Source organism: Pithys albifrons, chromosome 1 (assembly GCF_047495875.1).
Source record: "Pithys albifrons albifrons isolate INPA30051 chromosome 1, PitAlb_v1, whole genome shotgun sequence".
Taxonomy (NCBI): Eukaryota; Metazoa; Chordata; class Aves; order Passeriformes; family Thamnophilidae; genus Pithys; species Pithys albifrons.
Window position 1 is genome coordinate 5,792,648 of NC_092458.1, and position 71,304 is coordinate 5,863,951.

A 71,304-nucleotide genomic window follows, 5' to 3' on the forward strand; every position below is an offset into this window, starting at 1 on the left:
AAAGTTGTAGAAATAAATGTTGGGAAAAAACCAAGCCAGGCCTTGGTTTTATAACTTTTTGTTTTGGATCCAGTAAAAGTCCTTTTTATTCTGATCCTGCAGTACACTTAAATCAGAGGGAAGAGTCTCAGGGTCCTAAAAGGAACCTACAGAATATAAATTTTTCCTTAAAATTATTCAGGGTTTGCACAGTGAGCAGATGGTTTTCTCATGTGTCGCAACCAGAGTTTTGTCTTTGGCCCAGTCTTCTGCACTGCCCAGAGGTGATTCTTTTCATGGCATCTTGATTTTTGGATCTCCAGCCTGTATGCATAACAGGTTTCCACATTTTTTTCCAGGACATGAATGAGCAGCTTTGCAATAGCACTATCAGCTTTTTCATAGAATCACAGAGTAGCTTGGGTTGGAAGGGACCTTAAAGACCATCCAGTTTTAACCCCCTGTTGTGGCAGGGCCACCTTTCACTAGACTGGGTTTCTCCAAGCCCTGTCCAACCTGGCCATGAACACTTTTCCCTGCAGACCCACAGAGCTGGTCTGTGCATGGTGATACCATGAGAGACCCCAACAAAGCAGGACTCTGAACCAAGTTAGTGTGGGATAAGATAAAAAGTGAAATTCCTTTAATATCAGGCTTAGGGCCCACAGGAATACATATCAGCGTGCACATGCCCAAGCTCTTATTTCCATGGCTTTTAGAATATGATCCATCCAATCATTACTTTACACATTTCTCGGTCCAGCCCCAGTCCCAACCCTGTTCCACCCCCTTAGGATTTGAGTCTGAGGTTGGTGAGACCTCCTCTTCATCAGTCTTCCTCTTCCTCAGCACACATAGGGCTCTTGGAGGTTTTCCAGTGTTCTTAGACTCAAGGTTGTTGGCTTATGTTTATGTTTCATTCTGCAGGCTTTTTTGATATCTTTCAGCCTTCTACCTTGAAGAGAGTCTAAATAATTAAAGAATTCAAGCTACTGATATATGGCAGAGGTTGCCATGTATAAACCTTGAACTTAAGCTGCTAGAAATATTAGCACACTAAATCCACATTTTACTACAGTTACAAGTACTTCTAAAATCTATGAAAAAATCAACCCCCCCCTCCTGCATCAATAGTCATGTAGCAGAAGGTATGTAGCTGGCTGGGCCGGCAAATGCAAGGGCTGTAGCTGGGGACTGGATTGTAAGATGTTTGGGGTGTGGGCTGCCTAAGAGAAGCCTTTCCTCTACCCTGCCACTGTCCTTGCTGCCTCCTCCACAGCTGAGGCTCACCCAGCAGGTCCCTTCCCTGTTGCCTGGTTGTGCTGTCACGGAACAGCAGGGAACTGCTTGCACCACATCCACCACAGCAAAGCTGTGCTGGTAGCAAGGGGCAGTGCCAGGAGGGTTTTACTCGGTGTGCAAGGCACACAACATCAGTCTCTTGGTCCTTCAAAACGCTGATCAGTTCAAAACTGAAGTTCATATAGACTCGGCTTTGTTTGTTTGGAAGCAATGTATCAAAAAGAAGGTGACAGTGTAAAGAGCTATCAGGTGTTACATTGCAAGTAATGAATAATCCGGTTAATGTACTTTGACTGTTTGCTAGGACATGTTTTCTTGTGTCCTCATCCAGTCTCACTGGTGTCTCTGACAAGTCCTTAAGGCAAGGTGCGCTTACCAACTTCACTGTTAAGTCGTACCTCCCGTAAGCACCATTTTCCTGGAGGCTGAAATGACCGGTAAGAACCATGTCCCTTCTGGTCGGTGTGAAAGCCACGGGCTGCACCTGGACACCTGTGTGCATCCAAGTCCCCGGGGATGCGGACAGGGGTACGGCGAGTGCTGCCAGGGCTGGTCCTCACGGGCTCTGCGGTGTCTCTGCCCCAGCCAGGCCCCGTGCCCTCTCTGCTCCGAGCCTCTTCAGCTCACCGGAACAAAAATAATTCTGGTGAATTAATTGCTGATTCCTCGCCTGTGCAAAGTGCACAGCTCATTTAACGCGGCTGCGTTTCCTTAATCCTCTTCTCCCCAGGAAATTCCGAGGCTCTCGGTTCCCTCCCTAGCAGTGCCCCCAAGTGACGGCCCGGGTCAGGACGCGGCGCAACCCGGGGCCGAGTGACAGGAGCCCGCCCGGCCTCGGGCCCGCCCTGCTCACGGTACGGTGGAAACAAGAGTATTAAAAATAAACCCCACGGCGTTTATGGAGAGTAACCCCGGCAGGCCCTGCCCGCTGACTAACGGTGCTCCACCCCCGCCCCGCGGGCCGGGACACGGCGCAGGCCGGGCCGGGCGGTGCCAGGGGCGGGCAGGGCGAGGGCTCTCACTGCGACCGCTGGAGCTGCAGCACCGCGGCCCTGGGACAGGCGTGGCCCCGCTGGCACGGCTCCGGTCCCGGCGAGCACCATGCTGCCCTCCCGGTAAGGCGGCCCCCGAGCCCTCTGCCCCGAGCCCGGGTGGGAACAGCGGCCGGGGGAGCCGCCGGCACTCAGGGGTGGAGGTACCAGGGCGCCCTGGGCAGCCGCCCGGGCCGGGGGAGCCGCCGGCGCTCAGGGGTGGAGGTACCAGGGGGCCCTGGGCAGCCGCCCCGGCCGGGGGAGCCGCCGGCACTGAGGGATAGCGGTGCTGGGGGGCCCTGGGCAGCCGCCCGGGCCGGGGGAGCCGCCGGCGCTCAGGGGTGGAGGTACCAGGGGGCCCCGGGCAGCCTTCCAGGCCAGGCGAGGCGCCGGCACTCAGGGGTGGCAGTGGCGGTGCTGGGGGACCCTGGGCAGCCGCCCGGGCCGGGCCAGCCGTGCCCAACCCTCGGTCCGCGCTGCGCCGGGAGGGCCGCGGGGCTCGGCCGGGCGGGGCACCCGGAGCTTGGGCAGAGCCGCGGGCAGAGCCGCAGGCAGAGCAGCCTCGGGCGGGTCGGGCCCGGCGGGAGCCCCGGGACTGAGCGCGTTCCGCGGGGACAAGGTCGCTGCCGTGCCGGGACACGCTAGTGCAGAAGGTGCTGTAGCTGCGGAGGTGTTTCACCATTGCCATTCGCATCATCCCTGGTGCATGTGAGGCTGCGGCTCCCGAGGGGCTTTTTGTATGTGTGCTCCTTCGCTCTCTTAAGTACCTCTGGTATATGTGCAGACATGGTCCTGCTGTTCTGCTGGTGCCTAAGGACCAGCCCCTTCTTTTTCATGATGAAACCACAGTCCCCAGTGAAGGAAACGAAGGGACCAGTTATCCATATTCCTTGCCAGGGTGATGCTGTGAACTGTCACGAGGGGTTCTACACCTGCCCACCCTCTGTGTGTTTTTGTGTTACCCCAGTTTTGCTTACCTGGAGGAGTAGAAGTGGCTACTACCTGGTAGAACACTTACTGAATTGTGGGTGGATTACATTCTCTGAAGGGTTTCATGGTTGTCCCTTTTTGCTTAATGGCTAAGAGGATTATATCCTGCACTTTAGGCTTGTCATGTGTTACTGCAGTGCTAAGTCATGGAGGAGAAGACCAGACTTAGCTGAATGGGACTGCTTGGAAGATCTTGTGAATCCTTCTTGGGATATTCCTCCTTCCACTGCTATGCACACCAGCCAAGTGCAGAAGTGTATGGATAGGGTCATGGACAACTTCCCAGATGCACATGGACCCTGTCTGTGTTAAGATGCTACAGGGTAGAAGTTGGTGTTGGGTCTAATAAGTTGGTTGTCCCAGGGCTTCTGAGTAGTCAGTGAAGACATCACTTACTGGCAGTGAATTATCCTTTCTTCCTGTTTTCAGATAAGGGTAGGTATCAGTTGGAATTTCAGCTATCTTGGAACTGTTGCACTGGTTATATCTAGTTCTAAAAATCAAGCTGAAAATAAGGTGTAGTGTTTCTGAAGTAATCAGCATCATTCCAAAATTAAATCCTAAATTATTTTCTTGGCATTATTTTTAATGACACTAAATTCTTCTGGTCTGCCTGTAGGTTGTGCACCATGAGGAAGCTTCCTTCTGTTCTGGCTAGGACATTCACTCCTGGGACTGCTGGCTCCCCAGGGCTTCCAGACATGTCTGAAGGTAAAGTAATTGGCTGTACTCCGGGAGATTTAACAATGTTTCTAAGGCATTTATTCTTTCAGGTGGTGTCCCTGCATGTATTAATATGGTTTGGATGATGAACATGCTCTTGGCTGTTAGCTTATGGTAGAAGTGTTTAGGAAGCAGCAGAAAACCACAGTATGTTTTTGGAGGTTAATGGCACAAGTCTAATCATTGAAGTTGTGTGGTTCTTTTCTGGCAGAATAACTGCTGCTCAGGCTAGGTCTAGATGGAAAGTCAATGTAGTACAGACAAGTACAATGAGACTGGAGAGAATGGCCAAGAAATGGGGAAACTGAGTGGAAATAATGTCTTACAGAACCTTTCATGTGTCAATATGGAAAATTTCATAAACTTGGAGGAATCTTTTAATCGGATCAGCAGCATTGCCTTGTGAAATGGGTCTTGTCAATAGAGCTTTGTGTTGAAGGATTGTTTCAGCACACTAATGGTAATAATCCATAATGTTCCTGTTTCAGAAGCTTTTAAAAAGGTTTCTTGCATTCTAATCCCTCATTCTAAGGGCAGGAGAAAAAAGGCTGGAGCCAGGTATAAACAATTCCATTATAGAGTTCTGCTTGTGTCTGAGATATTTTTTCCCCTTTGTTCTCTAAACAGAAGTCACAGGTCATCCAGTAAAATTAAAAATGAGGGTTACACATAGTTAGAGAACTTACTTTCATTGTTTTTAATAAATGGTAATTTAGGAAGTTAAGGGAGAGAAGCAAGGGTACAGAATATTACATACTTGCAAATATCATGCTGCTTGTTTAGTTGGATATTGGATAATGATACCACCTAAAAGGCCTGTAAAAACAGTGAAGCAGTGAGGCCACCATGGCCTTGCCTCTGATTAGTACTTCAAGGGGTACAATAACTTTAAACACTTGAGATTCTGTTTCAAAATTGTGGCATTTCAATGTTACACAAACCTTTGCTGGGTATGTAAACTATTTTCCTTTAATTATGTATCCAGGCTTTCACAGGACCAATTCTTTTTCTTACTAGCTCTTCACATGTTCCTCCCAACTTTGGGTCCCAGTTGTGAGGGCCCTTACTTCTTCCATGGTTCTTCCAAAGGCTACATGAAGCAGAACTTTGGAAGTTTCCTCTGAGACAACACTTCCTGAAAAATGCTCTAGTTATTCTTTCCAAAGTTAATAGTGCTTGTCAACAGCACCTGTAAGTGCCAAGTTTGAAAAACTGCTTGGGCTTATGCTGCAAGAAGATACTACAGAGAGTCAGTAGACAAGGAACTGGAAAGCTGGCTTGTCAGGAAAGGACAAACTGAGTTGAAAACACAGAGATACTGACTGTAAATCAGGCAAGGACCTTGCCTGCTGTTACTAAAATTAAGGAATATGTGCCTAAATGGAACTGAAGCAGATAGAATAACCAGGTAACTCCTTACTAGATGAAAATTGCAGTTTCTTTTAGTTGCATTCTAACCTGTGTTTTCTACTTCACAGGACGTTCACCTATTCATGTGAATAATGGTGTGTTGTGGTAATCTGTACCTGTTAAAATATTTGCTATAGCACTAAACCCACCCAGCTATTGTGTGTCCTTACTTGAGCATTCATGAAAAATTCTTCTCTGTTGACTTGCTTGAGGCCTCTTTGCCTTTGGTGACTGCTCTGATCTTACTTGGGGCAGTATTGTTACACTAGATCTCTGTCAGCACGCTGTGTTTGTGGTGCTGTGCTGGATAACACGTTTCTAACAGGCTTGTGGGATACAAAATCTCTCACAGCAGCAGCTCCTGCAGTACTTTGATTCCTTTTAGACATTTGAATCTGCATCTTTCACCTAAGTCTGGACGGAGCTCTCTACCCAAGCTGGGGGTAAAATACATTGCAGTGGTCTACCTGAAAGGGGATACAGCCTGGGAAGGCACCAGGACAAAAGATACAGATCTCACTGGCAAAAATGAATGCAGTGATCTTGTCCAGCTGCCCTTGTATCCTTTGCCACAGCACAGTGCAAATAAACTCAGACCCTGGCATTAATGATCCACTGTGAAATATGCAACATGATAACAGTGAATAAACCCCATTTTGCACATTTAAGACATTTATCAAATAAGAAAAGAAACATAGTTTATGCATTTTTGTGCTTAATTACTTAAATTTCTGTTGTAATATAAATAGCATCTAGAAGGGCAACATCGTCTCTTCAGGGAGGAGGGGAAAAAAAAGGGAGAAAAACGATGTACTTATGAGCTATAAAATGGACTAGATTTAACTTGCCAACATTTTAGAAACACTTTCACATGTTCTTTTTGTTAGGATAAAAATTACACATTCTCAGCCTGGCAAATGTTTATTTTTATGTCTAAAATTGAAATCAGAAGTATTAAATGGAAGTAACAGCTTATATAATTTTTTACAGGTTTGGACTGGAGATTTCTCAGAGCTTTTTACCTCTTTATAGTTGAAAAGGAAGATGAACTTAGTTTAAGCAAAGAGAAAGTGCTGTTTATTCCCCCTCCATCCCAGCACAGTCTACACACTGTTGAAAAATTGAGATTTTGTGTTCTAAAAGCTGTAACAGTGTTTCTGCTAACACTGTATTGATCAAGTGCATGCTATGGCAGCTTCACAGGTGGAGTGTGAGTAACAGGAAAATAGTACCTATTCTGTAAAATAGTACCTATTCCTACTGATTGTTAGGGAAAAAAGTAATCAGACCTTCCCCCCATCCAAAAAAATAAACTCTTACATTTTCAATCAGTTTCTTTCATTGGTTTTTTTTTGTTCTTAGAATTAGTAGTGGAAGTCTTCTAATTTCAAAACATATTTTTGGCCTAATTTTGTAAAGAAGTGAGACCTAAGCAATCTATTTTATTTTGTCTTTGTCTGCCTATCTTCTTGTTCCCCTCTTCTTCGAAACCCTTTTGTTGCTCGATGTCAGCCAAAATAGATCACAGAATCATAGAATAGAATCATAGAATGGATTGGGTTGGAAAAGACCTCTGAGATCATCAAGTCCAACCCGTGGTCCAACTCCAGTCCGTTTACTAGAGATGAGCCACCAGTCTCAACAAGAAATGTGTTTCCACAAGCTTTGTGAAAATTGGCTTCTGAATCAGAGGTTTGTCAGGGTGCTGGATCAGCCATGGACCGTGGTGTTTGCTGGCTGTTGGAGGGTGACTGGGATCCATGTGCTGGCAGTCAGCCCTTTGCCTGCTTCTGGCTCAGGCTGGTGCTTGACTAGTGGGCAGGTGGAGCAGAAACAGGCTGGGAGTGTGAAGGAGTGAGGTGCTGCAGGGGAAGGAATAGAGAGGGAGAGTTCTGTGGTATTGCTGTGGTGGTGGTGTGGGGGGACTTGGGCAGAAACTGAAGTGACTATGAGGAGGAGGGGTTAGAGCTGAGTTGATCTGAATGAGAGGGGAATGTGATTTAAGTCCTAGGAAATCAGGCTCGGCTTGCTCCAGGGCTCACAGGGCGGCTTGCTGATCACTGTGAATACTCTGACAGAGCATTTAGTTTGAAAAATGCTGAGCCTGATAAAGGATCAGCTTGTGACTCACCAGCAGCCCTTTCTATTTCACCATGAAATTTTGGATGGTTTTTGGTAGCCCTTCCTTGATGTGTCCCTATTTTGCCCTAATACTTGAACCTCCTTGTATTAAAAAAATCTTGTAAATAAGCAAGGAAATCCTACTATACTGTTCTCAGCTTCTGTTCTGAGCTTGGGAATTGTTGCTGCTTGTTTTTTGGTGTTTCCAAATAACAAGCATTTACCTGCCTAGTAGAGATGGGGTAGTTTTGTAGATTTGATGGGACCTTAGCACATTTAACCTCATCTGAGCAAGAGCAGAAAACCTTCTTATGCAGATTATTCTTGAAATTTAGGAAAAACTTTTGCATAACTTGTGTTAACTCTGATAGTGCAAATAAGATGGAATAAACTTTGTAGGCCTGTCTTCAGTGTCTTAACATGGAGACTGCTAAAATTTGGGCTATGAAACCCTGCTGGCAAGAGCCAGGCTGCTGATATTATTTGCCTTCATGGGTGGGATTATTTAATTAGTATTCCTCTCATTCCCTGTCTCCCAGCTGCACTGGTCACTTTTATGTTCTGACTTCCTGATTTATCTCCACAATTTGTGTTTAGGCTGTAATATTTTCATATCAAAATTCCTCAATCTCCTCTTGATCTACTCCCTGTTTCAGCTGTTAATTAACACTGGAGGTGGCTAATTGCACTAACAAGCACTCTTTGTTGGCTATACACGACAAACTGTGGCATCATGTTACTCAACCCATTTCTGTGATATGCCAACTAACAGCATCAGTGAATTTGGCCAAACTTTAGTTTCTGGGCTGCTATTTGCATGAATTTGTTTAATTTTCCTGTTCTGGGATGAGGATTATGCCTTTTAACACATGACAACCTCACATTCATCACTTGCAGAACTAAGCTTGATTTGCTTTGATTTTTTTTTTTCCCCAGTGCGGAACAAGTTGAGGGATATAGTGGGAGCATCTACCAACTGGAGGTACAGTGTGCATTAAATGTATTTTACTTTATTTGTGAAACTGAGGAAGAGCTCAGTGTTGGGGTAGTGGAAGTTAACATTGTTAGCTTGTGGAGTGAGGAAGAAAAAGATCCAGCGAAAAAGTAATTGAAACAAGGCTTCTGAACTGGTATTTTGTGGGTTACAACCTTCTGAGATTTCTCTGGCAGAAGACCTTCAGCACCACAGGAACAACATATGTGATCTTGATGCTTAAAAGGTTGTCCCATTAGCTTTGAATTCCATGGAAGTTTGATAGCTGTGGAGTCTGGCTGGCAATGTCATGTTGCTGTGACCTGTTGAATTATCCCTAAGGGGGTTGCCCACATGGTGAATTTGTCCTGCACTGGATTTGGAGGCTGGTTCACTGTGAAGCAGGCTGCATGTCACTGGAAAACTGTCAGCTTGGGATCAGGGTCTCCTTAATCAGGAGCGTCTTCAGCATTTTCTTTGTCTGCTCTAACTTAATTTTTGACCAATTTACATATAATTTAAATACTTGATGTTTTGACTTTATTCAGGTTATCTTCCTGCCCCTCCATTACACTGAATAAGCCAGAGTAGACTGTAATCCACTACTGTTACAGTTCTGGAAAAGTCAGGATAGCAGTTTGGGGGAATTATGTACAGCAGCTTGGTTGGTCCCATGTGAATTGTTAATTTTCTTATGGCTGTGTTTGCTGAGCTTTTCTTTCACACTTTGTGCACTGATAGGGAAACGAAGAGAAGCTTGTCTGGGTGAAATGTTTGATGAAGGCCTTCTGATTCAGTTTATCTAAACAGAATTGTAGGCCTGCTAACAAAACCCCCTGAATCTGGGAAGCTGATTTTTGCTTAGGAACAGCAGTATATAAGCATGAGGAGGCTTGAAGTTTTCAGCAGGTCAGCAAGAAAGGGCTTTAAAAATTGTTTTATTAAAAAGCCTTTCCTACAGCCCAGAATGGCTGGGGAGTAATGATGCCATATAGAAATGCCATTGGAGGATTGAGATTTTAGGGTGCCCTGGTTAAGTCTGATCTTCCAGCTATTTTCCCCCTGAGCCATGGTCCCCACTGAAGCCAGGATCACCACAACAGTGTTTTTCTTAGTTGGGTATGTCTCATGTGCTGTAGAAGATGCAGCAGAAATGGTTTGCAGTGTACTAAATACTTCAGCTACCACGGAGAAGTAAAGCTGGGGGGACAACAGTTGGTGTGCTTGAGAGTGACAGGTTTAATCTGGGGAGGTTGGGAGGGCATGGATTGTGTAGCCTTTGAGATCTCACTTTCAAAATGGAGTGACAAAGAGCTGATACATGTGGAGACTGAACAGCTGGGGATGAAATTGAGTTTAGGCCACAGAATGACTGAAGAGGACAAGTCTGAGAGAAAAGCTTGATAGGGGTCATGAAACTTGAAATAGGAAAGGACTGATGTTGGTACTTCTGGGTTGCTGGGAAAGAAGAGAGGTGCATGTTGGAGGAACACCTTCATCCATTAATTTTGCAAAAAGGAAACCTTAATTTGTGATTTTTCTTGTAAAGGCCAGTGGCATTTTGTATTCATTTATCATTAAAAAGAAATAACTTGCTTATATGTTTATATTGGTTTTGTTCTTAAATTGTAATTGAAACTATTAATCTGTTCATTGTTAAACATAATCTAGATGGAGTTGGAACTATTTCAGAAATAGATAAACATTTTTCAGAATGTTTAGGGCTAATGTTAGTTAATACTTAGATGAATTATTGTTACTGTATGACATGTAACAGTCATATACTGTGTAACAGTATTTGTCTGTTAAAAATGTTGAGCCCAGTACATTGAATATATACATATACATTCAGTATATTGAAGTGCAAATTCTGAAGCAGAAGCCAAGAAGAGTTTTCGTGCTGACCTCCGAGGAGCCAGGATGGGACTGGTGAAAACAGAATATAGTTAAATTTTTGTTGTTTGGTTTCTTTGTGTGTGTAGACAAATTTCTGATTTACTCTCTGATTAATTTCTTTTAAACCTTTTATTGAAAGACCTTGGAAAAAAAAGTTTTTAAAAAAGTATGAAGTTGCATCATCTTGGGCTTTGCATCTTTCCTTAGCCATCTAGTATATTCTATTTCTATGCAGTGGCATAACTTCAAACATTAACTCTCTGGATGAGGTTGTTACTGTTCTGTTTCCTCTGAACTCTGCCTTAGCCTTGTTGCCCAGATGAGGTAAACTGTATCTCCTGCTTAAAACAAACAAACAAATGAATGAACCTAACTGTAGTTTTCTGCTAGATTTTTACTCTCTTTGACCATGGATTATTCATATTTCCCTAAAACTTATTAAACAAAAAAGAGGGAATATAAATACGTTGAAGCTTGACTTTCTGAAATAAAACTCAAGCCAAGTAAGCCTTCATCTTAAAAGGCTAATACCCAAAATTCATTCAAAGTTAACTTAAGGCAAATTTTCTTTTTGGTAAAAATGGTCTTTCTGTTCCCTCCATCCTTCCCCTCTCTTTCTCTTGCTCCTTCCCTTCCTCCCCTCGCTTTCCCTCTCTCTTCCTCTTACTGGTTTTGTGAAACAGTGTCATAGAATCATAGAATCAGTTGGGTTGGAAGAGACCTCTGAGATCATCAAGTCCAACCCTTAATCCAACCCCACTTTGATTACCAGATCATGGCACTCAGTGCCACGTCCAGTCTCACCTTAAAAACCTCCAGGGTTGGAGAATCCACCCCCTCCCTGGGCAGCCCATTCCAATGCCTGACCACTCTCTCTGTAAAGAGCTTCTTCCTGATATCCAACTTAAACCTCCCCTGGCAGAGCTTGAGCCCATGCCCTCTTGTCCTACTGTTGGTTGCCTGAGATAAGAGACCAATCCCCACCTGGTCTCCCCTGAGCCTCCTCTTCTCCAGGATAAACACCCACAGCTCCCTCAGCCTCTCCCCATGGGGCTTGTGCTCCAGTCCCTTCACCAGCCTTGTTGCTCTTCTCTGGACCTGCTCCAGCACCTCAATATCCTTTCTGAACTGAGGGGCCCAGAACTGTCACTGACCTCAGCAATGCAGCATGCACAGCTGAAGGGATGGCACATATCCAGAAGTTTTGCTTGATGTTTTATGCCTTCCCTTTCTATGAAATGGATCCATAGTTTTGCATATTTCTTGGCTTTACACTGAGGCTGTTGCATATTTAACCCTTGGGTTTTCGATAGTTTGCTGTTGTTTCTGGGGATGTTATGAAAGATTTGCTTTATTCAGTTAGGTTGCACTTTTAGGAGGAGGGAATTTTGGTGGAACAGGTAAGAGAGTGTTGGGCAAGACTGCTGCATCTTATAGATACCTGCACATGAACCAACTTGATATATTTGCAGAGAAGTGACAGCAAGTTGGCCCTTACTCAGTTGTGAGAATTTCAGTTCTGACTTGGTGGTTCTGGAAAAACAGCTCTGAAGGAGCAGTGCTCCTTTTTCTGTATGGTTTCTTTCTGTAACTTTCCTATATAGTTGTAAGATGCCTGGATACGAAGAGAGAGAGAAATAGATTAGTTTTCCCTGTCTTCTAGCTTGCTGTATGAACTGATGCTGTAAAGGGGAAACTCACCTGTGGATGAGAGGAACTCTTAGCAGATTAGTTCTCTTGTTCTTAGTACCAGGCAGTGCTGTGTGTCTGCTTTACTTCTTGAGAGAGATTATAAATTATGTTCAGTCCTTTAAAATTGGCTCTGTGGAAAGAGTTGTGATACTGTAGATATGGAAGACATGAAGGTACACAAAAACTAATAGATTAAATTATGTCTGTTTTGTTTATTTTGAGGGGAACCATTTTGGTGGCACTCAGAATTAGGTTCATTTTATTCATAACTGTGAAGTACGTGCTTGGCACTTGTACACTAAACTATTTCTAAGTTTTCTGCAATAGTCTTACTTAGCATCTCTCATTATGTTCATTTCACTTTCTTTTCAAGTGTGCTTACTGTGTCTTGCTGTTTTTGCTACGTTTTGTTTTTCATTTTGGTGATCATCAATGTGACATCTTTTAGCTACGGTTGTGGTTCTGTTGTCATACTCCAGACAGAATGTTTATTTTTTACCAGGGATCACGTGCAAGCAATGCAAGAAAGAAAAGCTCTTCATACTTTACTGGCAAAACGGCAGGAAGATCTCCCTCCTAGGAGGATGAAGGATAGCTACTTGGAAGTTATTCTACCTCTAGGAAGTCAGCCTGAAATAAGAGAAAAATACCTGAATGTACACAACAGTGTAAGGTAACAAAGCAACCACGTTACACCTACAGGAAGGTGTTAACTTCCATTGACTGTGTAAGTAGATATTTAATTGTCAAACCCCCTGTCTTACAGGTTTGGAAGGATACTTGAAGATCTCGACAGTTTAGGAGGTAGGTATCTGTGCCCTTGTAAACACTGCACAGTGAGTTTGAGCACTGCTAAGCACTGTGTGGTGGGATACAGTATGGCAGGGAATCCCATAATTGTGCTGTCTCAAAGAAGAAAAAAAGAAGACACAGATGCTGAAAGAACAGAAGGATGATAAAGAACAAACAGAAGAAAAATTGTTCAGCTTCAGCTTCTTGCCTCTGTCAAATTTTTAAAGGATGATTTATAAGAATAATTTACTGGAAAGTGATCCTATGTTATGAATCTGCATTGAGTGTTAACTCAGAGATAATTTGCACATTGTGTATTGAAAACTAAAACTTAGGATTTTTTTTTCTTAAAAAAAACTGAACACAAACAGACACAAAACCCAAGAGAGATTGCAAATACTTTAGCCTTCCCTTTAGGGAGCAGAGAGTATAATCTGGAAAGAACAGAATGTATGCACTGAGAACGAATTAAAAACAAGTGATGTATATTCTTGGGTTCTGTCTCCAAATTGATGTTAAAGGTAAAAACAACTCAGTGGTTTCATGAGTTAGCTTTCTTAATTTTTTTTTCTTCTTTTCACTTATTTGTGGTCTTGAAAAGTTCAAGATATTTCACTTTTGTATTGCAGTTAAAATAAATGCTAGGTTGTTCATATAACTTGGAGATACTTTTATCTTAAAAAGTCACCAGGTGACATCCTTCTTCATCAGAGTTCTGTAGCTGTCTGGGAGATTTTTAATGGAGGTTTTTGACAAAGAGTAAGTGTTTATTAAGGGAAAGTTGTGAATGGAACAGTTTTTTCCTGCTCCTTCTGAGGGTCCTGATGTCCAAAATTGAGGAAGGCAGAGAAACAAGGGAATGCATGTCTATCTAGGATAGACACAATAGCTGGATGATTTATATTTCCTTCTGGGAGGTGAAAGATATTGGCTTCAGCACCTGTTCTGAATTAGAAAAGGAGACTTTGAGCTATTGGCTACCCTTCATTTTTGGATGAGATGAGCCTGGTTTTCATCATGTGCCTTGTTGATTTTCCCCAGAATTCTGTGAAGACCTTATTTTTTTCCTGCGATAGCACAAAATGTCTTTGCCTTGTTTGCAGTCATGCTGTGCTCTGGTCAGTTCCACTGGGGTGTATTGTTTTGGGTTAATCAAGATTCTGTCCCAGGTACACAATATTCAGGATGGTCGTATGGATGTAACAAGTTGATAGGCATAACAGGTTTTAGAATTGTGTCTTCAGTAATTTTAGGGAAAAAGTTGGTTACTTGGAAGGACAGAGATTTTTCTTCTCTCTTAACTTGTGTGGTAGTTTTGGCTTTAGTTTTAGCCAGGCCTCAGTTTAGCAAGCCCAGACTGTCTGACATAGATTAGAGGGGACAAGCATCATCAGACTTAAGCAACCAAAGAGATATTTCATATCATTTTGATGTCAAATCAAGTATAAAAGCAAGTGCAGGAGGAGCTTAGTTCCCATCATGGCTGCAGTCCTGAGAGGAGGTGCTGCTGCTGTGGAGCTGTGCTGGGCCTTGGCTGCTGCCACTGCTACTTTGCATCCCGTTTTAGTTTGAGGAAGAAACATTTTTTGTTATTCTCTTTGTTTCATGCTGGGTGTCTTTTGGAGTGCTTTGTGGATGCAGAGTGATGGGATCTGTTTTTGGTGGGAGGTAAAGAATTTGTTATATCTAAGTTGTGTAGGTGTGTGCTATACTGTAGTTTTCTTTTGGTTTTCTCTTTTCTGTATAAATATATATATAACTAGTTGAAGTTTGAATCTTGGAGGTTTTATTTTTGCTTCTTCCTTTTCTTGGCAGGGCAGGGAAAAAGGGAGCCTTTGTCCCTTTGGTTTATACTTGACATTTTGCCAAAGTATTCAAACCAAAACATCTTGTTAAGTAAAAGCTGATACTTTTGCTTATGGAAATCTGTGTTGAGTAAAAATCATGTGAGCACTAGGAAAAACCTTGTTTTTGCAGCCTTGATTTACTTGAAGGAGTCTGTTTACTTGGATGTGTGCTTATGAACAAAGCTAATTAGTTTAAATAGTGGCTTGGTTGGTAGTGATTGCAGTGTGATAAATATCTCTGTGCTTTCATGACTGTAAGGCACAGTTTATTTAATTTTCACCTCCTTAAAAGAATCAGTATTTGAAAAGTCCTCAAATAGCATGTACTCTTGACAAACTGCATGAAATCAAAATAGAAGATAGGAAAAGTCTGAGCCAGTGGGCTTCAGGGGAAGGGAGAAGAGATTATGTGGGATCTGGACTAGAGTGATGGGTTGACTTGAAGTTCTTAGCTATATTTTTCTTTGTAGTGAATATATATGCATAAGTGAGCTGCTGCATTGCTGTTTTCTTTATAGCAATCCCATGTTTTACATATATGACAATGTGGAAGTTCTGCTCTCCTACGATAGGATACTTTAGTTTGTGTTTTGCTGGTTTTTCTGGTACTTCTCATGCTTTGCAAAAATGGCTGATGTTTTTTTTAAAGAGGTGACTCCATTTTTGGTCTCTCCACAGTTCTTATTTGCTACACTCACACCAAGCAAGAAACACAGCCAAAGTCTCCCCTATCCATAGTTACAGCTCTGGTGGATAAAATCAGTAAGTGCCAGTTTGATCAGTAGAAATGGTTTCATTTGTTTGTCTTACTCTTTCAGCAGCCACTGCCTTCCCATGGTTGTTGAGGATACCTTCTTCACTCTCCTGTTTAGTTCACTTCATCTTGTTTTGGCTTTGAACTCTCCAGTATTGTGACTTTGTTGAAAGGAGGAGGAAACAGGGTTTTATAGTGCTTTTCAGAATGTCATATGTTACTTCCCTTGAAATTACAAATTTCATTCTTCCTGCACTTTTGTGTTTTATTTTGGCACCTGAGTTTCTTAGCTTCGTTTTTGAACAGTGTGTGTTCTGGTGGCATTGGACCTTGCCTGTGTCACATGTTCTGCTGAACACCTCTGTGGGTCTGCTGTCCACCTCTGTGACCACTTTCTGCTCCAGTTCTGGCTTTAGAAGTCTGGAAAGGCAGAAACTGCAGACTGGCAGTACTTTGCCACAACCGTCTCTTCTGGGTTCTCTTTGTGTGTGTCGCCACTTTCAGAACACATAAAAGTCTTGGGCAATCTGGCCTTTCTCGTATTAGATGTGAGTCATCTGTCTCCAGTAACCCCTAATGTATGTCTTGTAGATTTGTGCAAGAAGATTATATATCCAGACTGTGACATCAAATTCACGGGGAATGTTTCTTGGGTTGGGAAGACCTCAATGGAAGTGACGATGCACATGCTGCAGGTTAGTTCCTGTGACTTCTCTCCATCTCATGACAGGCATGAGGTGCTTCAGAGGAAATTCTGGATGATGACATGAGCAGTCTAAAATATATTTTCTAGAGTAACTTTTTGAAGGGCTTGAGACAGCCCTAGTGTTCTGAAGACCAAGATGACTTCCAGTAGTCTCAGTGCAACAAGGCATTCTTGCATATCTTTCAAGACATATATTTTTCTCAATGAGCATTTTGTATTTGAAGTGCAGCACAGTACTCCTGCAGAAAAAAGGTGTCTATGCTCTGCATTATCTTAAATATGTTTCTTCCTGCTTTAGAAAAACTTTATTTTCCTTATGTCTTTGCATTTTATAGATTTATAAATTTTAATGTTGGTATTTAGACTTGGTATTAGATTGTATCTCATGTGCTCATCTTATCAAGTCTGTAGCTTAATTTTTTTAATGAGTTACTAAATAGTAATAGAACACAAATGAAGGCTGTAACTAGGCTACACTGTGCAGGAAGCAAAAGAAACATTAATAATTATATTAAAAAATCTTAACATTTCTAGTAAGTATTTGCTGTGAATTGATTAGTTAATTGAAACATTAATTCAGTTATTTAATTCCTTAGAGTAACAAAGATACACTATAAACACTTCAGTGATATTAGTGGCTCCTTGTGATCAAGTCCAGAGGAGGCCACTAAGATAATTAGAGGGATGGAGCACCTCTCCAATGAGGAAATGCTGAGAGAATTAAGACTGATCATCCTGGAAAAGAGAAGGCTTTAGTGTGACCTAATTGTGGCCTTCGAGTACCTGAAGGGGAGCCTGCAGACTTGATGGAGAGGGACTTTTTAGAAGACCCTGTAGTGACAGGACAAGGAGGAATGGCTTCAAACTGAAAGTGACTAGCTTTAGATTAGATATTAGGAAGAAATTATTTACTGTGAGAGTGGTGAGGCTCTGGAACAGGTGGTGCAGAGAAGCTGTGGATGCCCCATCTCTGGAATTGCTGAAAGCCAAGCTGAATGGGACTTTGAGCAGCCTGGTCTAGTGAAAAGTGTCCCTGCCCACGGTAGGGGGCTTGGAACTAGATGGTCTTTAAGGTCTCTTCTAACTTAAATAGTTCTGTGATTCTATGATTCTGTGGTAATTCAGATAAACACATAAATATTTATTATTAACTTGGTCTCCGTAAGTAAAGTCTCATATGTAGAAGATAATGTTACACCTTTATTGTCTGCTCTCCTCACTCCTGGTTTAGTGGCAATTTGGCATTAACAAAAAATATTTTTTGGTGTTTCTCAGAATAAATGTTAAGTGGGTCCTTTTACAATGCCTGTGTTGATTAACTCCCCCTCCAGCTGAAAGCAGTTAATAAGCAGTCCCTGCTAAACATTTACATTGCAGAATTCCTGAAATTAAGTTTTAATTTACATTATTTCCTTAGCTTTGATCTATTGTGAGAGATGTTGGAAAAGAGGACAGAAAGGAAGCAAAATTAATGGTGTGATTGAATAGTTGATGTCAACTAAAAAGCTTGCTATGCACGTTTACAATTTTTTGAGTTCAATAATACATTTTTGTTTTGTCTCTCTTAGCTACATGATGGTGAATACAGCCCTGTGTTAGATGCAACTTTTGTCATGGTGGCCCGGGATCCAGAAAATAAACGGTAATTTGTAGGGCAGGAAAGTAGTTTCCTGACTTCTGCTGTGCTGAAAATGGCAAATATGGCTGAAAATGGCTTGCTCTGTATGTGTAGAAGCTGTTAAATAAATCACATAGTCAATGTTTTCTGCTGGCAAGTGTTGACTTTCCTGTGACAAGCTTCAGAGTATTGATTTCAGCAGTCAGGTAATACCAGGAATTGCTGGTAATCTTGGGATCTGACCCTTTTCTCTAACATAGTTTCCCTGTGTTTGAGTGACTGGCCTGAATGGACACAAAGTGAATCAATCTGCCAGAAACCCACCTGCATTCTAGTTGTTGTTAAAGATTGAGTTTCAGTAGTTAAATAGTGTTTGAGTGAACAATACCATTAATTCCTTAACAGACACTTGATAAGTGTCTTCAGAATAATTCAGGCTGACACTTGCATGTGTAGTTACATATGCAAGTTAACATGGAACTGATGAGTATTCCCACAGAACTTAAAAAACCCCAAGTGCTAATTTTGTTATTTTTCTGGTTTTGCTTTCTCTGTAATTCCTTAGTCATTAAACTAATGGGCTGTTCAGTTTTAGTTTTGGTCTGTGACTCCAACATCAGGAAAATGGTTGTATTTCTTAACCTTTTTCCTGTATAGCCTACTGAAGTAATGAACTATTTTCTGTTTCTAAGTAGTTTAAATAATTGCTTGGAATCAGTGAAGAAGGATGTGTTTAATGAAGGGGGTTTAATTAATTATGTAGTTCTGATAACATTAGATGTAGTTTTTAGGTTGGTTTCCTTCAGATTATTTTAGAACCAATGAACATAGTACACATTAAGAAAACCACTTTTATTTATGGTTCCCATTTTAAGGACTAATTACATCAAATCTGATGTAATTATGCACTAGCAGATTGACTGAAGGCAAGCCTACATGGACTTGTGCAGATAGATGCAGTGGCTGCTGTATATGTTTTGAAGCATTCTGTCCATATAGGGAAGGTATTTATGTGAGGTAAAAACCCTTCAGAGAGGTACAGGGTATGATAGGTTGGCTGTAGTGCCACAGAAATGTGGTTGTGTGGCTTTTGGACCAAAGCAAACTTGCATCTCAGCAGCTGGGGCTTGGGCAGGAGAGCTGATGTAGATGTGTCCTGAGCTGAGGAGAGGGGAAATAAACTCTGCAGTGGAGAAGGAGAGTCTTCTTGCTTTGTCTTCAAAATCCAGAGGTTTAGCAAACCAAGAAGGAGCAGTTTGTTATAGAGAAAAGATCTCTGTGTGCCTCTTGTCACCAGGACAAGTAAAGGCTTGGGGTAGAGCTGAATTGTTCAGTGTGTATTTGTGTGTGCATGTGTATGTATATGTTGTTTGGAACATTTGTATAAATGTTGGAAATAGAAAAATAATAATTAAACTTATGGGGAAGAATGGCTCTTGAAACTAAGCATTTGCCTTGCTTGTGAAAATAATTAAATGTTATATAATTATATTAAAGTAAACTTACTTGTACTGTAAAATAATCACACAAATTTGTGCTCAAGGCATGTCATAATCTTCTGTGATAAGTAGTACACGTGGTAAACAGCTTTTGTCTGCTGATAAGGCTGTCAAGGGAACATGTAGATTATAAAAACACTTGCTGGCTATGTCACTGTGCTGCTTCTATTCCAGGAGGAGTGGTACCATTCAGTTTTTGGTTTAGTCTATCCTAGATCATCATGATTTCTTTTGTGGAGTTTCTAAGCAGCTTTCTGCTTGAATAGTCTTCTTTGTAATTTATAGGTACAATTTTAGCTTCTTAAGAAGCATAGACACATCCCTTTCTCTTTCTTAGTTACCCTAGGTAGTGTTTGCATCACTTAACTGTCTCTTCAGAGTTCAGTCTAATGTGATGTTCTTTTGGCAGCTCCACATTTCAAAATAATGCAATTATTTCTGTGATATAACCTGAAGTATGTATTTTCAACCTGTAGCATGTATGTGAGCAAAAATGGAATAAAATATTTGCAGGACAAATTCTTGTAAAGTTTGTAACTTTAAAAAAATTCCTGTCCATAGGCCAGCATTTGTTAATCCACTCATTCCTGAGAGCCCTGAGGAGGAAGAAATCTTCAAGCAAGGGGAATGTAAGTTGTATTTCCTGGTAGTATGCACTTCTGCCTCAGATAATAGTTGGAAGAAAGTAAACTCCAGAAGTTCTGCTACTTAGGAATGCTCCTAATTTGTTTAAAATCAGATATTTTTTTTCTGGCTCATGTGTCAGTAGTGTAAGAGAGTTTAAAATCCTGCTGTCACATGCTTGGAAACTCTTTGGCTAAACTGACAGAGAAGGGCACTCCTGCACCCCCCTGGACCCCTGTGTTTGCAGGATCTCCCTCTGCTCAGGTCCCAGTGCAGCACAGGCTCTCCTAATGCTCTGGCACCCCCATGGCAGGCCTGCTAAGTGCATCCCAGCTCCTTATTTGTCTGGGTACCCATGTTCCCTTTGGAAAGAAACTTAGAAAAAGAAAAGGTGGAGAGCAGGGGAAGGAGTGTGTAGCTCCAATTTTTGTTCCAAGCTGGAATTTTAAAGCAGAGAATTAGAGAAACATTGAAGACTGGATAAACTGGACAGAGGATCTTTTAAGCTAAAAGTTCAATCATTGCATCCTATGGTAACGAGTTCTGTCATAAACTTCCATTCTTGTACCATTGGCAAAACATGAATGTGATTGTTCTGTAGGGTTTCTTGTTAGATATGTTTTTCTTTACTTGGAGGGAAGTGCTCAAGTTTTCTGTAGGAGCAGTGGGTGTATATCACAGTATATGTATTGAACTACTGCTTTATTTTTCCTTCCATGCAGTCAATTCTAAGAGCCCTATTTCTGTTTGCATTGATTAGATCACAGAGTTACAGCTTTTAACTTAAAGGGGAAAAAAGAAAAAAAAGGAAAGACAGTTGATTCCAGATTAAAATTTTCAGAGCCATTATTTGTTTTTTTCTTTGAACTCTTAATACTGTGGGGTTTTTTGTAATATTTAGTGAACAAGCTGAGGAGGATTGATTTCAACACTGCTTCTTTACTGAAAATGGCTCCCACTGCAGAAGAAAGAAACATTGTGCATGACATATTCCTTAATACGCTGGACACAAGGCAAGAAGGGGAGGGGTGGAGGAGAGCTGATGTGTTCTGAAGGAGAAGAGTGAAGTGCCTTTTGAGTGGGTGCTTGTAAGAGGGTAATCTGGAATAAATGCACACATTTAAATTCTGTGACATTCTATTTGGAATGCAGGTACAAACTTTAATGTGACCTCTGCAGCTCTCAAAAGTCTTCTGTTGTTACACAGTATTAGCTGTGCCAACGTGGTGAAAGCAGCACTAAGCACAAACAGCTTCTGAGCAAGCTGTTAGCAATGATCTCGAGGAAAAAGTTAATGATATTTAACCAAATAAGGGAAAGGAATGGTTTTGCAGCCATGACTTGCACAGTCTAAGAGTCTTCTGCCATGATGCCTAATTAAAAAAAACTGGTGAGGGCAGGAACTGGCTGTATGATAACCAAATAACCTCGTAGTGTGTTCTAAATGTAATAAACACATTATTTTAGGGAGACTGTTGTTAGCATACTTCTTTTATACTTGAGATTGGTGTGAAATCATCTGATGCCAGTGGTGATGGAACAGTGTCCAATGCAGTAGTGCAGTGTTGTATTTATGACAACCTATAATTTCTTTCACTTAACATTATACAATTGTTATTTTTAAAGCTGTTTACCAAAGGGAGATATGCCTTCCCTTAAAATTAGCAGATGAATTTTGAACATGTTCTGTCTGGATTTGAAAGCCTCAAACTGTCTGCATGTTTGATGTTGAATTACTCTGTTAGCTCATCGTGTGCTTCTAATTCCTATTATGACTTAAAAAACAGAGCAGGGCTTTTCTGACCAAGTATGTGTTTTGTGGTTGTGATTCATCTTTTCTTTCATGTGCTCTTCTTGAGCCTCTTCATTCACATAAATCTGAACATTAGCAGAAGTTTTTGAAAGTTCAGGAGCGTAGTTTTATTGCAGTAACACATCAAAGTGCTGCTTTAGATGAGGCTTCAAGGTCAGTTGGAACAGTGTTTGGCAATACCATTTCTGTTTTGGAGTTTATTTTAATGTATCTGTATTTTTGTGGTGTTTTTTAATGTATCTACATTTTCAATTTATGCTTTTTTGGCTGCTGAGTTCTGCTGATTCTGTGGGCTGTAAAGTTTATTGTCTCTTCCAAAGGACAGTAAGTTTTCGGAGTCGTAAATTACCACCCAATTCAGTGTGGATGGAAGATGCAAAGCTGAAAGGCCTACAGATTTGCCATCCTGAGGTATTTTGAAAAAATATTCATGAATTACAGAAAGGTACTTAAGAGGTAACTTTAAGAGAGAGTTTTCGTAAGGACATGTAGTGACAGGACAAAGGGTGATGGCTTCACACTGAAAGAGGGGAGGTTTAGATTAGATTGAAGGAAGACATTTTTTACTGTGACTGTTGTGAGGCACTGCAACAGGTTGCTCAGAGAATTTGTGGATGCCCCATCCCTGGAAACATTTGGGGCCAGGCTGGATGGGGCTCTGACTCTGGTCTAATGGGAGGTTGGATTTTCATGTAAGATTAGTAGTACCATTACTTCGTTTCGCTTCTGCAGTCCTCGTGATGTATTTAGATCATAGTTTCTTTTGCAAGTTTTTTATTATTTGTATGGATTACCACTGCAAAATAGAAGATTTTTAATGGCCTTGTTTTCTCACTGTACTATTTATTCTGTGTAAAGAAATTCCATTGCAAAATGTTTGCAGAAAGTTTGGCCTTTTGTTGCTGATACAATTTGGAGTTATCTTATGTGGTCAAATGAGTCAGATGAGCTCCTATTAAGTGATGTTTCCTTGGGCATTTTGCATGTATATTTCAGTAGTGCTTTTTATACATTCAGGTATTGGGACTTCTGTTAAGTACTGTGAACTGAAGTGCAGACTTCAACAGAGTGCTTTGAAAAGAATTTTCATTTTTATTTCTACATACAGGAACGGAACATCTTCAATAGGATCTTTGGGGGTTTCCTCATGAGAAAGGCATTTGAACTGGGATGGGCAACTGCTTGCAGCTATGGGTGAGTTGTGTGCTTGGAATATTCATATAATCCAGATCACTGTGCTCATATACACAGGTCAGGAAGCCAAACTTACCAACCTAGTGACAATCTGAGCTGAAAAATATGTAAGTGTCTAGTTGAATCTTGCACTGTTAGTGCACAGCACTGTTTTCCTTAGGGCACCTGTCACATTAGTACAGCCATGCCACCCTGACACCCGATCCCGTCAGATCTCGGCAGCCAAGCAGGGTCAGCCCCGGTTAGTCCTTGGATGGGAGACCTGCTGGGAGTACCGGGGGCTGTAGGTTCTAGTCCTGAAGGCTTCCCTGTCACTGTCCAAGCTCACTTGGCCGTGGCAGATGGACCTCAGGAGTTAAAGGGTGGGGCCAGTTCTGTGCACGCTGAGCCTCACCTAAAATCCATGTGGGTAGAGCCCTTCCCAAAATCTTTGTTCATGAAGCCTAGCCATGATGTCATATTTATGAAGAGATTTGCATCTTGCTCCTTGGAGCTTGGTTTTTAAACATTGCTTGTCAAGATAGAAAATACATCCATTTTCTATTTTAACTTATTGAGATATCGAGGTGGACTTTTGAAGATGTTTTCTTTGTAACCATATAAAATAGACATTCTATGAAATAAATAATACATCCTTTCATTTCATACACAAGTGGAATAGTTTCTGAATTTCTAGTAATTGCTTGAGCTTAGAAAGCATGACTGAAGTCATCACCCAGCACAGTCTATCTGTAAGTTAAATGGAGTATGCATTGCCTAAGTGGTTTGTGTCCGTGCTTGGAAAATTGAGGCCTGAGCAATGATGGCATGAAGATTGTCTAGCAAGTGTAAGTTTTAAGATACAATAATGATGCAGTAACGTCCTTAGAGAGTGTGTACTTTTACTGGTGTGAGAGATTTCCTCCAGTTATTTTTGTCTTTGGTGATGACATGACTCATTAGCACTTCCTGTGTTTCTGTTTAAGAAAGAGATTTGTTCTCTAGCAACCTTTCATTAAAATGCTGACAGTGAAATATTTTGAATTTCTCCAAACATCCTTTTTATTGTTGAGATGAAATTTCTCTTTTGCTTCCTCAGGAGTTCCAGACCCTTTATTGTATCTGTTGATGATATCATGTTTCAGAAGCCAGTTGAGATTGGGTCCTTGTTACTGCTTTCTGCACAGGTAGGTGATGGTTTCTTTTTGAAAAGGGGCAAACCTTATCTTTGCTGTCATCACTGTTAATCACTGTTAATGAACAATGCATTGTGAGAGTGTGTGACTTTCCTTGGTAAACAGTGTAATGAAGTCTGTTACAGTTTTCAGCACCAGAGATAAATTACAAGCTATAACTCTTGTCTTAACTGTGTAGGTCTGTTACACAGAAAAAAACTACATCCAGATTCGAGTACACAGTGAAGTTTATGATGCAAATACCAGAGAGCACCATACTACCAATATCTTCCATTTTACATTTATATCAGAAAATGAGGTCCCACGGGTTGTACCTAATACCTATGGAGGCAAGTATCCAATTAATATATTCTCATCACAACTCTGTAGAAAATATGACTTACTTTCTCTTGGAACGTGGGTTATTTTAATAGATGAACTATTGGCATTTGAATAATTTAACAGGATTTCATGGCAAACCACATTTATTTTATGCTTTGATGATAGTGTGGATTGCTTCTTGCTTTAGCTAATCTATGTAGTTGTAGTTGCTCAGTAATTTACTAATGTGGTTCTCTCTTTTCTCCATTTTATTTCAGAGTCCATGTTGTATTTAGATGGGAAGCGACACTTCACTGCAGTCATGAAAGAAATCTGACTGGCACTGGGTGCTGCATCAGCACTGTAGCAGCACTGTCTTGGAAAGAGATGGCTAATGGACAGGTGCTTGCAATACTCAAAAAAACCCCCAACAACCACCCAAACCAAGCCAAACCATAGAATAACAAACCCAAACTCCACAACAAACCCATCTCTTTAGTGCTCTTTATGTATTTGCATATATTTGGATTTTTTTTATTGTTTGATACTAGAATTTGTTGAAATCTACTTTTACATGCCAATGCTAGGAAAAAAGGCTGAAATAATACAGTCTCAAGCTTCAGATACCTTCTCTTTGTCTACTTTGAGAGATCTCATTACAACCTTTGCTGTCTTGTCACCATCTGCCTCCTTTCCCTTAGTAGTTCTCCTTTGTGTTTTCCTGATAAGAGAGAGAAGTTCTGTCAGAAAATCATGTGCAATAAGTAGATACACACACATGGAGCAATTTGACCTACATTCTTGTGTAAATTAGCTTTAGAGTCATCATTTTTTTGAACAAGGCCACGTGCATCTAGGCAGCAGCAGAGGCTCAGAAGCTACTAGTGGGTACACAGTGTAAAGCAGGTGTTCCCTATCAGTGAGGATTTCACAAGGTTATTGCACCTTCTGTTTTGGATGGTTTCATGTTCCCTTGGAAGGAAACTTATTTTTGCAATGAAACGAAGTGGCCAGATGGTATCCTCTGGCATTCTGTTTGTGTACTGCCAGTCCTTGCCAGCCTTTTCTAACAGTAAGTCAGTTCCTTAGTGAATTATTTCTCATGGATTGGAGACTAGAGATCTGATGGTGAGATTGGGTGGGACTGGGAGAAATGGTATTGTAAAAGAGACCATTGTGGTTTATTAAGGATTGGGAACAAAAAAGAAAAATGCTGCTCAAAGGGTAATGGTGTTGTTTGATGCTGGAGTTAGGGAACCAGAGAATCTGTGCTGAGCAGCTCCCAAGTCAGGTGCTTAATGGTGGGAGGGTCTTTATCTCACTGAGGGGTGACACAGCTGGAGGACAACCTCCTCCTTGGCTGGATTATTTATCTGGTTCCTTGGTGGACTGAAACTCAGTATGAGTATTCCACAGCTTTAAAGGTTGTCCAGTTTACCTGTGAAGGACAGAGGGAACAGCATGGTGGGTATAACTATGGCAAATAAATAACAGGAAGAAAGTAATTGATACTGAAGTGCTTCTGATGTAATGGAGAAAGTTTTAATAATCTCCAGTAACTGGCAAATAAAGCCCAACATTCTGAAATCAGGAAGATGAGGAGATGAGAGGCATCAACTTTCAGCCATGAGGATAATTTATCACAAGCACAAAACTGGACCTCTGATATTCTGTCTGACCAAGACACCCAAAGAAGAATTGGGCTCAAGGGTAGTTAGATGGATGAAATGTGATGCTTTATAATACATAAGACCAGACTGGTTTCCCCGGGATATTTAAAATCCAGCAAGTATTTAAATCAGCACAGATGCACAAAAATAAAGCAGCATGTTATGCTTTTATTTCTGAGTAAGAAAAACTGGGAAGTTCACAACTGGGACCAACTTGCTTTGGTGCTAGGATGGCATGAAGTTCATGGCTCCTTACAGCTGATTGCTAATCCTCTGAGGAGGGGTGACTGTTGTAATAACCCCCGTGTTGCACATCAGCCTTTCCTTTCCAAGACTCAGCTGCTCCTACTGATGGGTTGGATCAGCAGCTTTCCAGTGGAGGCACAGAGGTGTTGCCTGATCAGGTTAATGCACTGCCCTGATAGTAACCTCTTAGTTCCTCCTGTAGTTTCTCTCTTCAGCCACACTGCAGTGCTGACTGAGCTACATGATGTTATAATCTTTTTTAATGGTTATGCTGCTGTGGAGATATATTGTTTTCTGGGTTTCTCAGTTTTACAATTCTTTGGAAACTGAATAGACTTAACTGACCACACAAATAAAAAACTGAAATTCTGTCTCAGCTTCTCTCCCCTTGCTGCAGGGATCAATGTTCAATGTTAAAAAATAAATAGGAAGGCAGGAAATGGAGGGATCTATTTCAGAACTATGTACTACTCCTGACTATCTTCAGGTTTTTATTATTGACCCGGTGGTCCTACCTGGGTCACTTTTTTATTATACTTGTAAGTTAGGGGGATACAAAGTTCTTCCTCTACTTCCTTTTCAGCTGTGTTTTTTTTTAAAAATTATCCTAGTTCCAAGTTCAGCCTTTGGGAAGGGATTGGAGAGAAGTAGAGGTAATAGAGTGGGGAGGAAGGCATGACATCAGACCTTCTGGACTTAGTGAAGAAGGTGAGTCCTGCAAATGAAGCATATTCTCAAAGTTCAGGATAACTTAATCACTTACCACAATGACAGTAGTTACAGAAATGTCTGTACAGGCATACAGAATGTGTGTGTATATATACACAAATATGTAAAAGATATTATTCATCTTTCTGTTTATTACTATACATATGAGCTCATGTTTTTTCACTCTGAGAAGGTAACTCCACATTGTCACCCTCTCTGGTGATAGGCTACATGTATCTTTGTTCAAGGTATGCATGCTGCTTTATATTTTTGTGTGTGAGAGAAAATTGTTCACAGATCTCACTCAGAATTAAAATATTTTAGTATAATAATTTATGTTGGGTTTATGTTGCAACTTAATATCCAACCTACTGCTGCTGTAGGTGACTAACCATTTCCACACAAGCCTAAAGGAATTGGTAGAAAATCTTTGTTCCTATTTACAGTAACCTATCTGTATAATTGACTGCGGCTCTGTAGAGGGAAGTAAATGTTTCTGTGGCCATCATGTCTTGGAATACCATGAGGAGGAGGAGCAGGATTGCCTCCCCTTACCTGCTTGCTTAACAGTGATCTAAAAGGAGATTTCTGTGGGACTGGCTGAACTCAGTGCCCAAAGAAGCACTTTGTTTTAAATGTTTTTATTTTTATGTGGTTAAACAAAAGAATTAAAATTACTTACTCAAACTTACCGTAAAATCTTCTGGTATCCCTTTTTCAAATACACACCATTCCTTTGCAGCCACGTCAGCAGTCTGGGAAAAGGTTGGAGGAGCTGGTGCAGCATGGGCCACGGAGTGAGGGGTTTAGTTCAGAAATCTGCTCTAAACTTACTGCATGCTCAGTTGGTTTTACTGCACTTTCAGTCCAGCCTTTGTCTCGTGACTGGCACGAATCCTGCTCTGCTTGTTGCACTCTGGATGGGATGAGGGACTCCTCCTTTGCCCAGGCCTCACAGGGACTGGCAGGCTGGGTCCCGGTGGAGCTCTGTGCTCTGCCTGTGGTTTCCTCTGCCATAGGCATGTGCTTGGGTGTTACTTGTATCAGAGCAGAAGCAAAGTCAAGCGGCTGCTCCCGCTCTGTGTCTGCAGTGAATAACCCTGAGAGCTGCTCAACACTCACCCAAGTCTGCACAATAATGTAACTTCACAGGGAAAATGCAACTGCTGGTCTAGTTCTGCAGAACTGTACTGAAGTGTCTGTGTATAGGGCAGGGACTTGTATAGTCAGGTGGGGGAAGAAGTGAGTTCTCAGGTGTGTGGGGATCCAACCAAGAGTAACAATGCAGGGGTGTAGATTGGAGCAGGGAGGAAGGTGCCTGTCACCTTTTTGAGGATGACCCTGGTGAAAAGCTCACACACATTTCAGTTGCTGTTTTTCCAGTTGCACAGACTCTAGAAGCAAGACAAGACCTTCTTAGGAAAGGGTTCTCCAGTGTATCTTACATGGATGTTTGAGGAAATCTATGTGCATGAGCCACAAGAGTCCAGTGTGATCATTGCACATGTCACTAATAATCTTGGGAAACACTACAATTACTCTCTTAAAATTGGGATGTGTGTAGTGTAGGGTATGTTCTTAGTAGTTTAAAAATGTTTTCCAGCTTCAGACAGACTGGAGATTTAATTCAGCAACTGTAACTTATTCCTGGCTTTTGGGTCAGCTGCTATTGCCTCTGGACTACAGACTAATGTATCATAATGAAGTGGCTCTTTTGTAGCTTTAGTTCCTAGAATGTGACCGAACAGAAGAGATTTTTGTGGAAGTAACCTAATAAAAGCAAAAGCTAGGAATCTAAGCCCAAGGTGCTAACAGAAGTAAATTGGGGGAAGACTCAGCATCTAAAGAGGACTTAAAGGAAAAACCTGTAGTTTTTAAGAATATTCTTTGATAACTAATGAGATACCTGTGCTTCACACAGGCTAGACTTTTGTTTAAACGACGAGATCCTTAATGTTTTACTTCAGCTACATATTAGTCAAACTCACAAATGTACCAAAATTAGTGAAATTTTATTGGGAAAAATTAAGTTGAATGTGACCTATGTAGTTCAACAGAAGCAAGCCTCAGTTTAGTTTATCAAAATACTTCAATTTTCCAGCTGGATCTGGAATTATCTGTGCAAGAAAGAAAATAAAAATGTTAGTCAAAAACCAAAGCCATGAAAGCACAACAAACTGTAAAGCCAAAACAGCACAGTATTTCATAGTAAGATGAAATGGTCAACTCACTAGCAGCACTGAATGATTTATCAGTTGATTTGGTATTAGATTACTGTTTATCTCTAAAGGTACCTCACAGCAGTAGCAGAGAGAATTAACTAATTGAGGCATGAGAGAGAGTGAAGCCTACCAAAGGAAGAATTTTGACAGCTTGCCCCAAAAGCAAGATATTTTACTAAATTCATGTCTGTAATCCAGAGCCTTAGAATTTACTTACAGTTCCTTCCTTGGCCACCACACTCTCATGGCTTCCTCTGGTTTGATCTAATTAAACACATTTAGAAGGCATGACTACATCTTTGAGACAGGCTTTTTGAACTATTCTGCTATTTAAATTATCTGCAACTTTAGCACAGAAGAGATGGAGAATGCTTATGTATTGTTTTAGATTTTTAAATTGGCAGTATTGGAGCTGCTAATCTCAGCCTTGTAAGACTTTTTTAGAAAATATATTCGTGCCATGTTATCTTGGTGATCCCAGTTATGAAGGGCTAAAGTTTTCACTGACAAAATATGAATGTCAGGCCAGTCAGCCCTCTTTTCGTTTTACAGTCTTAATATCCAGCTTCCCCCACTACAACACTCCTCTGTTAGCATGAAAATATTGACTCCTAGCCTCCAGTCACACTGGGAAGTTTTCACATCCAGCAAAGAAACATGGTTTAACATTCCACTATTTTTTACTATCAAGTACAATGCTCTCTAACTCTGCTTAGTGGCTGCTGGGACCTGCTTTTTGCTGAGACAGCTCTTAAACAACAATGCTCTGTCATCAGCATTGTTTGGAAGGAAACCACATGCACCACTCCATGACAGTGATCTCATCCAAACTAGGCAGCTCAGACCTCTAGTGAAAGTTTCACTATTCTGCTGAGGTTTGCTCCAGGCCAGAGAACATAAACAGGTTCAATGGCTGCTTATCTGAACTCTGGCTCCTCTGATTGCAGTCCCATGGAGATGAGGAGTAACAGAGGAAGAGCAATTGCACAGCAAAGCAGTGCTCTCTGCTGGAGCACTGATGGTGGCACACTGGCTCTGGCAGATACTGCAGCAGCCTGGCAACTTTTATCTTTCTTTTTTTTGGGCAGTGCATAGATCTGCAGTAAGAACCAACAGCACCAAGAGTGTATACAGACAAATAACCAAGACAATAGAACAAACAAGAGTTTCCAACTTCCTGTCATCAGGTGTAAACAGGAAAAAAAGTTCTTGATCATGAACTCATTGCTGATCAAGAGAAATTTGCTCACACTCTGGGAATTTGAAACAACTGGAACATGTCTAGTGTTAGGGAAACAAGCTCCTAATGGAATCAATAGTCATCCAAAAGCTGTAATTATAACATGAGATTACTCATATTTTCTCATTGAGAGTTGCAAGGATTTTGGATTTGGCTCTAGGGTAGAGGATTACTTGGTGTGTGTTAGCAGTACATGCATGTAAATATAAACAGTGACTTACTGTTTCACTGCCAGGTTTCCAGCCAGCAGGGCAAACTGAAAAAAAAGGACAAAGTTAGCTGAAGTAATTTTACATATGCTGCTTTGGTGCACTTAATATTCTCTTCCTGACCTTGAAGTAAAACACCACGCACATGTCACATGTAAATACTTGAAACTATTAAATGTGCAATTTTCTTACACATGGGATGGTGATGTAACAGTTTATACCTGACACCACCCACCATCCGGCAACTGTGGATCTCTGGATGGATAACTATGCCTTGGTTAAATTCTTCTGCCCTTCCAGACAAAGTACTGGCAATGCAGTACCTGAGAATGAACACCTACTTGTAGAAGCAAGTTTCATAATAAAATTCAGATGACTACAGAGGCTACCCATTTCTCTAAAACCGAACCTAGGGAAATTTTTAAAGCAAAGAAATGAGCTCAAAGATTCCACAAGAGATTTTGTTTGCAGCCTTGTGCAGGAGTGAAGGGATTGCAGCACGCGTGTACCACGCAGTGTGAATGGGGGCCCTGTGACCACCTGTACAGCTGCACGTTCTGGAGTGAAGCTCTTATCTGTTCAGAGCTCTGCCCCTGAGGATACAGCTCAAAGAATTATGTTGTGTTACACTGCCCTGAGGCATTTTGACAGACAAAATGCCATAAAAGCAATTAGGAATTGTGGAGAACTGTTTTTTCCTGTTCTGTGCAGAGAAACTGATGAGGCTCCCAGGGAGGCTCCTCAGCATTCATGTGAAAGCTGGAAACACATGGCAGATCAATATTCTCTAAGACAGGGTAAATTTCCTTAGTCAAATGTGTGTAGCATAAGTACCAGCATTTGTCTTTTCAAATCTGTACAACAAAGCACAGCAATGATTTGTACCTTCATATAAAGGTACTTTCAAATGCTCAGTGAAATCAAGTTGAATTGGAGTTAAACTGCTGAATAAGTCTATTCATATTTAAACAAATCTCCAATTAAAGGACTGTGTTTATTTAAACACATTATTTATTGAAACGTGAAAAGTTCATGCTGTGCTTTAACTGGAGGATTATGAAGACTTGAGATAACATAATGATCTGAAGCCAGTGAAAGCTTCTTTGTCAGGGGGAAGATGATAACATAGCACTAGTAAAGAAAACACAAGTAAAGGTGCTGTAACTTCCACAGTATCACGATGCACCTTGGCATGAAACACACTCAATTACTTGTCATAGGTCCTCAGTGAATGGCACAGGACAAGGATGGTCTGCATCTCAATTATTTTAGTATGCAAAAATATATTGAAATACAGGGGCTGATTCTTCACAGTCTCACTTTTCATACAATTTATGCTTTTGACACATGGTATATAATGCCTTAATTCAGACTAAGGAATGCTTTACACTCTGCATTCTCATGGATGTGAAGCAAAACGTGAATTACTAATCTAGAAACAACCTAAGGAGACACTGGGACCCCAGAACCTTGTAGGAGGGCAATCAAACCACTTCAGTCATGGCATAATTAGAGGCCAGGCCTTAATGCTACTGAGTACCTTTCCTCCAAAAAGCTACAAATACAGCTTCCAGCCTAAGTAAAATGATCTTCAACATGACAATATGTAAAAGAGCACCTTCTCCATGTTTGTCTGTGTACTGGAATGCTTGTACTAAACGAAGAGTTTCATCCACTGATCTCCCAACAGGAAGGTCATTCATTGTGATCTGTCGAAGGATTCTCTTGTTGTCAATAATGAAAAGGCCTCTGTGAAAAAAATTTGTGTCTGTTAGAAAACAGATTTAACTATAGTGTTTATGCACTGCTTTATGTCTGCTGGGTGGGAGGAATTTGATCTTTGCAACCACCACACAACACCCACCCCCTCAGGATCCCAGTAACCTACTGTTTTTTACTGGGGTATCAGATGACCTGAGGGTAAATTTAAAATGAAAAAGGATCCTTCTCTGCAGAACATAAAATAAGCTTTGACAGGCCCTGCCATGGGATGCTGCAGATATTATGGAATTACAGGGATCCCAAAAGCAACTATTTAGTTTTATGAAACATGTATCTCTTGAGGCTTGATATTGGGTCCCTGAGCAACTGCAGTTCTGGGGAATCCTGCAGATTTGCCTTGCCCTACATATCTGCTGATGACTGCTGTTAAACAGGATATAAACCTTGACCCCTCTTCTGACTCATTACGATCTTTATGTGTTCTTCAATATTTATTTTGTCTTTCTGCATGAATCCCCAAATAAAGTCTATATCACGGAAAAATTTCAAATAGATTTCGAATTTCAAAATAAAACAGTAAGTTCCACTTCAGCAAAAACCCAACAGAATTGTAACCAAGTGAAATACCTAAGTGCATGTCCTTGATCTTCCAGATATACTCCATAATCCTTTGAAATTTGATGTGTCAAATCTGAAAGAAGGGGAATCTTCATTGGTCCAAGTCCTCCTTGTTTTCGAGGAGTATTAATCCTTCAAAAGAAATGAGATACAGATGTATTTCTCATGAACATTTATATTCCCTACACAAAGCCAGAAGTCACGAACCAGACTAGTATGGACAGAAGGATTTAGCACAAGCGACCTTTTTTTTGGTTCTGCATGCAAAGGAGATGAACATTATTCATGGCTTGAGGAAAATCTTCAGTAGATCTTATGCAGGTTTTGGCCACATCTTTCTGTTCAGCCGCATTATCTTTATGCCACTGTGGTCATGAATTGGGACAGTGTGAAGCATTTACAGATACTTGCATTCTTTTTTTTTTTGTATTTGCAGTATTTCTTGGACTGAGACATGACATATTTCAAGCAATACACATTGAATAAGCTTCAAGGTACTTTCACACACTAGGATTAAAATTTTTTATTTGAAACATTTGTGTCAATAGTATCATGCTTTCACACATTATAATATATCTATATAGGTTAAAACCTGGGGACCACTGTTCCATAAGATGAACCCATGAACAATTTTTAGTGAAAGATAAGAGTAAGATACATACCATGCTAAGTGAGTGAATTTTGAGTCCACAGAACATGCTACTACTTCGGTATTTATTGCTCTGAATTCTTCAATTCTGTCACTGAAGGCGATTATCTCAGTTGGACAGACAAATGTACTAGAAAATTTAAGACATGATAAAGTCAAAATTTCATGAGACATCCAGTAAGTTCTCTGCTTAATTTAAAATGGTGGATTTATCATAAATTATTTCAGCTTTTTCTTGGTTTTATTCCTTCTTCAAGTATTTAACTAAAATGCTGCCTGACAAATCTTCCACTCTGAGACTCTGGCTTAGTTACAAATTACTGAAGATTATAAATCTACACTTACCTTACAATCTGGATTCAGAGTTTTTACAGTTACTTTCTTTTTGATTTTATGAATACTAAGTGGCTGAATTTAAGCACAATAAGCCAATTTTTTCAGAGGCTCATACTGTACTTCATTGTTACTGTGCTTGTCTGCAAGTTTTAACTATTTCATCTTCAACTTTTTCCACTACAGAAGTGGTAAACATCACAATTTATAGGGGTGTGAAGCTAATGATATTATACTATTACAGTAGTTATGCATCTCTCCTCTTTATTTTGTGGAAAAGAATGGGATTGGCTCTCAGAAAGCAGAGATGTTTTCACTCAATCAGTAAAGTTACTGCAGTAACAAAGGAGGTTAATATTAAGTGCTCTTAGGGAATGGGATGAGCTTAAAGGGAAAATGCCACCTCTTGGATACACTCTCTACACTCTAGAAAATATAGAGGGGATGTTGTCTTCTATGTGCAACAGTGATTTACAACATCAAACAGAACACAGAGCTTGCCTGAATGGGTTATATAGTTGATCTTTTTTTGTGGAGACACAAATTAGTGGACACACTTATTAGAACAAAGATTGTGTTACAATTTTACCAATGCATGATGAAAACATAAATGCAAAGAATACATTTTCTTCTGTCACTCCTTTCTTCTCTCCCAAATGCTTACAAACAAAATTACAAAACCTCAAAAAAAGAGAAAAATGAATGAATTATGAATCTAGTGTAGCTGCATTCAGTCTTGGTATATCTACTGTGGTCTTACTTACAAATCAAGAGGATAGAAGAAGAAGACAAGATATTTTCCTTCATAATCTGTTAATTTCAGCTCTTTAAACTCTCCATTGATGACTGCTGTTCCCTCCCAGTAAGGCGCTGGCTTGGAGACTGAAATGCAAAGAATGTTAAATTAAAAGTCCGAATATGAAGCCTGTGTTCAAACCAAGCTGTCCATGGACAGCTGTTCTTCCTTTTGCTTGAAAAACAACCTCCTGCACACAGTTACAAAATGAAACCGCTTTGCCGCTCTTATCAGGGGATACAGAATCATGAAGAAATGTAGGGGTTTGTACACATGGAAAGTAAATAATTTAACCAACTTGTGCTTATACATGAGCCCTGTGAATCACTGATAATCAAGGCCACACAAACCTTATCTGGGCAAGCTGAACAAACCACGTGTGCACCACCAGCTCAAGGCAGAACAGCCTCTGGACTGAAGGGGAAGCTGATTAATATTTCAGGTACCCTCACTGTTTGGCTATGAATGGCTGCTGTGAACCAGAAGCATGGGATGATTCAAACTCAATCTGTTACTTTTTAGCCATGAAAAACTATTTGAAATTCAAATCTACAAAAAAACCATGTTACAGATGTTTGGAGACAAAGGCCTAAACATGCAGCATATATTAAATCGCATCTTCTAACTTGAAGATAGCAGCGTTTTTAAAAATATCCAATTAAAATGCATGAAATGTATTTACTATTCCTATCCAAAGGGATTAACCTTGAATTTAAAATATTAAAAATTAATCTGCCAGGTACTGTTTTCATAGCCATGTGTATTCTAAGACAAAGGATAGGGTATGCTGGAGTTACAAGATGATCTGAATATACTTGTGATGTCAAGGACATTGACATACAGCTCCAGGAAATTAGGGAAGTGCTTCTGAGAAAAATATATGGCATCTTAATTACTATCTGGATGGTGACTGCATTGTTTGGCTCTCCTTTTCTTAGACAACCAGCCCACACTGTAGAATATGATTAGTGAGGATATATAACAAAGACCTCCAGATTAAGAGGGAAAAGGAAAAGAAATTAAATAAAATACTTTTTATCTTGATCCCATTCTATATTAATGAGATTGTTTTTGTGGTTATAAACGCCTGTCTGTAGTAACTTGTAACTGCAAAGGAAGGAAAACCCAACCATATTGGTTACAAGTATCTTGGCCTCTTTCCCTTTTTTTTTTCTGGTAGCATCTGCTTGCAAACGTTTAGAACAGAACTTGTACCATGGCTCAGTAAAGTATTTTAAAGCTGTAAATTCTCACAGTGAGGATCGTTCTGTGTGATCTCTCTCTGTCGAACTCTGGAGACCCTCTGCCCACTTGGGCAGGCGCCCCCGAACATCCCCCTGCGACGCAAACCGAGGTGTTCGCACCCAGCTCTGCCACAAAGCCTTTCATCACAAGGGCGCGCAGGCACGAGGTGCCCATTCCGCGTTTCCGATCGCACCGTGAGCACAAAACACTTCTGGCTCAAAGCGCTTCCCCGATCCCCTTCGCCATCTCTGGCAGCGCGGACCTCGCCGGGCGCCCGCGAAACGACAGACTCTCAGCCCCCTGACCACGGTGGAAATGTCGGTCTGGGAGGGCGACGGGAGCTGATGTCCCTCCCTCTGTCCCTGCCTCTCTTCCCGGAGGCCGCAGCAGGGCCGGGGAGGGCTCGGGGCTCCGCCTGACGTGGCGCTGCCGCCGCCGCCCCGCAGCGCATTGCGGGCACATCCCCCGGCTCCGTCGCCCCCGCAGCCCCATCCCCGCCCGGCACCTACTCTTGGCCTGGCTGAGGTGCAGCGAGTGGTCGGAGACGGGCAGCCGAGCCGCCTCCCCGGGGTACACCTGCCCTCCCGCGTAGTAATGGCACTGCTCGTCCCCGCGCGGCCGCGACGGCCGCGGCTTCTCCGCGCCCGCGTCGCCTCCCGCCGCCGCCACCAGCAGCACCATCAGGGGCAGCATCAGGGGCAGCGCGGGGCTCCGCGACCCGGCCCCGCCGCCCGCCTCCATGTCCCGCCGAGCGGCTGCACGTCTGCGACGGGCGCCGAGTAGCGGCGGCGGCGGGGAGGAGCCTGGACGGCCCGCCCGCGCTCGGGCTGAGCCACTGCGGGCGGAGGGACGAGGGGACGGGCACAGCCACACCCTGACCCGGGACAGCCACGACCGGGCACGGCACAGCCATCCCCGCCAGGCACAGCCACCCCCGCCAGGCACAGCCACCCCTGACCCGGCACAGCCACCCCCTGACCCGGCACGTCCACTCCCTGACCCGGCACAGTCACCCCCGGACCCGGCACAGTCACCCCCGGACCCGGCACAGCCACCCCCTGACCCGGCACAGCTGCCCCCCGCCAGGCACAGTCACCCCTGACCCGGCACAGCCACCCCCTGACCCATCTGTGTCAAGTGCAGCTTGCGGGTTCTGGCCTCATGAACACACGAAATGGGAAAAGCGCATTGCCCACGGTCTGAAATCTGGAATTGTTGCGAGGTGAATTGCTACCAACTGGGCAGTAACTCATCATGAACTCCACGTGGTGCACATGGTGGCTGTGTTAGGGAGTGTGGTTACACAGAAATGAAGTGCCTCAATTCACAGAGTCATCATATGGTCTGGAATGGAAGGGATCCTTCAAGATCCCTATTCCAACACCCCTGCAATGGCAGGGTCATTTTCAACAAGATCAGGTTACTCAGAGCCCTGTCCATTGTGATCTTGAATGTTTCCAGGGATGGGCCATCCACCACCTCTCTGAGCAACCTTGTTTCAGTGTTTTGCCACCCTCACTGTAAAAAATTTCACCTTGCACATGGTGTGAATCTACATTTTTAAATTTAAAACCATGACTTCTTATCCTATAACAACAGGCCCGGGTAAAACATCTGTCCCCTTTAGGTATTGAAAGGCTGCTCTAGAGTCTCCCAAGAGCCTTCTCCAGGCTGAACAACCTCAACGCTTGTCAGCCTTTTCTTGTAGGAGAGATGCTCCAACCCTGTGATTGTCTCCATGACCCAGGTGACTTGGTTTGAGTTTTCCTTGTGAGAGGTCGTTTTGCTCAGTGGGGAATAGATTGTGGTTCATATCACAAAACAGTTACATGTTTGTCACAGATAAGCATAGCTAAAATGTAATTCATTGGTGCATTTAATAACAAGATTTTGAAGACAGTAAGTAGGCTGGGACAGGCAGTAGGTAAAGCTTTGCAGCACAGTCTCTGATTGAATTAGACATGCATATTTGGCTGGGACAGTTCAAGTCATCTATCAAGTGTGTCAATTAATTTGTAACCAGGGTCCTTAAAAATTAAGATGTGAAAGAGCTGGAGCTAACCCTTATCCAAAGTGGGAACATGGTTGACCTTTTGTGCTTTGAGCACTGTGGAAGCCAACCTCTGGAGAGACTGGTGGTTCAGGAAGTCTTTCTCCAGATTGATGATGTCAGGCTATTAACAGAGGAACGTCTGCATTGCACCCTGTCTCTGCAAATGATAAATGTACCTTCAGGGTGGTACTGTACCTATTCCAGAATGGGCAGCACAGTTTCTCTCTTATTTGAAATGATACAGAACAGGCACATAAAGAGCAGAGGCAAAGGAAAATGCAGAGGGCCATTTTTGAAGAATACAGGCTCTGTAAAAGAAGAAAGGGGTCAGTGAGGCACCTGTCATTATATGTTGTGTCTTGAACAAATCCTACTGTTTTTCTGGTTTCCTGCAAGAGAATCCACCCTTTAAAAAGATATTTCACAAAATTAAATTCACGCGAGTGGGAGAAACAAGACCTTATGGGCATACTGGCACTTCTTAACCTGTGGTTTTAGTGTTCCTTGCTCCCAAAGCTCTGACTTCTATGCAGAAGGTTCTCCTTTTCTTTCCTACTCTTGTTGTATTTGCCTATAAATTCCAGTCTGAGTTCTCCAAGTTAGGGGTCATGCCACTCATATTCTTACTGTCACAGTAATAGTATTCCTTGGGCATATTTGCCCCCCTGAAAGGATTGATGATTACTGAGGAGCAGAAGGGTAAGGCTCTGGAACAACTCTCTGACAATCATGGGAGCAAAATACCTGCATAGTTATCAGGCTTGATCAGCATGTGTGAAATTACAAAAATTCTATTAAATGACTGCATACAGGGGAAATGGACTTGATGGTACACAAGATCCCCTTATCCTGTTTTTTTCACATGGAGTTGATGTTGTCCATTTTCTGATTATACCTCCAAAAATGCTGGGAGTAGGATAAATCCTGTATTTTTCTGTGCTGCTGCATAAGTTTGACTTCTGTCCCCTATCAAGGGCATGTCATTAAAAGGAGGATGAACAAAACCTGTTTGCTTGTCTTGAGCACTCTGGTTGTGGTGGAAAAAAGCACTTCAGCAATCTTTGTACTCCCACTCATTCCAGATTCAGATGAGCTTTACATACAAGCTTGCTAAAATGTGTTGATAGATTACTGTCTTACATGATCCAACTCTAGTAGCACTGAATTTAATATCAAGCTTTCCTCAATCTCACTATTTGTAAGAAAAGTGACAGTCATGGCCTCTGTGAGTTCACAAGGTTCAGACAGTTGTCCCTGCTCTTCGTGATGATATTTTGAGCCATAAGAGATGGCAGTGATTTGAAAAGTGAAGCTGAAGAAAATGAGTAGTTGTGAAATGTGCACTTTGCATAATGTTAACATCCCTCAGTCAAAAGATATTCCCAGATACCTATAAATGAGAGAAAAACCTAGTAAAATTAATGCAGTAAAAATAGGAAAAAAGCAGTCCTCTTCTGAGTGGAGAAAAGGCTGAAGGACAAAATGGGCTTTATCTGCAGAATATAACATTATTTTAATAGAACTAATTTGAGGTTCATATGGAATTAAGTATATATAGACAAGGAACAGAGTTCAAAAGAGCAATGAGAAAGACTTTCTGGCTGCTGCTGTGCTCTTCAAGACTTCTGCAAGTGATTAAAAAATGAAAAATTTCATAAATGAAATCCAAGATGAAATCCAAATATTTATCACTCTTCAGTGTCTAAATGGAGGACAGGCAGCCTTCTTTCTTTGCCCAGTGATGAAATACTTGAACTGAATGCTAATTTTTGTCTTTAAATTGATGAAATTAAGTGATGCTGTTAAAATGTGATAAGAGAAACACCGCTACATTCATCCTGTTGTATAGCTCTTATGAAGTTGGTAGGGCTTACCATGGACAAAGGGAAATCTCTCAACTCCTTCATTTCCTTCCCTGCACTACAGGCTGTGTTCCTGCATGACATGCCATATCCAGGCCCACAAGGTCGGTTCAGTTTTGGCAAAGGGATTGGTGGTGGCAGGATTGTAATGGTGGCGCTAAAGTTATGTAAGCAGAGAGGTGATTGGGCTACTAAAGCAGTTTAGAAATGGTTGTGGAGGCTCTGTCTGTTCTTGCTTGTAGTAATAAACCACCTCATTGTAATTTAAATCACCTAATATAAAAATATCTTGGAAAAATTAGCGTACTATATTGTAGCAAGATACCTGTCACCGTTTCCTGGGACAGATGGAGCAGGTGTTCGATATTGTGCTGGTGGAATTAGCTGTTGGCTTATCCTCATGGTTTACAGGGACATTTTAACAAAAATATTGCATTGCTTGTCATTCATGACAGAAAATCTATAGCATAGGAAACTTTGCTGGAGAAAGCATCTGCTTTGTAAGCAGGATTGGATCAGAATGACCATAATTAAAATTACCAGCAAGGGAAGTCTTCTCCTCTTTGGTTTTTGCTAAGGCTAGAATGGTGGGGTCAGCCTTGTGTGCACTGACTGCAAAGCATCCTTGAAGAAAAAGTGTATCGGGCTGAGCAGTACTGGTGGTGCCATTTGCTTTGACATGAACTTCATCCCGACTGCTCCTAGTGTTGTCAGCTAGTGGAAGCACTACAGCCGAGTAAAGATAAACATAGACTTAGTGAAATCTGCCACTTTGTAGCACAGAGATAGCATAGATATATTTATTCCTGTAACCCACCTTTGGGGAATGCACTGGTGTTTGGAGATGAATTCATGTTTTTCTTCTGCAAACACACCTGCCATAGAGAAGTTCTGCTTCATTTCTTTCCCTTCCTCCTCCAGCTGACTCTGCTTCTTGTGGCATTGGTGTCAGAAACACTGCAGGGCCTGTGTGATAGGAATAGAACAGAGCATGTTACTGGTGTGTTTGACTGAGCATGTCAAAACAGGGAGGTCGATACTGCTAGTCACTGGGTGATGGGGGAGTATGGTTTCTAAAGCACCTCCTGTTCCAAGCTTTCTGCCTCTGTAAGTGCTGACAGAATCTATGAGTTTGTGAATATAAACAAACATTGTGAAACCACCTTCTTGACTCGATAAATCATGTAATCCATGCGGGGACCCATCAGTTTTCCTTTGGCTGTCACCTGGGGGTGGATTACAAGTGTGTTTATGCTCTATCCCATTTTTTTCTTCCTATAACAAGCATGTATTCAAAGAAAGTGCCCAAAATGTCTCTGTGCATTAGTAAATTTTTTGGACAGTTGTACTGACAAGTGAAGATGGAAAAAGGTAGCTCTGAACATCACCTGTTTGATGTATGCTGTCCTCAACAAGTCAGTGAACTGTGAAGGACAGTTGAGGTATTGCACTGGAAAACCAGTGCTGAATGTCTGGACCTACCCTTGGCAGCATGTTGCTGATGTGCCCTGAAACCATCCCAGCTGGGAGCTTGCTAGCCAAAAGAACTCATCTAGCTTAGGTGTAGCTGACCAAGACCTTAACCCGCAGAGCAGTAACCCCACTGTGCCAGGTGTAGTGATCTCCATCAGTGACATTCGCAGGGGTTCACAGGGTCTTGCCCTCAGGGTCCCACCTGTGGTTCTGGCTTCTCAGATCTGAACTGAGATTAGCATACTCTGGTCCAAGTCTCAAGCTCAGTCAGCCTTGGGAAAAGGGGAAAAAGTTGTCACCTCTGCTCAGATGACAATCGAAGCTGCCCTTGCAGGTGACTGAACCACAGCCTTGTGGATGGAAAGAAGCCCTGTGGCAGCTCCATTTCTTATTCTCTCAAACCAGAACAGAGACAGATATTGCTGATGTTTATTGGTGATGCCTGGGTATGCCTTCTGTGGGTAGCCACTGAAACCTTTCTTAACCTTATAGGTATACTACCTGCCTTGCATTCAGGCAGAGAATAGAAAGGGAATCTATAGCTATTGTCAAATAAATAGACCCTAATTTCTGCAGTATGGGGGGAGATGACATCAAGATCTGTGGAAAAAAGAAAGCTGCATTCCCAGGATAGTGGAATGACATGGTCTTAAAAAATTTCCAGCTCCTCTCCTTATGCTGAACTGCCTGCCCCTCTTCAGTATTATCTTGCAAATTTTTTATATTATCTATTTTCTAGCAGTGTTACATACCTAAATTTGCCTTTCTTTTCTATTTGGACTTATGAAAGAGAAAAATAGCTTTTGATGAAAAATATTCATGCACCTTGATGTGTTAGTTGCTTTTACATTGTTCACTAGATGGCAGTAAGATGCTTGTTAAACCAGTTAAAAAATTGAAGTCATATATTTTTCAAGTGTCTGCAATTTCCCAAAATCTGAGGATCTGGTATTTTCCTCTCTAAAATACAAGGTTCACAGATGTAGGAAATGTAAGTTGGAATCTCTATTCAATTCTCATAAACAACCCCAGTTCCTGTGCACACATTGTAATAGTCAAGCTTATATAATTTTTCAGTAAAAAGTTTACTCTATTATGCCTTTGAGAGTGAAGATGATGGGGATATTGCAGTAGTCTCTTAAAAAGGAGAAAAAAAAGTAAGAAAAAACAACCATAAAAATCTTGGTGAAAGCAGTAGAAATTTGTAGCAGAAAATAAGTTTTAACCTAGTCACTATAGAGTACTGAAATCAATACTGGATTTTTGTTTCTGCTTCCTTTTTTGCTGGGTACACACAGTTTTCTGGGAGTTTAAGTAGAGTCCAGAAAGTGATCATCTGTACTTTAATGAAGCTCAGTGGAGTGCACAGGCCTTGGTTCTTCTCTGCTGCTTCAGAAATCTTTGTGCTCCATTTAGAATTGCTGTAAATAAATGAAGACTTTACCTTTTTTATGGTGACATTCTCACCTATTCCAATTCAATTTTGCAAATATTTCAGAGATTCAATTTTTTCAGCTTTTCTTCTTGGTCTAATGCAAGGACCTAGAGGTTTCCTTTCAAAGCAAAATTTCTTAGTCTTTGGATATGAAATAGAATATTTGTGTTCCCTAGACCATAAGTATATGTCTTAAATCTCCTTCAGTTAACTCCAATAGTCTAATTCAGCACATAAGTTGCGTAGTAAACAGTGCATTAATTTAAGTCAATATTAAAATAACCTTTTTAAAGTCAAAGCTCTTTCTCTTCTTTGGTTTGTCAACTTTCCAAGTGGCCTTGAGAAGCCAAACCTCTGTGCAAGAGTCAATATTTGATCTACCAGGGCAAAACTTGAAATGGACTGCTGTTGTTTTCCCACAATTAAAGGAAAAAAAAATCCCATGGCATATAGCTAGGAGTTTTATTTATTACTGTATGCTTACTTTTTCTTGATAAAAGCATAATTCTTAGAATTTTGGAAAATTTGCAAATTTATGAATTCTTAAGTGAAAGCATGGGGATTTCAAGATACTATGTTGAAGGTAGTATACTCGAAGTATTCTGCCTATGTGCAAAGAGTTTATGTATTTATACCCTTAAGACTCTTTCATCATTACAAAATATGGATGAAAATGTTTAGAAGATGTGGATACTGGATATAGTTCAGTGCAGCTGTTTTTCTTGTATCTGCTGCTCTTGAAGCCTAAAATAGAGCACAATGTGCAACTTACTCACTTAAATCACAATACAAGAGTGAAAACCAGAGTACTGAAACTGTTTTCTTCAGTATGGAGTCTGAAGTGATGAGAAAGGGAATGGCTGGTTCACACCATGGTGTAGTCTGAAAACAACATAGCAGTTCTGCATGAGCACAGTTCCCATTGTTGCTGAGCACTCCTCCCCATCTGGTTCCAGCCGTGACCCAAAGCCTGTCCCCAGACACGGGGGTGGGTGTTTCCAAATCACTCCAGAACTGCAGCTGTCTTGTCAAAATTTGTGTCATCTGTCCCATTCACTGTGTGGGAGATGCTGCCAAATAATTCCTCCTATCTTAAAAAAGATTTTAAAACTTTTCAAGGTTTTGAAGATGGTAAGTATTGCTGAGATATATAAAATAATGTGTTGACCTTCTGCACAGCTAGCTGTTAAGGGAATTATTCCTCAGGCCTACGCTTTGAAATAGTTGCTGTGAAAAGTTGGCTGAGTGAGCTGAAGTTGCCAGTTAAGAAAGCTGATAACACAGAACAGTTTGTGGGGCAGAGTTCCTCTCTTAGACCTGGGTGTTGATATCTGAGATAAGATTTCTGCCAGATGGTATTTTTAATGAAAATGAAACAAGCAGCATTTAAAAAAATAAACCAGAAAAGTTAGACTCCATATCTCCTGACCATCCTGTAGGAAAGCAGACTTCAAGGTCATTTTCTGCCATTTCACAGAGGGCTGACATGATGTTTTGCATCCTGGTAAGTCAGCAACCACAGTACCAACAGTCTGGAGCCTCTTAGTATTTAGCAAGAAATAATTTTAAAAAGTCTCATTAAAAATACCTAGTATAATCTCTTTGGTTATTTCATTTTTATTACCCATCATGTCATTTTTCCCACTAGAAAACCATGGAACAGTTACAGCCAGAAACTGTTGTGACATGTTGGCATTGATTCTGAAAGGCTTGGCTGTGCCACGAGCTCTGTGCTCAGCTCCTCCCAAGGCAGTAGTGACACACCTTGAGAACCATCTGCCTGCTGTGGCTATTGCCGAGACATACTTGAGTAGGTCACCGTAGGTAACTGCTGTTTATATTTACCAAATTGCTTGCTAAGGGTCAGTGGTTCATTATAAACCACTTAATGCTTCAATGCATTCACATTCCCATCTCAGTGCTCCTGGGCACTTCTGATAATTGCAGAAGAGCCGCTGTGGGGTTGTTATTGTGGGAGGGAGGGAAAAGACTGCCATCAGTATGTGCTTCCTCACCAAGGGGTTTCTTTGAAATATTGCAAATAAAGAGCAAGCAGGAAGCTCCAGATGACAGAACATAAAGCTTGGCCAGTAAATGTACCAAATCCTTCTGCACCCACCACTCAAAGGAAGCATTGCATTTGCCCTGTCTGTAGTTCCAAAGACTGTGTGTTTTTCAGAAGCATCTTTACAAAATTTTATTTTGTAAATTATAAAAAATGACAAAAAATTTTGCAAAATCTTTATAAGATTTTACTTTTAGCCTGAACATTTCTGGTGTGAAGCCTGTTTTTGGTGATAGTCATTCTCCCACACTGGAAGATCATGAGTTTTGCTGGGCAGCAGTGATTTCTTCTTGGCAGACCAGACAAAACTGCTCCCTTTCCTCACACCCAGTGCCAGATAACAGTCCCAAGCCTGGAAACAAAAAATGATGAGCCCTATGTCTTGGGCTTCTGTGCAGTGTTGCTAAATCCAGATGCTAAAAGGCTGGAAGATGGGAAGGAGTAATGGTAATGGACTTGGAGATCTCTGGACCTGTCAGATTCCTTGTGTGCATTTGGGGTTCAGATGTCTGCATTTCCATGGAGGCCCCAAACTGTTGTTTGTTTTAAATAAAAGATGAGTTTCCATGCAATTGTGAGACTTTTGAAGACAAGACTTCAAGGAAACAAGCAAATATTGTAACGTTCCTGAGTAACTGTGACCAGCTTTTGGGTGGCTGAATGCAGAAGAGCGAGGAGGACCCTTTTTCCGTGGGCCAGATTTGGTCTTGGTTCTTCCACAAAGTGTGTGCAAGGGCAGGGTGCCGGGGGGTCCTTGCAGCCCCTCAGCCCCTGCTGTGCCTGCAGGTTTGTCCTGCCATGGGCTGTCTGAGTGTGATAGTTTTGACCAGTTGTAACTAAGGAAATGCCCATTTCCCAGGTATTCCACACTGTTTTTTCACATAACAAGAGAGTACACATAAGAGAGAGATAAGAAGTTCTCTTCCTTCTTCTTCTGGTGAAGTTTGGGAGCAGTGAGTCCCTGCCTTGGTCTCACTTATCAGAGCCTGAGGCCTGTTGCAGTGCCTGCCATTATCTACCATGTAGGAGATCAGAATCACAGACTATTCTGAGTTGGAAGGAACCCACAAGGATCATCGAGTCCAACTCTTAAGTCAATGGCCCACACAGGGCACTGAGAGAGGCTGGCTTTGTTTTGAGGGACGTTAATGAGATTGTATTTTGCTAGTTCTTGAGTTTTTAATTATACTTGTCTGTTCTGGTTTTTTGTCCCTCCTTTGTCCCTGTTTCTCCCTCCTTTTTCCTTTTTCCCCCCTCAAGAGCTCCCTATTGTATGTACAATTGTATATATAATTGTAAATATCTGAAATATATATATTCTGATATAATTCAGTTTTGTTCAAGCTTCTTTCAAGATTTCAGTTTTCTTTTGGTTTTTTTTCCCCTCACCTGGAGGAGTGGGAGAGAGAGAGGGGCAGCTTGGCCCTTGGCAAGGAACCCGGGTCAAACCAAGACACTGAAGGAGAGTCCAGCAGCTCCTTCCGCCATCCCTCCCTCCTCCAGCAGGAATCTGCTGCTGGGAGGTGGAGCAGGGTCAGGGCCTTTTTCAGAGCCCGGCTGGAGAAAAGGTGATTACAGATGTCACCAGGAGGAGTCTGGAATTAATCTGTTCCCACTCCACCCAGTGGACCCTGCTGCCCTGGTTAAATGACTCAAAACAGCTGGAACAGGCTTGGGTTTGGAGGAACATCATCTCTGAGAGGCTGACTCAGGCACCTGAGGAAATTAGCACATAATAAAGACTTGGGGAAGCTGAACTCCGTCTGGACATTAACAATGCATCAAGAGACACAAATATTGCTAAAATATTACATGACAAACATTAATGGAACAATTGAAATATTTAGGGAAGCATGGAGAGCTGGAAACTTTGCTATGGCTATTAGGCTTTAATTAGTTGGAAACTGTTCATTCAAGCTCTGTTTCTGTGCAGTGGTTGTCCTAATGTGGTTGGGTTTGGGATCTAATGCTTCTGTGTTTTCATTCCTTTTTGAGTGCTAAGTACTGAACTATTCGCTATCCATGTGTCCTCCTGGCTTCTGGAATGTTGTGTAGGGAGATTTTTTCAGTACACTAATTTTTGCAATAAGTGATACCAGTTACTGCCTAGTGGTACTGTAACCTTAGTGACATAAATAGTCCTGCTCAAAAAACATTTCATGTGAAATGAAACATTTGAGGGTATTTCACAACAGGAAAGTAGTGCCACCTGTCCTAATTCAGCAGGAGGGACCAGCTAACCCTGTGTGGGGGTGATCAAAGCTGTGTATTCTACTCCCTCTAATCATTCCCCAAGGACAATGGACCATGAGCAGCAGCTGCCCAGGGAGTCATTATCACCTTCACACCCAGCCTGAGGGAGGCGGAGCTGCTAATGGGCCATCAACAGTTCAACACCCCCTGGCTCCCAGAGTTAATCACCCATTGGGTGAGTCCCCGCCCAGGGGGAGGGACTGGGTGCTCCCTGAGGGTACATAAGTGGTGGGTAAGAAGACTGTGGTAACTTCTCATCAGATCCAGAGGAGCAGCAGGACCTCGACGGGAGGAGATCACTGCTCTCGCCCAGACCACAGCCCTCACCTGCACCAACAGGTTTTTCTTTTCCTTTTGCTCTGGACTTGGGGGAGCCACAGGGGTCTCAGCACAAGGGCAAACAAACCACTTGGGTTTGTGCCCCAGGACACTGGGTTATACTGCTGGGGTTTTGTGAGTTGAAAGCAATTTCCCTTTTGTGTCAGTGTTTTTATTGTAATATTATTATTAAATTTTAGCTCTGACTTATAATCTCTCTCGTGATGAGTTCATTTCCCCTGCTGGTTTGCCTTTAAACCAGCACACCACCTTACCTGTTTCACCTTTCCATTTTAAAAAGACTGACAAGCTTAAGGCAAGTGTTTCCACAATGCTCTGTGAGCTCATGTGGCCTTCGTATGTACAAGTACATGCAGGGACAGTGTCAGTGAAAAAACTCAAATGAATTATTTTTCTTCCACTGGAAGGTTTTACCTCTTTAGTTGAGAATATTCCATTAGTAGTAACACACTTCATAACATAGACAGGAACTTTTTTAATCCCTGGTCTCACTTCACATGAGTGAATACAGATGTACTTAACTAGAGCATTGGTATCTGGAATTATAATGGCATATTTGTGGGCATCACTGTGTGGTCTGTTTTCCAATTTCTTGTTTGGAAGTCTTTATCATTGCTATCTTACCTGATGGCTTCTGGAAACAATTTTCCATTTACACCACTTTATAAACTGCAGCATACACTAGACAGGAGGTTCTGGGCCATTTCTCACATTTTGTAATGAATTTTCTGATTGAATTCTTTTACAGATAGCACCTCATACATACAAAGCAGTGCCCAAGATCCTGGTGGATTTTTCTGTTTGTATGTGTACAGTACAGCTCTAAGAACTTGTGACTTATTCTGAAAAGCTAAGTAGCCACTGAAATGTGGGCATTTATGTTTTTTAAAGAATTGAATGAAAAAACCTGGAGGAGTAAGAATGAGGTAAGAATAAGCCCGTTAACATGAAAATAGGTAAAATTAGAAAGAACCAAGTGTGTTTGCAAAGTTGAATTTATACTACAAAATAAACTACAGTTTGAAATAACTACCAGATCTGTTGACAAATACCTGGATGTTATCAGAAGAACTCTGTTTCTGGCATTACTTTATGGCATTACTAATGCCCCAGGGTTTAGATGAGTAGCCATAACACTAAGATGATTAATCTGTGACCATGAGGGGAAGAACCAGTATAGTTGTGTAGGTTCAAAATTTTCCTCACTGGGCAGCCCACATGAATTTTGAATTGTAGTTTTGTTAAACCTTCTTAAAAGAGAGTTCTACTGTGTAATGTTCATCAGGGATGGCTGAAGGTCGGGGAGAAAGGTAGAGGCCTCACCCCTGTGGAAGCAGATCCCACCCTCCCTTGTGAGCTCCAGAGGAGCCTGAATTCACAAGGAAGGTACAGTGTGGCTGCAGGAAAGGTCTGGCTGCCGAGGGGAAAGTAGTTCTGTGGGAGTGTTTAGGGCATCAAAGGAGTGGAAGCAATCCACAGAACCAAGCAGCTGAAGAAAAAAAAATATAGGAGTGTTAGTGGAGAAATTGTCATGATAGGGAGGGAGACTGTTGCTGTAAGCAGCATGAGGGTGGTTGGATGCTGGAACAGGCTTCCCAGGAGACTATTCACAGCCCCAAGGCTGACAGAGTTCAAGAAGCATTTAGAAAATACTCTCAGGCACATGGTATGACTCTTGGAGATGGTTCTGTGCAGGGCTAAGGGTTGGACTTGATGATCCTTGTGGGTTCCTTCCAACTCAGCATATTCTGTGACTCTGTGAGGAACTGCTTGTTGGAGCCACTAAATGGGGAATCCCTGGGAGGAAAAGCAGTGCTTGGCATCATTCAGGAGAGCAAGTGGTGTCTTGCTTGCATGGTTAGAGCTGGAGGGACTTTTGGTCATTGCAATCACAGTCTGCTCTGATTCAGCCAGCTTTCAGCAGCAGACCAGGAACTGCTGCATCTCTTCCCCTCAGATCTACTGTACCACAGAAAGTGAAAATAACAATTTGATGCCAGTATTTAAAAAGGACTTTGGAAACATGTCAATGTGGCTTTTGTCAAGAGAACTTGTGTCAGAGAAACCTGCTGCTGTTTGTCTGAAGCACTGACATGTGTGTGGATTAGGGTGATTTCGTTGGTACAATGTGCTCAGATTTTCCTAAAGCTTTTGATAAGCTCCTTAGTCGGAAGATCCTAAAGAAGCAAAACAGTGGCAGGATGAAAGGAAAGATCCCTGCTGGAACTGATGTGAGGAGCAGAAATAAACAGCCAGGTATTTCAGTGGGAGATAACAATTGGAATCCCATGGGGGTCTCTACTGAGTTCTGTGATGTCTGGCATACTCATAAGTGGTCTGGAAAATATCCTAAATGGTGCTGGATAGTTCTTTAACTGAGTTATCTGAGATAAAAAAAATAAAAATCTTCTTTTAAAAATGTGACAGAATCTTATGATATCAAGTGGCATTGCAGCAAAATGGCAGCCTGCATTTGGTGCCATTAATCACAAGGGAATGCACAGAAGAAAAAATAAACCTGACTCTACGGTGCTGAAGATGGGCTTTAAACTACCTATTATGACTCAGGGAAGAGAGCTCAGATTAGCTGTCAGTAATTCTAAGAAATACTGGCTTAGGGCAGAGCAATCCTCAAAAGCAAATAGATTGTCAGAAATTGCTAGGGAAGACATAGAAAATAAAATAATTATTTTGCTGTGCATTCACCTCTTGATTACTGTGCACTATTCTGGTCTTCACATCTAAGAAAAGGTATGGCAGTGCTTGAAAGGAACAGAGAAACCTGACAAGTGTTTTCACAAACAGAGAATGGCTTCTGAATTGAGATTGATTAAATAGAGTCTTTAGATGGGAGAAGGGAAGGTGGAAAGGCATGTGATAGCGGTGTTTAAAATCATGAGTGGCATGGAGAAAATAAGTAGCAAATGATTATTTGCGTTTCTCCCAGAACAAGAACAAGGGACATCAGGGGGAATTACTGGGTAGTGGCTTAAGCAAACAACAGCAAACAACTTGGTCTTTGCGGTGTGCAATTAAACTGGAACCAGTCTTACAGTATCTACTGGGTGTCAAGAGGTTAGATGGGCTCAAAACCAATCAGATGAATTAATGGAAAAAGAAGATCTATCAGGGACTATTAGGGAGCAAGATGACATTCCTGCCTGAGGAGCTGCCTGCCTGGCAGGCTGCTGGATGCAGGGAGGAGAGAATGGAGAAAATGACTGCATGGTTACCCCTGTCTAAAATTGCTTCTTTTGGTGTCTGCTGCTGGCTCCTGTCAGCCCTGGGATACTGCACTAAGTGTACTTTCATCTGATGTAATATAATTCTTCTGCATAATGTTTTTATGAGGAATCAGTATGCAAGAAAGGCACATAGACTAGGTCAGTGACACACAGGGTTCAAAGGCTAGATCCCTGCTTAAATAATTTAGACCTAGTCTGGATGTCCACTCAGAATCTTGAAAGAGAATGTATCCAGAAAATTGCATGGATCCAGCCACCTGAGAAGGTGAGAGCCCTGAGGACTATAGGAATGAACCAAAGAGACACCCATGCTTTTGGTGTTGAATTTCATTCCTTGTGGGATGAGTAAGTAAAATGAATACCAGTGCTACGTTGGGCCTTCCTCACCCTGTAATTCAATGATTTGTAGTTCTCTGAAGAGTGCCTTTTGCATTGTACAGTTTATTGTCCTGCTTTCTGAGCTTGTGTATAACGCGGATGTGCAGAAGCAAGCAACATATTGTCATTGGTTAGAGAATGTCACCTTAAAACAGTGATAAAATTACTCCATAGCTAGAAGTGCAGCCATGAGAACGGCATTTCAGTACAAGCAGGATGTTGAGCTGAAGTTAAATTGAATGTCTGTTTCTTCGGGGAGGGTAAATTTAATCAGGTGCTCAAAATTAAATTAAGGGGGAAATCAGTTTGGAAAAACACAAGAATTACAATACAGCTAATGACCTGAGGTAATACTGGCAAGAAATTTGCTTTCACATTGTAAAATGAAAAATCGTTTCTCTAAGAGGGAGCTGCTTGCAGCTTGTGATTGCCCAGGGTAGTTCAGAGCCTGGTGTTTCCTTGAAAGAACAATTGCAATGTGCCGCCCTTCCACCATTTACTTCCCCTCTATTATAGTAATACCAACAGTTATTATACTGTGATCAAGCCTGTCAGTGTTTCTATCATAGTATTATTTTCTGACTTGGATGTTAAGCTGGAAATATTTTCCCAGCCCAGCCTGAAACAGCCTCTGTAGCTGGTGGCCCCATGAATGATCCAGAAGTATTGTATCTCCTGCAGAAACACAGGCTCTCCTACAGCATTAGTTCCTATAAGAAACATCTCTACATCTGGGAGAAAAGCGAGTTAATCCTGCATTTGGCTGCAGTCTTGCTGCAGAGGGATTTGGATTTTTATGCACACATTGTTCTGATTAATGTAGGTGAGTAGAGAGGCTTTATTCAGTTTGGCTGAAAGGGGCAAGGTCTGCCCCTGCTGATTTCCTTCCTGTAGAAAGCGAAGATCCTGAAGGGGCTGTGGCTCAAAGATACTGCTGCTGTTCTCATCCCTGAGGGTGATCCCTTCTGGCATAAATTTGTCTCTCTTATTGATGGAGAATTTGGAGATGGGGGCCAGGAGCTGCAGCCATGATTCAGTAAGAAGGGGAAAAGTGCTGCTCTGATATTACCTGGAGTTGCATTTAACTTAAACCAGCATTGTGCCTTGCTCTTCCGTGACCTTTACCCATCAGGAGTTATTAGCTAATTGAATTCAGAAGGTAACTCCCTAACTGTTTTCAAACTAAATTAACTTGCTTCAAGGGACCAACTTGTGTTTGTATTTCCACAGAGATAATGACTTTAGGCTTCAACTGAAACCTTGCCAGATACAGAGGAAAAAATAAATCAATGACCTCACTCTTATCTGGTCTTAACAGGCAGGCTTTCCTCTGCTAAAAGTGACCCTGAAATGGTCGGGATTGATTCACACAAATACCGAGCCCTGTGTCCTGCTAAGCAGAGCTGCCTGGGGAAAGCTCTGCTCCACGAGGAGATCTAATCTGAACATCAGCAAAGCTGCAAGTATTTGAATCACAGCTTTTCTTAAAGAGAATGCTTCTGAGAAATTCAAATAAGGACTAAGATAGAGTTAAGGAGGAATTTGGCTTCAACGCTAATTAGAAGGCAGAAAAAAACCCCCATCCTCACACTTGTGCCTGGGACTGAACAGTCTTCATAGGCATATACTTCTCTGATTCTCCATAGACATATGCTTCTCTGATTATTTAATTAGCTGGAATTGTTAAATAAGAAATGCTTTACAGACCTTACATGGAGATTGTTGCCTGCTGAGAACTGGTGTAGCTGTACTGGGGGAGATCTTTCCTTTGGTGTCTTGATTAATGGAAGAAGTAGACAGCTCAGAAATGTGCCCCTCTAAAAGTACCTCCTCACTCCCTATATGGATCTCTCAAATGAAGGCTTGAATCTTCAGGCAATAAATGTGATTAATAAGAGTTTTACAGAATATACAAGGCAATCTATTAAAGGATGCAGAGGTAAGAGGCAGGGGGTTTTAACTACTGGTAAAGTATCCATAAAACCTAGTCCTAAAGCCCAAATAAGAAAATTGAGATTTTATAGTAGCAATAGCAGTAGTACTAGTAACAACCATTTGGTCTAATAAGAGATGTGATGTTTTAGAGACAGATGGTAGCTTTTATTACATTTGTTGATACAGGTTGTATAGAAGCATAACTTCTTTTACTGTTGAACTTCATAGGAAAAAGTGCCCCTAAGCAAAACTCATGTCTGTCTGCTGAGAGGTAGGTAAATACCAATATTTTACCACAGAGCTATTTTTCAGTGCTCTCAGGTGATTGATTGATAAAATTGGAACTTCTTCAAGAAGGGATCACCTGTGTACAAGTGTAGCCAGTTTGCAGTAAGTGCAGAACTGGGAGCGATTTTTGATGCACCAAATGGTTGTGCTGTTCAGAGGGACCTCAGTGGGCTGGAGACCTGAGCTGATAGGAACCTCATGAAATTCAGCAAGGCAAAAGTCCAAGTCTGCCCCTGGGGAGGAATAACCTCAGACACCAGTACTGCTGGCTGAAAAGCAGTTTTGCAGTGAGGGAGTTGGGGGTCCTGATGGACACCAAGTTGAACACGAGCCAGCAATGAGTCCTTGAGGCAATGTTGACTTGGGCATCATTAGGCAAAGTATTGCCAGCAGGTAGAGGGAGGTGATCCTTACCCTCTACTCAGCACTGTTGAAACACACCTGGAGTGCTGTGTCCAGCTCTGGGCTCCCTAGTGCAAGAGAGACATAGGCACACTGGAGAAAGCCCAGGGAAGGGCAATGAAGATTAAGGGGCTGGAATATCTGATATATGAGGACAGGCTGAGAGGGCTGGGTGTGTTCAGCCTGGAGAAGGCTTATAGTGGACCTCATCAGTGTGTCTAAATACCTAATGAGGGTCATAAAAGAGATGGAGCCAGAGTCTTTGCACTGATACCCAGTGACAGGAGTGAGATGCACAAACTGAAATACAGAAAATTCTATTTAAACACAAGACGATTTTTTTTTCACTGTGAGTGTGATCCAAACCTGGCACAAGTTTCCCAGTTTGGTTGTGGAGCCTCCATCCTTGGATATATTCAAAACACAACTGGACACAGCCCTGAGCAACTGTCTGTTCTTAAGGCTGCTGTGAGCACAGGGCAGAACAACTGGATGAGCTGCCTTCCAACCTCAGTCAATCTATGATTGGGTGAACCCAGAATACCTTTTCACAGAACAGGGCCCAGGTCTCCTCTAGGGATAGCTGAAGAAGGCTCTTAAAAGAGTTTCTCTTTTATGAATCAAACTGGGTTTCTTGAGATCCTTCGCTTTTTGTCCTTCTGAAAAACCAAAGTTCCATGCAGCTTTCAGACAACTTTCATCCTGAGGACTGGCTGTGATTCCAGATTTATCAACCTGCCACACCTACAAACTGTGAAAAATTGGTCTTTGGCCATAAGTGAGTTCCAATAAATGAGCAATCTTAATTTGTGACTGGCTACGATGTGCTGACTCAGCAGTTTTGGTGCTGTGCTCTGGAGCACCAGCAGCGTGGCCAAAAGGATGAATGAACCTATTAGGGAGGTGGTTTTATCTGAGCATAAAGGTAATTCATTCTTACAACATAATGGGATGAAGCAAAATGAACACTCCTATAAAATAAATCAGATATGGAAATTAAATATGGTGACTCTAAGACAGAGGCTGATATTGTTCTATGTAATGCATTTTATTTTTCAAACATTTGCAGTGGAAATTTTTCTTTGAATAGTCACATTTTGGAAAATCTTGTGATTAGAGAAATGAAATTAGAATATCCTGTGCCTTATTTAAAATATTTTAACCTTTTTAGATGTTGTTTCTGTGATTATTAAGTTTAGAAGAAGGCAAGATAAAAAAAGTAGATGTTTGAAAATCTGCTTTGGGTCATTGTCTTCAAGCAGCTGCCATAGCTGCCATACCTCAAGATGATTATGTAGTCAGAGTGATATAGGGGGAGAATGTATATATAAACCCCCAACCTCCCCATATTAACAGTGAAGAAGTTGGCTGTTATTTGATCCAAAATTTGATTGAATACATACTTTTATCAGAGTCAAACCCAATCTATTCAGCTGGATAAATCTTCACTCAGAAGCAGAATATTATCTGCTGCATGAACCACAATCCCACCTCTGCTTATAAAGCTTTCATCCTTAGTTTTAAGTTGTTTTGCGGTAACCAAACACTTCCTTTCCTTTCCTGTTAGCTGTTGCCCTGCCTGTGTTATATGGTCGACTTGACAGCCAGAGCTTCATTGATTTTTTTCAGTGGTCATCATTTATCAGCAATTACAGATGGCAATTCCTGAGTCTCAGGGCAGTTAAAAAGCATGATAACTTCATGTGTTATTTGAGGAGTGTTTCCTTCCTTCATGAAGCTTATGTGGACTCACAGATATGCACACTTAGACCTCAAGTGCAAACACATCTGGTCCCCTTCTTATTTCAGGTTCTGAAACTAAAATAAATTGGATTTCCCCACATGATAAGACTAAATGTCAAAACATATGAAGAAGGAAAGTTTGTGTTTCTGTAGTTTTAACTTTCTGTCTGGGTCTTCTGCAGACCTCTAAGGTGTGAGTTCTCAGTCAAGCTTTCCCCACACTTGGGATATTCATAGCCACGTGCTTTCTGCCTCTTGTGTTCAATCTGGTTTCTAAACGGGTGTTTGTTCTTCAGCCTTTCCCTCACAGGCAACATTAATAAGGTCTTTCTCTTCCACCCACATCTTATTTTCAGGAAATGTGTAGGAACTTAATGACTTTAAGGCTTCTTGCTTGTCAAAATTGTCCAATGTGCTCACAAAAGGTTAGGGAAGAGACACAAAAGACAAACAGGAACCCACCTTGAGTATTGTGTTCAGTTCTGGGGCCCTCAGTTCAGGAAACATATTGAGGTGCTGGAGCGGGTCCAGAGAAGAGCTACAAGGCTGGTGAATGGACTGGAGCACAAGCCCTATGGGGAGAGGCTGAGGGAGCTGGGGGTGTTTAGCCTGGAGAAGAGGAGGCTCAGAGGTGACCTCAGCACTGCCTATAACTACCTGAAGGGAAGTTGTGGCCAGGTGGGGGTTGGTCTCTTCTCCCAGGCACTCAGCAATAGGACAAGGGGGCACGATGGGCTCAAGCTCTGCCAGGGGAGATTTAAGTTGGAGATCAGAAAAAAATTCTTTCCAGAGAGTAATCAGGCATTGGAATGGGCTGCCCAGAGAGGGGGTGGATTCACCTCCCTGGAGGTTTTTAAGGTGAGATTGGCTGTGGCACTGAGTGCCATGATCTGGTAAAATGACTGGAGTTGGACTGAGAGTTGAACTTGATGATCTCGGAGGTCTTTTCCGACCCAATCAACTCTATGATTCTATGCAGACACCAGAGCCCTTTCTCCTTAAGAAATGTTAGCATTCTAACTTTCACTCATAAAATGAGAACCAGAGCTGACTAAAGGAACATGTGGAAAGAAACAGTGCTTTTGTGCTTATGTGGTTCTTCGGACCTGGGGATCTTCAGGACAGGTCAACAGCTGAAGGAGTCTGGCTGTTGGTGTCAAGATCTCTTCTCCCGTGCTTGATCAGTCTGGGCAAGTCTGAACATCCCTGTCCTGCTGACCCACAGCAGGGCTTCAGGAGTTTCCTCTCACATGTGAAATCTTTGCTGACTCTCCCTTGCTCTTCATTTCCTGATGGTCTTGGTTTTAATGTCTGCCAGGATATCCACTCTGAGCTGAAGGAAGACATCATAATGTGTCAGTGTGGAAAACTGTTCTACTAATTTAGTCCTTTAACAAATTATTCATAGTTTTGCTTTTCTCAGCGTCTTGCTTGCAGTGATCCTTCTTTCTCCACCTTCCCTCTCCCAATTATCAAAACCCTGGATAGATGAAACCGCTTGTGAAAGATCTGGTGTCCAAACAACTGGTGAAAAAGACTTCCAAAATTGCTGCTGAAATCAACCTTCTTCTCTTGGAGGCTTTAAACTAGGCTGTCTATTATTCTTCCTCTTCCAGCTACTGAGTTTCCAAGGGCAGGTGTTCTGTGCCAGTAACAACTCACTGCCTGCAATCACACTCCAGCAGTAAAATCACTCACTGTTTATCCAGACAGGTTCTAGATACTCTTTCAGTCACAGCTGTGTCTTATTTCTTGTGCCTGATGAGTCCTTGCCAGGTACTCTCAACACCTGCACCTAAAATTCTTGCCTGCAATAAAATCCATCTTGTCCTCATCCCAGAGCCTTGTCCAGCTGCTTGGACTGACAGGAGGGAAAAGTCCAGGACACCTCCCAGCTGCCAGCTGTGTCAGCCCCAAGGTCAGAGCAGTCTTGTGTCCCAACAAGAGTTCTTGTTTTATATAACCACATGCATAAAATAACAATACCTTGAGATATTATCATAGAATATAAAGGGATGTGTGTTCTCAAAAGAGATGTGCTCATGCAGGTTACTGCAATGTAGGAAGTCTCAGATCTTGTGCTCCAAGATTATTCTTATTATTCTTAAAAATAATTGAATTGAAATAAAACAATAGTACTTACAATATTTTCTTTCTCCTTTTGTGGGGGAAATTAAGAGGTATACTTTAAATTCCAATCCAGAAAATATGTTTCCTTTTAGAATTACCTGAAGACGCAGTTTTAGATCCATTTGGTCTCAAAGTCAGGACTTCTTTCTGGTGATTCCTACTTGCTCCTTGTGCTATGTAAAGCATGGTCTGTTAGTTTGAAGGCAGCAGGTGGTTACAGATGCTGTAATATTTAACTATCAGTGATACTGTTAAAGAAAATCAGTGACAATTTTACAGGTTTTTAGACTTTAGGTGGTTTAGTGTACCATCAAAAGACATCACAGCAGCTACCTACAACTTACTGAAGATAGAAAATACAAATTTAATGTGGAGTTGGTACTCATAATTATGCTCAAATTCTGCTTTAATAAGGTTGTCCATATTTGCAGTACTGTAAATGTGAAAATGAATTTCTGGCTGAAAGAGTGCCAGTGTGAAGCAGCATATAATTTTGTTTTTGTTTGTGCTGTACTCTGCATAATTACAGTAATTATGCATATTAGGCTGTTCTGTGTAATGGCACCAGAAGGTAGATAATTTTGTCAATAACTGGCTGCAGCAGCTTATATACATTTTGTACCATCCACAGAAGTACTTTGAAGATCACTTAATACTGCTGATTTACCCATAATAGGTCAGAAATTATTGCTGCTTCCAGAGTGTCTATCTGGAAGAGATGCCTTCCATAAAAATCAGGTGCTACTGAAAACATCAGAACTTTGTGTCTGAGAAAACAGTGAAAAAAGGACACACATTCTCAAAGAGAGTAAATCTTTAATTAGCTGATAGAGCCTGATCAGTATGATATGACAAGGATTTGCAGCAGAGTTCAGATTGTATTCTTCACAAGACTCTGCAAATCTTAGATGGTCGTGGAATGGCCTGGGCTGCTCAATGCCATTTACTTCTTTTTCAACAGAACAAATTTAGATCAAGATACCTAAAGAACTGACATGAAAACTTGCTTTTATACTGAATCTAACCAGGAGGACATTGATAATAGAAAAGAAACAAATGGGAGAGAGAATGCAGATGGGAAAGTGGAGTCAGGCAGGAGGTAGGCATGGAATGACATGCTGCCTGGGTAAACTCAGAAGTTCAAAGGAAAGGTAGTATTTAGGAGATGGTTCCTTCAAATGTTCAGGAAAAAGGTTTAAAAGTTGCCTTTTTTGTTGTATGAGATAGTTGGTAATAGTGGTATCATGTTAACTGGAGCCCTCAGCCATTTTCTGAGAGTAATTTGTGTGCAGTGATGGGGGTTGTGGTGCTGAGACCAGTTCTCCTGGAGAGCTGGAACCATCTGGCCACCCCTTGGTTGCAATGGCCTGGCTTTTCTCAGCATGGAAAAACCTGACATGGAGAGTCCTAGGGAGCCAGCCCTGTCCCTCTTTTTGTGCTGGGGGTTTCTGGGTGGTGGTCTGCAGACACTGTGACCGGGGAGAGCCTGGTGTGTGGATCTGTGTGCTGGTCCCATGCACTCTGTGAGCAGTGGTCTGCTGGCAACAGCCATTTTCACTCTTGTGTTGCTGTCCCTCAGTGTGATGGATTTTGCACAAGGCTTTTTCTTTTCTGCCAGAAGAAACTTGGGTGGATGGGTAGTGACTAATTTGTCCAAAAATTTGGCAACTAGTCACTGAAAGCAGAAGTGGAGATGTCTGGGGAGATGAAGAGGGCACAGGGTATAAAGCTGTCACGATTCACTTCTGTGCTATGCTCTTCATGCTCATCAAATTAGGATTCAGCTCTGTGGGAAGGGTCATTTGAATGACATTGCTGGTTAGATGCATTAAAAGCATCCTCATCCCTGGTGAAGCAGCAATGCTGCTGCTGGATAAGAGCAGGTTCTCTGAGAGGATCTCTTCTGGCTTTATGTCTCCTTGGGCTGAATGGATTCACTCTGAAATACAAGCTGAACAAAAAATTTCAATGTCATGTTTAGCTCTGCTTCAACAGGCATGGTTTGGCAGCACTGATTTACAATACACAGCCTGTGTGGGGCATGCTGTTATTTATCATGTATTGGTGAGGTGACCACAACCTGTGCTTTCCTGAGAAGTAATGCCTGTGGCTCCTTTCTTGTTGGTAAAACTGACCTGCACCTGCAATTCATTGAGAATGCAGCAGCACACCTTACCATGGATTTGAGCTGGCACATTCATCCTGCACTGTTTCCTTTTTTCACCCACATCAGAGGAGGTGTGAATGAATCCAGCTCAGAAAGGGACTGGCTTTGGTGTATGTGATATCATCTCCCTGAGCTCTGTTTGATGGGCCTCTGCACTCATATGCCATATGGGATTCTGGGTTTTGCTATCGTGATAGAAGTCAGAAAGTAATAATGATTTTGATATGGTGGCTCTGACAAAAAGACATTGATTCCTCTCCGAAACTTGGCTAAATTAATTTCTACTCTTAAAAGCAGCCACAGATAAACATATTTTTCCCTGAGTGATGATTGTTGCTTTATTGACTGATATGTTTTTCAGTCAACCCACTCTTATTCTGTTGATGACTTTATAGAATATTAAAGTTAATTAATGCTGTTTTATCTTTGTTGATTAACTCAAAAATATTTATGCTCTTCAGATAAAAGTGTTATTGTTTTGGTTAGTATCCAAAAGAAAAAGTGGTTACAGAAGCTGCAGAGCATATAGTCTTGTCCTGTCATATTTTAAAACTCAAGTCCACCTTTGTCCTTCATAAGGAGGGTGAGAAAATCAAGTCAAATAACAGAACATTGGTAAGAAAAGATAAAATTAATCTGAAAACACAGAATGAAATCAGAAGGTGAGATTTAGCTGTAGACTACTCAACTGAGACCTTCAGTTTGGTACTGGGATGGAAGCTGTAGTTCCTGATGGCATTCTGGAGTCACTGACAAAGCTGGGTCCAGTTTTGCTCAGGTGTGCCCAAGGTCTGAACAAATTCTTCATCCACTGCCCACCTTATTTCCTCAGGAAGTTTGCTAGATGAAGAGTCTCTGCTTTTTTCTGATGGCACAGTTTGCAAACTTTGCTAACTGCTGCTCTGCTACTAACACCCTTGTTCTGAGAACACACTGGACGTGTTTTTTAGTCTGTATCATTCATATAGAAGGGTAGGGCAAAGAGGAGGCCATGGGTAGAAGTGTAACCTCACTCTGTGCTACACTTCCCTGAGTGATATAAGTAGTATTACTACAAGGTCGAGCAATCCAAGTGTACTTGGAGAGTTTATACAGTTTCACTCTGTTTTTCAGGAGATCTCAAATGGAAGTCTGTCTAGTTTTGATGCATGACACTTCACTGGTACTGCTTGCCTAAACTAAATTCTCCAGCATAAAATCAATCAGATATTCAAACTTGTATAGGAGAAAGTCTAAATGTCATTCATTTACTTGCAGGGACACGACAGTCTTCATCGATTTCTTAAAAACAGTGAGTTATTTGCAGTCTTGGAATACCAAAAAGAGAAGGAAAAAAGGAATGGTGAGAAAATGATGTTGCCTCATTCTTTTTCTGAATTCTGGATATCAAACTTTGGCCCGTAATCCTATCCAACAGGAGCAAAAAATACCATTTCACACCAGTGTCCACCTAAGCAGTAATCCTGCCTTTTGTCTAGCTGCAGATACTCAAGTGAGAGAGGAAGATCAGAGAAGTACACAGTGATACTTCCCTGAACACTCTCCCAAATGCTTGGGGTTTGTGGCTTGGGGTAATTCTACCAAGATCTGTGAGCAGGCCAAAAGTCTCTCTGAGACTGCTGCAGAAAGAGACCTAAGGGTTGAACTTGATAATCTTAGAGGTCTTTTTCAACCTAAATGATTCAATGACTCTAAGCTGAGAGGAATGCTTGAGCCTCTCCTGTGTTGCAGGTGATCCTGGAGACTTCTCCTGCCCACAGGAGGGAAGGTCATCTCCAGCTGTGTGAGAAATGCTCATCTTGTGCTGGTTGGAGGAGCAATTGGAACTGTGAGTCAAGGAGGCCAGGCGTTAAATGTCATAAGCCACACTGCAGCTGAGTGGTTGGTCTGGTCACCACCCCTGTGAAGTGTGTGGTCTGCACTGTCACTGACCTGTCCCAGCTCAATAATCCCTACTGCATCCATTCTGGCATGCAGTGGGCCTTCTCTCCCTGTTTCAGTTGTCTATTACTGAAACTATGACAACCGTTGTAGAATCACCTGTATAAATAAATGAGTGCCAGTTTAAAAACCTGAATAGTTCCTGCATGTTAATAATGCTAAATGGTTATAGCAAAGTTGTCCTTTCTATAAGAAATATTGGACAGACTTGCACAAGTTTTTAAAAAGAGTTTTAAAAAGAGTTGTGACTCACACTAAATTAGGATTTTTTGAGTCCAAGCCCAATAGAGCTCAATAGGTAAAGACTTGATTTTTGATAATGCTTAAATTGATTTACTTCAAGTAAACAATAATCTATGAAATCTGAGTAGATCATGGACAAATAAGTTTCTTAGTTAAATTTTGCAGTATGTCCCCAAAGGTGAACATTTAAATTTTTGATAGAAAAGCAGTTTGGTCTGTTTTTGAATGAGTCACTCAATTTTTTGCTTACTGCAGCTTTGCTTGGAGTGGATGATAATCAGTTGAAAATTGGGCAAAGTACCATGAATTCTTTTGTTGTCAGTTTTATGGATTATAACTCTGACTTAATGAAGAAAATCAATATTCCCACATTATCAATATGTGAGAACAATTTGCCTTACAACCCAGTGTGTTCCCAAGTAAGACTTACAGGGAGAAACTTGGACAATTTTTCAGGAAAATCACTAGGTCTCCTCCATGTGTCCTTCTTACTGACGTGATTTCTTTTTCTTGCATATTGTGTATATGTATAGCAGAAATATATCATTAGTTGCTTAATTATTCTTCACCTTACTTCTTTTTCTACAGCCATTACATCAGCATGTCATGTGTGGCATCTCAGTGATTTCAAATGTAAGATCAGTGATTGGATTCTGCTACTTGTTTGTAGTCATAGTGGCAGAAACTGAAAGCTAAGAAGTAACTCCTCCCTGCGCCCCCTCCCCCTCCTTTAATTAGTTGTTTTCATTTTGCCATGTTTATTAAAACTCAAGTTAATTTCAGACTGACAGAGATCTCCAGATAGATGTAGTAGAACAGTGCCATGCATACATGACCACATCAAGCACTTACTGAACCAGTTTACAGAGCTATATTTTATAAAAATTTTAATATTTCCTTAAATTATTTTCAGATCTTATGCTTTAGTGCTGGGAGTCTTCACATGATTTGAAGGCTTTACCTGTGTTTTTGTGTAAAGAACTGGTGCAGCCAGAGGTAGAGATCTGTCATGGAAACCTACCACAGGTTATATAGTCAATAAATCTCCACATGAGGAGTGAGTGGCCCATAGCAATTGTCCATCCCACTTGTCTAATTCCAACAACTTTGGAAAAATGTTGTTGCAATGACAATATCCCTTGGGATTTCTTAGAGACATTTACTGCCAGAATAGGCAGCAGTATTATCACTGTGAGTAATTACTAATATATTTTTACATATATATATATATAAAATATAATCATACACGTATAAAAAAATTTAAATTGTCATATGCAATGATGCACAAGGGATAATTTTCTATGTCTTTGCACACCACTACAAAGAGAATTGCCTCACTTCTATTTAATGAATGTCCAAGTTACAGACTGAATGTTCTTTCAGGAAGGGCGCTCAGAGACGATATTCAAACGGGAATGCACATAACTCTGCTCACACTGAGACACAGGACATTTTTCCTGAATAGGCCTTTGGAGGCATAAATATTGTTCCATAATGTTTTAAGAGAAATCATTGGTGTCCCCTCCTAGCTTCTGCCAGCTAAAAATTGAAATTACATTTAGGAACGATATGAAAGAGTACATGCAGTAAAGGAATGTTTTACTTTCAAGACCTTTTTTTCTTTAGGTGGTTACATTCAAGGTTGAAAATAGTGAGATGTGCTGATGTAAGTGGTTTACCAGTTCACTAACAGTTTGTGTTAAGAAGAAAATAAATCCAGCATGGAGAAAAAGCAGGAAGGGAGTAGATGTAGGTGTTTGTGTGTTTATGAGTGACTACAGATACAGGTAATTCATGTTGTGCTTTGTCTTAAAAGAATTAATATTAAAAAGTTCAGGCAATAAGGAAATACATGTGCCTTTGAACATTGTAAATGAGCTCCCTCTTCTGAGGCCCCCTTGAAAGGAAATTAAGCCTAAAGTAAGAGTACCATATTATCATTAAGATAACTTCATAAAGTTATGTAATTTACATAGCAGAGAAACAAGTTGTGGGGAGAGACCGACAGATTTACCAAGGTCCATTTCTTGTATGATGGAGATAACACCAACTTGAGTTCCTGTTTTTAAAGCAGCACAGATGGTCAGATAAAGGAACAGAGAAAGAAATAAAATCTCTAGACATTTGAAACAGACATTACTTCATTTTTGCTACTTATTTAATTACAAAATTTCTAGAATAAATGCATGGGATGGCCTGCTACTAACAGGGCAAGGCCAGAGAGCCCCAGTGCCAGTACCATTCACACCGGTGATAATTTTAATCCTTCTGACTGCTTCTGGAAGCACATGATCCTTTATGGATCCTTTACTATGCACCTGGAGTTCACTGTAGCTTGCTGGAGCACTTCATGGCTTGTGCTGAATGTAAGGGAGCAGTGGTCCTCCATCGTACCTGTGGTAGCTGGGGACAGGACTTGAAGTGATCCACAGTCAGATTATGTCTCTCCTTGAAGTTATCAACTCCATTCTCTTGTCTTGTGTCATCTAAATTCCTCAGTGGATTTTCCGTCCACTGGCTAGAAATGGATCTCGAAGTCTGTGAACAGCACTGTAACTGATGAGACCCAGACCCAGGAGGGTGCAGAACCCGGGACACCAGTAGGCAAAGTTTTGTCTCAGCTGTTGTGTGTGTCAGCTGCAGGCTTGGCTCTGCTGAGAGGCTGGATGCCCTTTTGGTCCGGTCCTGTCCTGCTGTGGCTTCAGATGGAAGAAGAGTGGCTGTCCTTGAAAACGTGGCCCTTCAGTCCCTCACTGTAGACTCCAGGTGAAACTCAAATGCCATGGTGAGTGTTTGTACGTCTCTTCCTTGTGTGTTTTATGTGAATAGTCTGACATCTTGGCCTTATCAGAGGCACAAATTACGAATGTCCCACATGGAGTCAAACCTCCCACTCCAAGGTGTGCATGAGATGAATAGAAATCAAACCAAAATTTCAGCTCTCAGGCTTGAGAATTAGGGCAACATTTTTGACTTTGATAACATTTTTTCTGTGAAGATGTTGGGATGAAATGCACTGAAATTATGGATGAGCTGGGGCTAGAGAGAGTCTTTGCTGTAGCACAAGGCAGTGCCAGTACAGCCATCGCTGGTGCCAGTGCAGGCTCCGAGCTGACAAATGCTGACTTCTAAGGAGAACTCTGAAGACTGCAGAGAGAACTGAAGTTATACACAGTCATAAATATTTAATTCCTATTATTGCATGCTGAGAATTACAGGACTGTCTGCAAAACACTATAAAACAGAGCAGCGTAAAACATATGAGCAATGCAAATATGCTGTAAATATTGGAGGGAAAACACAAGCATAAAATTACCTCTTATGCTTATTTATACCTATAGACCTCAGGATGGTCTTGTGCATTGTGGTGATATTTTGTAATTATACCAGGAGTTTAAAATGACCAATTTTCTCCTGGCATAAAATATGTTGTCATTTAATTAAAGCAGAAAGCTAATTTAAGTGGAATTGAGAAAGACTTAAATCAATTATGAAGAATGCTATTATTAGATTTGAAAGTCTAGCAAAATTAGTCAGGTATTATAGCACCATATTTTCTCCTTTTTAATGTAACAAGAAAGATTAGTCCATCATTGTCTCCAATGGTTCAAGAAGGGTAATTCACAAATTTTAAGATGGCAACATTTTCAATCAGTTAAGATGTAATGAAATAATCACTTGAACTTCAATAACATTTTGGCAGAAATAGGTGATTTTCATCGAAAACAGGTAGTACAGCCAAAACCTGTGCCTTTGGTTTTGGATGTGCTATACCAACTCCTTAGGAAAGCTGTTACTTGTTTTTCCTGTGCCCCCATTCTGCCCTGCAGGCCAGGTTTCCCAGCAGCAGTGATTTTCATGAGTGAGGGGAAATGAGATCTTCAGGCATGGTGGGACATACAGCTGGACTACAGAACTTGGCCTACATCAGGGGCAACGTGAGTCAGCCAAATGACAGTTACTATTCCTACTTTGCCAGTGTTTTTGATGAAAAATGTTCTGTTTTTTTTTTTTTTTTAATTTTGTTTGTTTGTTTGAGATTTTGCCTTTCTCTAGCAAAAGTCAGAATCACTAACCTGCTTTTCAACTCTCTGTTTACAACCAAATTTTCTGACCCTCACTAGCTGTGGATCTGAACTGGTCGTTACTTTTCAAAAACATCAGTATGTTAAATCTTTATTAAAGATTGATCATGTAGCTAATGAAAGTGCTAGAGGTGCAATTATTATTCCTGAATGTTACCATGTGCCAGTCTTCCCAAGGTGCCAGAGAAGAACATTGTGTCTTCTCAATACACATCCTTTCTTGTGCTCTTCCCTGCCCACTCAGTGGCTTGCTTACAGAAAGCTAATGAATGCTCAACTGAAATAAGGGCACTATTGACTGTGCAAGGTGAGGAAAACTCCCCAGGGTATAGTTTAAGAGGCTGGAGCTGCTTACAGAAATTGTACCAGTGTGGCATCAAAGAAGCCTTACTGTCAGAGGGCTGAGTTTTGGAAGGGTCAGAGGGGCAGGATCGAATCTTTGCTGTGGTTTGAAGGCTGATATTTCTGCCCGTTCATAAGAGAGATGGAGAAGGGAACATAAATCATGACTAAAAGTGGAACCATAGTCTGTATCTTCTCAGGTCATGGCCATAGGCTACTCTAGATGTCTAGTGTAGTAGAATAACTTTACTGACCAGCTCTCTTATGGTATCATCAGGCACATGCAAAACCCAGAGTTGAAATGGTTCAGAAGGTTTTCAACACAGAAGCTGTGACTGCCTGTCTTACCCTCAGACTGAAAGTTGTTTGCTGAAGCTGCTCAGGGTGTGGGTGCAATGATTTCTACCTCACTATCAGTGCTGTTGCAAACTATCTGAGTTGAAATAATCCAAGCCACTGCACTTTGTACTAAACTGAAGTGAGTAGATGTGCAAAACCATTCACTACGTCTATGATAACCTCTAGTCGAGCAGTAGCTTCATTGCTTATGGTTGTGTCATGTAGGTGGATTCTTTATGAGCGTCTAACAGCAGAAAAGTTACACTTGGCATTGTTATTTATACCAGGTATCTGCATAAAACAAATGAGGTTAACTAAAGTGATTTTCCAACAGAGATATATCTAAGCTGTCAGGTCTAAAAATATCATATGATCTCATTTCTCCTCTCCCTTGCTTCTTCTCTCCCCTGCTCTCATTACCTCCTTCCCCCTATATACATAGGGAAATATTCCAAGAGAGGGCCTTGCTTGAGATGAGGTGAAATAAAACCTCTTTACAGGGAAAGAAAACTCCCATAGGTATTCCCACTAGGCAGGGAACTCAAATGTCTGCACACTTTCACTTTTTGCAGCAAATCTGTGTCAGTCTGGCTGAACACTTCGATTACGAATTTTCTTGCTTCTGATGGGTGGTCTTACCTACCAACACTGTTCACCAGCTTCACCATTCATGAGTGAGTTTCTCTTATAATAACAACACCAGCAACACAATTTCCTAGAAGTTTTTAAATGGTGTGTAATTATTGGTCATATGAATTCATAAGTTAATTTTTAAAAACCTATGCTTGGAAGCTGATAGAACTTCATAGCCATTTAATAGTCCAGGTTTAAGAGGGTTAAGTCCTCAGTATCTTTTATCAGCAAAAAACTTTTCACTATACAGACAAACTGATTTGCAGCACTCAAGCAAAAAGCTGGCCACACTCAAATTAAGTCTTGCAACATTTTAGAAATGAATTTCAGAAATAATAGTGACAATAATATATCTTCTCTCTAGAAAAAAACCAACTTTCTCATAACTTTATGTATCTTGCTGAGAAGTTACTTCTAGGCTTGCATGAGATCAGCTAATGGAGTGCTGTCAAGGCTCTGATTTCACTTCAGCAATGTTTTATATTAATTTTTAAAAAAATTACTGTGAACTCAGTTTAAACTAATAGTAAATGTTCTTGATTTAAATATCACTGTCCACAGATGATTGTGCAGTAGTGTGGTATTGACCATGAAGTTGATTTAATTGGTACAGCCAGTCCTTTCGGCCCCTCATAGGAGACAGCAATATGCATTTCTTTCACATAGCACCCTCTGCTTCCATTCCCCAAGACTCATTTGCTGCATTTATTTGGCAGGAGGAACAAGTTTCTCAGTTCAATTCCTGCTCTCCAGCCACTAATCCTTCTAGATTTGTCTGCAATTTCGACCGCAAAACACCATCATGGTACCCAAAGCCAAACATGCTGATTTGTCACGGGAGGCAGCTTGGCCCACACAGCATCCAATGTCAGATGGGGCTGTTTGTGCAGCTGAGAACAGCTTTAGCGTGGTGGAGGGCAGCACTCCTGTGTTGTGATCCCTGCTCATACCTGGCCTAAGCTGCTATGGTACTTCAGTATGTATATGCCTTGCAAAAGTATCCCACTATAAGGAGGTGTATGAATGCATAAGAAAACCTTAGTTGGTATTTAGTCTCTTTCATTTACTATGATAAAGCCTGTAGAATGCAGCATACCTCTAAAGTCCTGAGATGCCTGTTAAATATTAATTTGCCAGCAGGTTCTAAGTCTACACTCCAGGAAAAAACTTGGCCATTTGACATTACAGTTTTAACTGGTACTTGTTTCAAGTCTCTCAGAGATGGTGGATTTTCCTCTGTGGTCTTCAGTTTATTTTCCCCACATGCAAAACAGTGAAGTTCTGGCCAGTGCTAAAGACAAGGCGATAGTTTTATGTGATTCTAAAAGTACCCTCCCAACCCCCCTGGCTCTCCAAGGTTGCTTCTTGGGAGAGTCCTTTTGCTGGTGATAACAAAATTATATTACATAGTTAATCTTAAAAATTAGAGGAATATAACTATTGTCTGCTGAGAGCTGGCCCTGCTTCAGGCTCTGCCAGGGTAAGAGCTATGGATGGTTCTCTGGAACCAATGTGAAATCATTAGTAACAGAATTTGTAAGGATGAAAATGAACCACTGTGATTTTTTTTGTGGTTGGTCCATTTGTTAATGCCAAGAGTTGTTCAGGCTGTAGCTGGTTCATGGTCTTCCTGCCAGGATGCTGCCCTGTGCTGGTGCCAGTCGGCTGAACTGGTATCACTCCAGTTGCTGATTTGTGCATTCTGCTTAGGACATGGTATTGCACTCTTGCTTTTCCCTCACCCCGAAGTACATGGGGAGGCCCCATTTTCTGCTTGTGTTCTGCTGGATCCTTCCTCTCCCTGGGAATGTGCATCTGAGTTTCAGGTCCTTACAAGCTGGAATGTACCTGAAGTGCATGTCTGAATCTGAGGAAGAGGGTCATGTTCCTGGTTTGCAGAAGAGACGTCCCTGCTCAGATCTTCTAGTCTTCATGTCTTTTACCCTTTTGCTTCTTTGGACTCTCTTCCTGCTGGTAGCAAATCTTCTGACAGCCTTAGATGATTTTGTTTGTCTGTACACATGCACTTCTGTCATGTTTTAGTTCCTGGCCAACATCCTGCCAGCCCATTATGACTTGCAAAACTTAGAGGTGAACGTTCACAGTAAAATATCAAAGTATCTTATGTTAAGCTTCCTTTTAAAAGCATTTTCTCCTCTTTTGCTTTGAAATTTTATATTTCAAATGTTTCTCAGGGAGAAAACTTAACAGAAGCTACTTAATGGCCATGCAGCCCGTAAGTGTATTCAGAACTAACTGAATGGTTTCAAGATTGCTCGTTTTCCAGAAGAGGATCCAGCACTCAAATCCTAATTTGAGGGCTGATATCTAAATTTGGAATGCTGGTGTCTCTCTGTTTGCTGATATTAATGTTTTCAGAGAGTTTCTCAGCAGGACTTGGTCTTTACCCAGCAACAAGATGTGTGGATATTTATTCAAGGCACTCCCTTTTGAGGCTTATTCTGCTACTGCCTGTTATTGCTGTTGTTTCTCTGACTTTTTTTCTATATCTTTTCACTGCTTGTTTCTCTTCTGTTCTCCACCTTCTTCTTTTTAAATTCCCCTTCTCAAAAGGTTTCACTGACCACTTGTATTCTTTTCTCCCATTGTGTTCAACTCCCAGATTGCTGATGCTGACACTACTGTGTTATAACTAAACCTGGTTTTGCTAAAATCAAATGAGCAAAATTAAATGCACATTAGCTCCTCATTTCAGGCTGCCTGTGGACTGCAGTTAACAGCTCCAAATCCATTAGTGCTCAGCCAGCAGTAAAACACTTTTCACCATATCCCTGAGAGCTAGAAATGCATATTAAAAACCATGTGGTTAAGGCTCCTGGTGATCTGAATGCCTCCTCCAAGCCTTGTAAATACATAAAGTTGTCACATATTTCATGCTCATAATTTGTTGTGGATGTGAACTACCCGTTTTTGCTTATGTAACTTTATGTCAGAGTCTTTGTCAGGAAAGAGGATGGAAAGAATAGGAAAAACAGCAAGTGATGGGTGATTTGTGCTTTTTCAGCTAGCCCAGGTGGCATTTATCAGCCATTAGGCTGTCTACTTGCTATTATCAGCTGCACTGCCATAACTAAATACCTCCTTAAGTCAGGGCAGTGACAGTTGTTGTGTGATGTCTGCTGTGTTTCAGGGTGCCCTGGGGACCCAGCTGAACAGTTTCAGTGCTTACAAAGGATTTGCCATTGCTCGAGGTGGAACACGCAGAGCGCATTTAGAAACCAGGAGGCAAACTGTAATATAAGCTCACCTGGGGTTACACTTGACCTAACGTTTCATCCAGTTCTGTGTAATGAAATTGAGAGAGTGGTGCTTGATAACACTAATTAGGAACTGTGAATTAAACCTGATATCGCTAAGCAGCAAATACAGTTGCAACTGAGAGGATTAGAGGAACAGGCACTGTTCAGAACTGAAATATTCATCTAATTATTTCCAATTCCAGTTATTCCCCATGCATGAACTGAGTGTTCAGCAGCACCTGGTGTTTCTGTTACCCACTGAGCTCCCAGCAGCAATAGTTTGCACTCATTTGTGAGACTGTTTTTTAGGAGACCCTAAGCTCTGTGGTGAAGTTACCTGTGTTGTAAAACCAGGGACAGAAGAAAACCCCCAAAATGTCAAATAACTTCCATGATATCTGTGTCAAATGGAACGCCACAATTTCTACCTTAACATTAAAAATCACAAAACCAAAACTGAAACTTTTGTGAATAGGTGCTAACCAAAACACAATGACAGCAAAATAATAATAATGTTCTTAATAAAGATTTATTTGAAAAATACTAAGAAAATATTGCATCTTCCTGGAAGCTGTAGCAGTGCAAAAATGGTAAGC

The 71,304-nt window shown here is 41.4% G+C and overlaps 2 protein-coding genes and 1 pseudogene across 6 annotated transcripts; 2 read left to right on the forward strand and 1 right to left on the reverse strand.

The window, feature by feature from the left end:
• Positions 1–2,118: 2,118 nt before the first annotated feature.
• On the forward strand, positions 2,119–27,762 carry ACOT9 (acyl-CoA thioesterase 9). Of its 4 annotated transcripts, none has more exons than XM_071550512.1 (16): positions 2,119–2,135; positions 3,922–4,013; positions 5,504–5,530; positions 8,493–8,538; positions 12,620–12,790; positions 12,884–12,921; positions 15,435–15,518; positions 16,102–16,205; positions 17,785–17,858; positions 19,895–19,962; positions 20,859–20,970; positions 22,091–22,181; positions 22,879–22,964; positions 24,043–24,130; positions 24,318–24,468; positions 24,718–27,762. In XM_071550512.1, exons 2-16 carry the CDS (start codon positions 3,932–3,934, stop codon positions 24,774–24,776), a joined length of 1,281 nt encoding a protein of 426 aa, XP_071406613.1. In that variant the 5' UTR covers positions 2,119–2,135; positions 3,922–3,931; the 3' UTR covers positions 24,777–27,762. The 4 variants fall into 4 exon arrangements, with proteins under 4 accessions (XP_071406613.1, XP_071406700.1, XP_071406522.1 ...); XM_071550421.1 differs by lacking the exon at positions 2,119–2,135 and adding an exon at positions 2,221–2,396; XM_071550599.1 differs by lacking the exons at positions 2,119–2,135; positions 5,504–5,530 and adding an exon at positions 2,220–2,396.
• Positions 23,139–23,254, forward strand: LOC139681043 (5S ribosomal RNA; annotated as a pseudogene).
• A 1,294-nt stretch (positions 27,763–29,056) lies between the features above and the next one.
• On the reverse strand, positions 29,057–36,908 carry PRDX4 (peroxiredoxin 4). Of its 2 annotated transcripts, XM_071550905.1 has the most exons (8): positions 36,607–36,908; positions 34,821–34,938; positions 33,737–33,853; positions 33,084–33,206; positions 32,353–32,483; positions 30,747–30,781; positions 29,503–29,549; positions 29,057–29,180 (listed from the first exon to the last, which is right to left on the reverse strand). In XM_071550905.1, exons 1-8 carry the CDS (start codon positions 36,836–36,838, stop codon positions 29,177–29,179), a joined length of 807 nt encoding a protein of 268 aa, XP_071407006.1. In that variant the 5' UTR covers positions 36,839–36,908; the 3' UTR covers positions 29,057–29,176. The 2 variants fall into 2 exon arrangements, with proteins under 2 accessions (XP_071407006.1, XP_071406922.1); XM_071550821.1 differs by lacking the exon at positions 29,503–29,549 and having other exon boundaries at positions 36,607–36,907.
• Positions 36,909–71,304: the final 34,396 nt, after the last annotated feature.

Coding starts and splice junctions, on each gene's coding strand:
- ACOT9 (XM_071550421.1), top strand. Junction 12,791..12,883: donor AATGTACACAACAGTGTAAG/GTAACAAAGCAA, acceptor CCTGTCTTACAG/GTTTGGAAGGATACTTGAAG. Junction 22,182..22,878: donor TACAGATTTGCCATCCTGAG/GTATTTTGAAAA, acceptor TTCTACATACAG/GAACGGAACATCTTCAATAG.
- PRDX4 (XM_071550905.1), bottom strand. CDS start 36,838: ATGGAGGCGGGCGGCGGGGCCGGGTCGCGGAGCCCCGCGCTGCCCCTG. Junction 34,939..36,606: donor GCACCTCAGCCAGGCCAAGA/GTAGGTGCCGGG, acceptor TTTGCATTTCAG/TCTCCAAGCCAGCGCCTTAC. Junction 33,207..33,736: donor AAATTCACTCACTTAGCATG/GTATGTATCTTA, acceptor TTTCTTTTGAAG/GATTAATACTCCTCGAAAAC.